The 72,089-nt window shown below is 33.0% G+C and overlaps 2 protein-coding genes and 1 pseudogene across 3 annotated transcripts; all 3 read left to right on the forward strand.

Annotated features, from left to right (window-relative positions):
* The first annotated feature begins 1,081 nt into the window (after positions 1-1,081).
* On the forward strand, positions 1,082-1,755 carry LOC150038752 (uncharacterized). The gene is made up of 2 exons (XM_090314337.1): positions 1,082-1,470; positions 1,614-1,755. Exons 1-2 carry the CDS (start codon positions 1,082-1,084, stop codon positions 1,753-1,755), a joined length of 531 nt encoding a protein of 176 aa, XP_090170463.1.
* An 8,915-nt stretch (positions 1,756-10,670) lies between these two features.
* On the forward strand, positions 10,671-17,090 carry LOC120068007 (cellulose synthase-like protein G3). Its single transcript, XM_039019669.2, has 6 exons — positions 10,671-11,397; positions 12,441-12,590; positions 14,367-14,492; positions 15,364-15,807; positions 15,964-16,311; positions 16,430-17,090. The coding sequence occupies exons 1-6, from the start codon at positions 10,798-10,800 to the stop codon at positions 17,003-17,005; spliced, it is 2,244 nt and encodes a 747-aa protein (XP_038875597.1). The 5' UTR covers positions 10,671-10,797; the 3' UTR covers positions 17,006-17,090.
* A 1,235-nt stretch (positions 17,091-18,325) lies between these two features.
* Positions 18,326-22,986, forward strand: LOC120086469 (cellulose synthase-like protein G3; annotated as a pseudogene). Its single transcript, XR_016529630.1, has 6 exons — positions 18,326-19,072; positions 19,826-19,975; positions 20,832-20,957; positions 21,064-21,507; positions 21,775-22,122; positions 22,209-22,986. The product of XR_016529630.1 is annotated as a cellulose synthase-like protein G3 (transcript).
* Positions 22,987-72,089: the final 49,103 nt, after the last annotated feature.

Consider the following 72,089-nt stretch of genomic DNA (forward strand, 5'->3'; position numbering starts at 1 on the left):
ACCATTTTTCTATTTTCTTGATGGCTTCTCTGGATTGTACTAAAGCCCCATCGCCCAAGAAGACTAGGAAAAGGCCACGTTCACCTGAACATACGGCACATATGACTTCAGGAGGATGCCATTCGGGCTCTGCAATGCCCTAGGTATGTTCCAAAGGTGTATGATGAGTATATTTTTCGATTTTATAGAAAACTACATAGAGGTGTTTATGGATGATTTTACGGTTTACGGACAGTCTTTCGAGGATTGCTTGTATAATCTTAGCTTAGTATTGAGACGATGCATTGAGGCTAACCTGGTATTGAATTATGAAAAATGTCATTTTATGGCTTCTTATGGGATTGTTTTAGGACATCTAGTTTCTGCAAGAGAAATTAAGGTAGACAAAGCTAAGATAGATGTTATTGCTAACCTCCCCTATCCTACATGTGTTAGGGAGATTCGTTCTTTCCTTGGTAGCGCAAGTTTCTACAGGCATTTCATCAAGGATTTTTTGAAGTTGGTACTACCACTATCAACATTGCTTCAAAAGGATGTTCCATTTGATTTTGACAAGAAGTGTCAAGAGGCATTTGACACTTTAAAGGAGAAGCTGACCACCACCCCAATTTTGCAACCTCCAAGATGGGACGTACCATTCGAGATCATGTGCGATGCTAGCAATTTAGCAGTGGGAGCGGTACTAGGACAAAGGGTCGACAAGAAGAGTCATGTCATATGTTTTGCGTCAAGGACCCTAAATCCTATCCATATTATGCCACGACTGAGAGAATTTCTGGCTATCGTTCTTGCTCTAGATAAATTTTGATCTTACATTCTTGATTTTCCTATTACTATCTTTACTGATCACTCTGCTCTCAGGTACCTAATGACCAAGAAGGAGTCAAAGCCTTGACTTGTGTGTTAGATGCTTCTCCTTCAGGAATTCATTTTGACTATCAAGGACATGAAGGGAGCAGAAAACTTGGTAGCTGATCATTTGAGCAGGATAGTACAAGAAGAAGACCCTGTGCCCTTACGAGAGGATTTTCCAGACAAGTTCTTATTCCAGATTGTCACACCTACTCCATGATATGCTGACATGGTCAATTTCCTGGTTATTGGTAAGTTTCCTTACGACATGCCTAGTTCTAGGAAGGCTAAATTAAGGAGTGATTCAAAGTATTTTGTTTGGGATCCAACACACCTTTGGAAGATTTGTTCTGACCAAATCATTAGGAGGTATGTCCCAGATGAGGAGTTTGAATCTGTGCTTACATTCTATCATGAGATGGCTTGTGATGGGCATTTTAGTCCTAGGAGAATTGCTAGGAAAGTTGTGGCTAGTGGGTTGAGTTGGAATTCTGTGTTCTCTGACTGTTTTGCATTCTATAAGTCCTGTGAGAGATGTCAGAGATCAGGATCTTTGTCTAGGAGGAATGAGTTGCCATTAAATTCTATTCTTGTGTGTGAAATTTTTTATTATGTGGGGTATGGATTTCATGGAGGCCATTATTCTTTGTATCGTTTTATGCATGTTGTAATTTTTTGGGTTAAATGCATAATTTCATTATGTCTCCGTAAAATTTGGAAAAATTGGGACTATCCGCTTTCACTTTATGGTCCCTTCACAGGGTTCCTTCAGAATGTGTTGCAAATTTTGATGAAACTTCTCAAGTGAGCATGTGGGTCTTCACCTGGTCTCCCTCCAAATTGTCTAGCTATCTGAATCATCTGAAGCATGACAGATTTCATTTCAAACCTGGAACCATCTAGTGCTTGACACATAATTCCAGGTGAGAAATTATATAGGATTGGCGAAACATAGTCTCTTATGGGTCTATTGCAATCATTAGCTAGAAGAATGAGATTGGCGAGAGCATTTTGCATTATCATTGATAGCATTTAGCTCTTCTGGATTGTTTCGTTGATCTGTCATCCTCTGAGTCTTGTTCTTTTGTCTTCTTCTTCTGTGAAAGGTCCTCTCGATCTATGGTTCAAATACTAGCTCAGGTGTTGATCCCTTACTCATAAAACTTTTGTACCGATTTTTAGATTAGGGTACAATACACCAAAAATCGAGACCTGCATAAATAAAAAACAATAATCTTAGTGCAACTTAGTTACTGCAATCCCCGACAACAGCACCAAAGACTTGATGTGTTCTATCTATGCGATGAATTAAGTGTTATGTGATACCTTATAAACGCATTGTTTTACCTAGTTAGACCCAGGTATAAATCCAACTAGAATCCTGGTGAGTATACGGTCGAACTTAGGGATTGCATTCTATTGATGCATTGACAATGATTGTTTCGATCTTGACGCGAATTGTTTGTTAAATATGTAATGAGTTTGTTGTTCCTATTCTATCACTAATGAAAATAAATAGTTGTGAATGCGATGGGAATCACAATTGTAAGTAAAACAGCCTATGCGAAGAGATGTAAATTTCAAATGAATAAAAAAAAATAGGGTTGAGAGATATATTTGATGCGTTCGTTTATGCGGTGAACTTATGAAAGGAATTGCGGTGATGGAAAATGCGTTGTGCAACAAGTTTTCTCAGCAGAATCCAAGTATAAATACTATTGAGTTTCCAGGTAAGTCCAGGGTCGAACTCAGGGACTAAGGAAAACAATATGCGGTGATAATTTTTAAGATGACTTTGCGATAACCAATAAGTCAAAGAGTTGTTGTGTTGTTGTTTGCGATATAAAAAGTATATGGCAGATTTGAGAAAAGATTGATTATGCGGCAGATACACTAAGTATGTGGAGGAATGGATTGAAAAGATCTTTAGCTAGCGTTTCCCGAGAATACGTTCAAACTATGCGATCATGCTACACTCATGCGACAACAAATCATTTTCCAATGCAAATGCGGTAACTCCTAATTCTAGGACGCATATGATGAATGCGATAATGTCTATAGAGCTTATTCCTAAGTCTCTACTTCTTGCCTAAGCGATGATGCAAGATGCACACAAAGACAAGGTGACCGCATATAATCATAACCTATCTCTAGAATGCATGCAATGCGTTAATATCAAACAGTGCTTATTCCTAAGCTCCCATCTCCTGATTATGCGTTTTTAATCTGACTCTCCTGAGCCTAGATTCTAACCTGACTTTTTCAAGCCTAGATTCTATCCTTAGACTACCCTCTCGGGTATCTCTAATGGACGAATGACGCATACATAATACAAGATAATCGCATAGAATGAAGATCCCCAGTTATGCTAACTAAGTGTTTTTCAACCCATTCGACAGATTTAGCTACTCAACCATAATAAACAGAGAGTGAACAGATATAAAGAAGTAAATTCCATTTTTATAGATAAGTTCAAAGTATAAAATGACAATGGAAGATAAGGATAGAGAGCCTGGTAGCAATCCCTTGCTTCCCAAGGCTTTTACACTTTTAACTCTATTCTGTTCAAAAGATGTTCCTGCTTTTGCAGGAATTGGCCCTCTCTCTGATCTCGATGCTTCCGGCACTCTTCCAAGTTCATCGGAATGATCTCTCAGTACAATCTCACTTCCCTTGCTTCCGCCTTCTAAATAAAAGAAAAACTAAGAATGAGGTTACTTCTAACTATGGAGAAAATTATCTAACTGTCGAACTCTTTCACTGAAGGTTGCCTTCGGTATTTATAGAGCTTCGGGGTGAAAGGCTTCTTCTCTCTTATGATTGCACTGATGGGATGACATTAATTCTCTGTTTGATGCGCCAAATATTTGTCATCGAAAAGTTGAGTGTACTTGCTATAGTAGTTCGTTAACGGCTTGTCAACTTAATTCGGAATCAACCATCATCAGCTTTCTGTCCCATCGTGATTTATTACGCTTTTCACCCGGATGCGCCCATCAAGTTGCACCGGCTCTATGCGGCAACCTTCTTGAGCAGATATTTACGAGCGCAAATCACCGCGTAGCCTTGCGGTAATGCAATCTTTTGATGTGCTCGGCCGTTGATTTCTTTAGATCGCATTTTCCACCTTGCGTCAACGCATATTCTGCACAAAAATACATAAGTTAACTATTTTAATGCGATGGACGCATGCGACCGCAATATTGTGAACTTAATACTTTTTGGACGCAATCTTGTATATTTTTATCAACGCAACCTGCATTGATTTATAACTTAGCACTGTAATAACTTGCATTTCTGCCCGTTATCAATATTCACTAATAATTCCTAAGTAAACGCATAAATCATGCGTTCAAGCCAATCACTCAAAAATCACAACCTACACTTCTCAGTGTATTTGCCACCATATCCTATTTCTAGGATGCATGTGATGGGTATTTGATGCAAAAGATATCTCTTTATTTCTAAAGATAATCTCTTCTTGTTTTATCTAAATTCTTTGCTTTTTCAAACATATATTCATTCTATTTAGAACAATCTTTTGACTTATTCAAATAGTTTATAAAGCATACATAAAACAAGTTGAATGTACAATTAAGTTTTACTTAGTTCAACCCATAAGGAAATTAGTTGCTCATGGTAGAAGATAGAGAGATGGATAAACAATAAACTATAGATGCATTCATATCGATAAAAGGAGTCTTTCAATATTTTACACAATATAAATAACAACAATAGTAAAGGAAAAGACATAGAGATAGAAAATCAAGTTGTGGGGTTCAATTCCTTACTCCTTCTGGCTCTATGGATGACTGCTTCACAAAGATTGTGCTAAAGGTGAAGTTTCCCCTTTGTTTTCCAGAATAAGTCTTGAGCTTTCACTCTAGATGTTACGGCTCGAAGGGAAGTGTTTATGAAGTGAGAATTTGTGCAGAGTTTTCTCCAATGTCTTGGCTATATCTTTTACATGAAAATCTTGTTGAGTATTTATAGGCGTCAAGGAACACTTCTTACTTTCTCACTAATGATTATACTGATAGGATGCATTAATTTCATACCCGAAGTGTCGTCTGCTCCGTGTCAGAAATTCATTGGCTCTGCCAAGAAACTTTCTTGTCAGCTACTAACTTGGTCTTTTATTCGACCTCCACTACCCATGCGTCATGTCACCTTCTATTGCATGAGGATGTATTTCCAACTATGCAATTTCAATGTTGGCGTTAGGAATTCCTTTACGGTGATACCTTGTGATTGCATAAATAGTTTTGCTACATCCAAAAAGCACAATTTTTATATCTTTCATGGATTGTGAGATTTTGTACGCATGTGACTCCATGAAATACTTTTATCGACGCTTACATATGTTGCAAAAGATACTTGCAATGACCATTGATCCATATTTAGCATCAATCTTATATGTTGCTAAAACTTAACTATTAGAGACGAATTTTCAATGTCATTGTTTACACAAATAACGACAAAACATATGTTACTAAAAGTACACTTTTAGTAAAGCATTAACGTCAGTAAAAGTCACGTTTTAGCAGTGCGTAGTGAGTGTTACTAAAATTTTCTACTACACGGCTACCGCAACATTCACAACGACGCGCCTCTACGTGTTGCTAACCTTTTTAGTGGCTTTTTTTTTTTTTTTTTTTTTTGCTTTTAGCAACGTGTTTTACTCATCACTGAAAGTTATTTTTCTTGTAATGTATGTTGCATAAGAAGTCATATATTTTTGTTTAAATATATGCATATATAACCACATAATATGCTGTTAATCTAGTTCATGAAACTCATAACATTATATGCAATTTTGTGTGTGGAATCATAAAAAAAAAAAATCGTTGATTTTCATTTTTTTTTATTGTATGAAGCCATAAACCTGCACGATTGAGAGACTTTCCAATAGATTTCTATAAACAAAAAAAAAATGATTAATGTACCTTATTCAAGCAAAGAACTTTAATTTAGCATCATGTCCTAGACTAAGATCACCATGAGAGGATTTATTTCATCAGTTGATATAGCTAAATGAAGATTCCTAGACTCCAATCCAAATTCAGGCCACATGTTGTCTATTAATTTCTATGATGGGGAATCTGCAGGATGTTGCACGATCTCATCATTTTTCTTTCCTTCAGAATGTCAAGTTAACAGCTTCGCTATTTTAATGCATCTAAACATTTATTGAAATCGAGGGATTGGAAAAAAGTACCACATGACCTTTGTTGGAAAACCTTTCTTAACTTCATTCTAGTTCTTACGAAGTTTCCATCTAGATGTTTTACAAATTAGGCATGAATTTGCATTAGACAGATCTTTTCTAAACAAGATACAGTCATTGATACATGCATGGATCTTTTGGTAATCCATTCCAAGAGTATATAGTGCCTTTTTTGCTTTATACATTGAAGTTGGAGTCTCATTCGGATTTGGCAGAAGGTCATATACTAATGTTAACAACTTAGTGAAACTTTTATCACTCCATCCACATTTGGCTTTTAAGTTATATAATTTTAGTAGTGTAGAAATTTTAGTAAAAGTTTGACAACCCGAGTACAACATATTTGGTCAAAATTTCACATTTGTTTGTAAAATAGTCTTGCACAACTTCAAACAACTCAATTTTGTTCTTTACATAATCGTATTCATTTTTGTAAAAAATATTGACACTTTCGTTCTTATCCTTAATAGACATTTGTTCTCCAGTAAAATCCATGACTTATAACTCTTGTCAATGCCATAGATAAACAAGTGATCTCTAGCTATACCAACATCTTGTTTGAATGTATTTTCACAATTTAAGTACGACACCACATGTACTTTAACCCTTTGGAATGAGTAATTCATTTCCGGTGAAATTTTCAACACCTAAACTATATTCCTCTGACAACCTGTCTTTGCTCATCCAGACTTCTCCATATTGATAATATTTATACAAATATATTATGTACAAAAAAAAATTATCGAAAAATAGAAAGATATATGACATATACAAACAACAATCACATATTTATAACTAACACTAAATATACAACAACAATCATATTCAAATATCATCGTATCATAGGCAACAAAAAGACAATTCATGACTTCATTAAACAAACAATGACCTACATGTTCAAGTCCAAACCTTGCAATTCTCACCATCAATGGCAACACAACATCAACACTAAATATAATTAATTCAAAAAGTTCAAACCTTGTATTGAACAATGTATCTATGGAGTTGATTTGACTCAATTTTTTAAAAACTAATTTTGACCTAGTTATCTAAGAAATCTATTTCCTTCAAATAAACATTAATGTTAGAAATAAAATTTCTCCACGTTATCACTTGATAAAAACTCCTTTTAAATTCATGAAATATGTCCAAACTGGTCAAACAGCACTCCTCAAAGTTTAGTTGAGTTGAGTTTTAATTTCTATTTTTACAACTTCAACTTGCACTTCATTATATAACATTTGAGTTAGAAAATTCTCCTAGGAAGGAGTCAATACCTCCAACTAAAAATCTAATTTACATTCAATATTGGTGGTTTTGATTTTTATTCTGCACAAAGATGTTAAATTTGAATAGTTTCTTCTTTGAATTAATTATCTCTAGTATAACAGAGTATGACTACCAAGTTTTTCATCTCGTCTTTGTCTTCTACAAAGCTTTCACAAATGGAAAGTAGCTCTTCTGAACAGCCCAAGCCCTTATTACTCTAAAATCAAGACAGAATGGAAACTAATCTTTTAATGTATTTTTGACTATCACTTAATCAAAAGAACAATCTCAAAGTCACCTAGAAGCTAAAAACTGTCTAATTGGGATCTAACAAAAAACATAATCCTCTCTTTTGTTTATCAAACCCACTCAACACCCACAAAATTAAAGTTTGTGACTTGTTTGGGGTTGTCATTGAAATTGTTTTGCTTGTTATGAAAACAAAATGTAGAAGAGTTCAGAGAATGTTCACATTAATTATATACTAGCCTACACATTTTGAAAATGATTGAAAAGAATAGATTTCCCATCCAATTTTCCCAATAAATTTTCTTGTATATTAACGTGAACACTGTGGTATTTTTGTTTTACTTATGATTATTATTATTTTGTCAAAGAAGGGTGAACATTGTGATACATGTAAGCCTTGTATTAAAGTCTTTATAGATAAATCTTCAACTCAGTGGCAGAACACATCTATGAGGGAAATAAAGAATTGTTATTTTGTTGCCTAGACCACATCTATTCACAGCCATCAAAGAGTGAGCATTCAATTTGATCTAAAACTTAATAAATAAAGAAAAGATTAGAGAAAACCTTACAAACATGACAAAGAACCGACCAAAATTTCAATGTGGGGTCGTTAGTGAGTCGGAGATAATCGTTTGTGTCATGGAATATTGTAAAATTCTTTGCTCGCTAAAGTTAGTCGTTCAACACTGTGAGCAAGCCGTCGAACCCCAAGCCGTCAAACTCCAAACACCATCGAACTTCGAGCCGAGTGGTTGTGGGAGATTCGGAATGGTTGCCGCACGTTAGAGGTCATTTAATTACGAGTTAGATGACATTTCCAATAAGAAAAACCTATATTTTATTTTCAAATAATAAAATAATAAAATAATAAAATCGATGGCGGTTGATGATGGTTTTGATCAACCATCTTATATGCTTTAAATTTTGGCACGAATTTAAAATTCCTTTCCCACCGTTTTATGTCTATAGGCGGAGGTTCACAACCGCTACTGTAACTACCGTTTTGATGACAGTTTAAAACCATATCTTATATGTATTTTATGTTAATCCACAAAGAATGAGTAAAATGAGGCATTTTTTTTCCTTAAATTTACATCATATAGTCAATCTATCATCATTTATAGAATGTCAACTTACATCTAAAGTCAAAATTATTATAGTGATGATCCGTCACACAGATCACAGATATCCTACAAGACTTCCTAATAATTTTAGAGACAATAACAAAATAATAAACAGTAAATCAAGAATGAACACATAGAGATTGGTAACCAAGTTTGGTGGTGAACCACCTATGTCTGGAGGCAGTGTGACCAGGAAAGATAATTTACTAATATAAAATGTCAAGCATTTACAATGTTGAACTTATCTATAAAATAAAGATAATTACAAAGACACATGTAAAACTCAACGTAATTGATCAACTAAGCTCCCCCTAGATGTAAGACTCCCTCTCAAACAATGCACTCGAACGCAACGACCGGAATAGCCAACAACACGAACACAAACACAACGATCGTCTGAAAGCTCCTCGAACCCAATCGAGTCCAACTTGATTCACAAAGGGATGTAGAATACCACCACAAGTGTTACCTTGGTATTCTCAGTGTGAGAATCCAAGAGTTGTGGGCTCTGTATGATCTTGGATTGAGGAAGAAATGAGGTATACGATCGAGTAAGTGGGAGAAATGAACACTGTCTATCGCATAGACGAAGTAATCAATCGTTTAGAAAATTGAAGCCTATCGCGTAGACTTTACTACTCGTTCGTTTAGCAAGAGAGACGGACGATTCCTTCAATTTAAAAGTGTAGAGTCAAAGTTTAACTCACTAAGAGAAATGGACGACGGACGACAGAGTAGCTGACGAACGAACGGACGATGGATGACGAAAAATGAACGATAAGCAGCTGACGGACAACGAATCTTCGATTTGGGATTTTTGTGTCTGCCTTGATCTGTGTTAGGGTTAGAAGAAGGGAAGAACTTAGCATAACTGAGACGATTTGGGGGGTTTTATAAAGGAACTCCCAACGGGCTACCGTAAACGTTGGGAGTTCCTACCCAACTCCCGACGAATAAAACAATTCGTCGAGAGTTCTTTCATATCTTCCGACGGGCATGGGAAGCGTTGGAATTCCTCCGTGGGGAATGGTCTTCCATTCCCATCTCCCGATGTCGCCCTTATGTAGTTGGGAGAGATCCTCTCTCCTGATGATGTATCTCTCGACGGTCATTTTAATGTTAGTTTCGGTGAAAATCTCAAAGGAAATCAATAGAGTCCACATTATAAATTTGATAAATTAATTACAGTATATTAAGAAAGATGCAGAATTAATTACAGTAGAATTAAAAAGGCTAATAAGGGTATTTTAGGATTAATAGAAAACTTACTCATGCATGTCTCATGTAATTTACTATATTTCAAAAGAATTTTGTGGTTTGTTATTTCTCCAAATGAGAGTGTATCTGATTTTTTCTTGAATTTATTTTATTTTTCTTGGGTTGGGTTGGGTCTAGGGTTGAATAAAAAAATTTTGAGTTGTCCCAACCCAATCTAAATTACACACACACATATATATATATATATATTAAAATTGATGAATTTGTGTATTCCTTATGTTTTTCTTTTAAGAATGTTATTTTTGTGTAAAGTTTGTAATAGATATTATAGATATTTTGTATGTAAGAATTTAGTTTTATGAGATTTTAACTATTAGATATGAGTCGTAGATAAACTTTAAGTATGTTAAATTAAGAAGAAAAATATAATAATAACCTGATAATCCAACTTAACCAATCATGTCCAAAAAAAATGCTACAATCCAATCTATGTACATCCCTAACATAAACATTGAGCAAAATAAATTTAAACTAGTCAAAATGAATACTTGAATTGACATAGTGTTTATTCAATTAACCTCGAATTCAAAAGTTTGATTTCCCCGAGTGTTGTCGTAAAAAAAAAAAAAAAGAAAAAACCAAAAAAAAAAGGAAACAAACGAATTCACACTAGGAAAATAACCCAAAATTATTATTTTCTAACCGTTCTCTTTTCTTTTTCTTAGCAATTTTTAAGGAGTTTAGGGACTATTCAGTCAAATCATGAAATAATTGTGTAGTGGTGTAATAGTTAATTTCCTATAAAAGGAGATTTAATTTCTTCATGTGCCGCACATGTAAAACGACGACGGAACCATGGGCGGCGCCGCCACACCACCTCCACCGTCGCCGCTTCACTCCACTATCTTCTCTCGTTCCACCGCCGCTTTCAACCGCCTCTTCGCGGCTGTCTACGGCGGCGCGATTTTAGCTCTGTTCTATCACCACATCGTTTCGATTCTTCGAAATTCCTCAATTTCATCTTCTTTAATCTCTCTTGCCCTACTCATCTCCGATTTAATTTTGGCCTTCATGTGGCTCACGGCGCAATGTTTTCGGATGATTCCTGTCCGCCGCCGAGAGTTTCCAGAGAAATTGAAACAGGTAGCGAAGGATTTCGATTTTCTGGCGGTGGATGTGTTCATTTGCACGGCGGATCCGTACAAGGAGCCGCCGATGAGCGTGGTGAACTCGGTACTATCAGTTATGGCTTACGACTATCCCGCTGGGAAGATCTCCGTCTATATCTCCGACGACGGCGGCTCCGCCTTGACTCTGTTTGCTTTGATGGAGGCGGCAAAGTTCGCTAGCCACTGGCTGCCGTTTTGCAATAAAAACGACGTCGTAGAAAGGAATCCCGAGGTGTTTTTTGCATCTACTAGTGAGTTTTGGAACTCTGATTCACAGAAGATTAAGGTAATTATTTTTTCAAAAAAATTAAAATCTTTTGTAATTGAAATCCTGATTTTGAAAATTGTTTCTTTTTTCCCCAATTTTAAATAATATATATATATATAATAATAATTATAGTTAAAATAGCCCTTTCGATACTTTTACTTTCGAATTTATTCGATTTTAGTCAATTTACTTTCAAAGATTTAATTTTAGTCATTATATTCTCAAATGTTCAACTTTAATAGGTCAAATGAGTTCAAAACTAATACTTTTTCATTCATTTGGTAACCAATTTAGTTTTTGGTTTTTAGTTTTTAAAAATTAAACATATTTCATCTCAATATCATGAAATGTTTCAGAACTTTCTAAAGTAAAATAGTTGAATTTTTAGTTAAATTCTAAAAAATATAACACTATTTTTTTAGCATTAATTTTCAAAACTTTAAAAAAAAAACAAATGGTTACCAAATGAGACTTTCATAATTGAAATTTGAATTTAGTTTTATTTAGTACTTGAAATTTCAAAAGCAACGTGTTTGATCTTGAGAATTGTATTAGATTTCTAAATTACTCCCAAACTTTATTTGCAATTGGTTTATGATCGGTATAAAAAAATTCAACTTATAATTAAAGATATACATATTAAACAAAATATTTCAACTTATCACAATATCATTGCACTATATGATTAACTAGTTAGCGGTCAACTCTATTTAGGGATCATTTATAAACTAATTTTACACTTCACAAACCAATTAAAATTGACAAAAAAAAAAACATTTATTTTAAATAACATTTAAAAAAACTATTATTTTTTTTTCGAACAATATATTCTAATATAGAAAACTCGGAAAATACATAAACATCATTGCTCACAGACTCTGAGAAGTTACTGAAATAATTGAAGTGATCAAACACTAAATTAATCTTCTTAACCATATTATATTACAAATAAGGAGAAAGAATTAGACCATGTATTATATCATCATAAATACTAATATTTGATAATTTAAACTATGTTAAGGTAATTATGGAGTATAAAAGTATTGTATGTATGATAATAGGAAATGTATGAGCATATGAAAATGAAGGTGGAAGATGTGGTTGAGAAAGGAAAGGTAGGAGATGAGTACATCAATGGAGAAGAAGATAGGTTGACTTTTCATAAATGGGACAAATCTTTCACTCCTCAATCTCATCCTACCATTATTAAGGTTTGTGTCATCTTTTTATCTTATTCATCAAAATTTCACACACACATAATAAGTCAAAGAAGGTTATTTCAATTAAAATTTTAAGGTTATGTTTAACAATCATTTGGGTCCTCCCAGTTGGTTTTTGTTTAAAGTGATTTATGCATCTTACTTTAGTACAATGGTTGAATACTTCGCCAAATTTCAAATTCCAAAAATAACTTTTTGAAAGCTACAGGTTCGTTTGATAACCATTTGGTTTCTAGTTTTTTTTTTTTTTTTTTTTTTTTTTTTTTTAAAAAAAAAAAAAAAACATATTTCATCCACATTTCTTACAACAATCTACATCTTTCTTGAGTACAATGCTTGAATTCTTAGCCAAATTCTAAAAACAAAAATAACATTTTAAAAGTTACTTTTTTTAGTTCTCAAATTTTGGCTTGATTTTTTAAACCATTGGTGAAAAGTAGATAACAAATGAAGAAATTTGGAGGGGAAGTAATGTCTGTAGGCTTAATTTTCAACAACAAAAACAAAAAACAAAATAGTTACCAAACGGGGTCTACTTTTTTTAGTTCTCAAAATTTGGTTTGGTTTTTTAAACCATTGATGAAAACTAGATAACAAAGGAATAAATTTAAAGGTGGAAGTAGTGTTCGTAGACTTAATTTTGAAAAACAAAAAAACAAAAACAAAATGGTTACTACAAACAAGACCTTGGTTTGTTGTTTTTAGTTTATGAAAATTAAGCCTTAAACATCTCTTCTCATTGTAATTTTTTTAATCTATTTTTTACCCTTCTTTTAAAGACTAAATTTTTAAAAATTAAAAAAAAAATTCTGTTTGATAACCATTTGATTTTTTTTTTCTTTTGAAAATCAAGCTATAAACACTCATGCCGCCTCCAAATTTCTTCATTTATTATATACTTATTATCAATGGTTTAGAAAACAAACAAAAACTTGAAAACTAAAAAAGATAGTTTTCAAAAAGTAGTTTTGTTTTTTAAATTTAGCTATGAATTCAATAAGTTGTAAATCATTCTAAGAAATAGAAAGAAAATAGACTTAATGTTTAAACAAAAAAAACGAAATGGTTATCAAGTAGGGTTTTAGCTTTCAAAAACTTATTTTTATTTTTGGAATTTAACTATTTTACTTGAGAAATATGCAAACCATTGTAAGAAATTGAGAGAAAATAAACTTCTTAAAAAAAAAACGAAAGAAATGGTTACCAAATGAGACCTAAACTATTACTTTTATGAATATAAAGCTTAAACTTTTATAAATGTATCAATTTATATCCTCCTCAGATTTCATTTAAAAATATTATACGAGACTTATAATTGCTCTAATTAAATTCTAAATTTCATTAGTGAGTCAATTTTGATCCATTATTAAGATTATCTTTGAAAATTATCAATGCATTAATTCTTCACATATGGATTTCTTCAAATTTTAGATTAACAAAATAAACAACTAGAATGATGTATTGATGATTGTTAGATGAAATCTTAAAGACCAAATTGGTTCGCTCATAAATGTTTAGAGGTTTAATTGATAAAATTATAAATCTCACAAGATATTTATCCAAACGAAACATACTCGAAGAAAGAAATAGACATATTTACGAAAATTGAAAATTTAAATTGATATAATAATTAATTTAGAGGGGAAATTAATATAACCTTAAAGTCTAGGTTATAAATTGAGGTTTTATTATTATTATTATTATTATTTCAAATGATTGCTTGAGGATGTGTAGATAAGTACTGTTGACTCGTTGGTTTTGAAATAGGTTTTATTGGAGAGCAAAAATGATAGGGACATGATGGGTCATTCACTACCTAATCTCATCTATCTCTCAAGGCAGAAAAGTAAAGCATTTCATCATCATTTCAAGGGTGGTGCCCTCAATGCTTTGGTACTTCCCAACCCATTACCCATTTTACCCTCTACCATGACAAATTCCTCTCTTTCAATTATATTAAAAATCTCATAATATAAAAGGAAATGACCCTTTTTTTTTTTTTTTTTTTTTTTTTGTAACTATTAAAATTAATTGAAAAATTCACATTATAATTATTTTAAGTTTATTAATTGAAAGTCATTAACACCAAGGATCAAAAGTGAGTACTAATTATTCAAGGTGTGCATATAAAATATAAAAATCTAGGGACTTATATGAAACTAAACTCAAAACTCAAGGATAAAAATGTAAACATTTTGAATCTAAAGATTAAATAGAAACTAAACTAAAATTCTAGATCTAAAAATGCAACATTTTGAAACCTAGAGATCAAATGGAAATTATACTCAAATTTTAGAGTAATTGTTTTAAATGGAAAGACTTTTGAAAATATTTTCAAATATAGCAAAATATCATTGTTTATAAAGGATAGATGTTCTATCATTGTCAATTAATGATAGATACTAATAGATGTCTATCAATATCTATCCCTGTAAACGTGACATTTTGCTACATTTGTAAATAAGTTGGTTCACATCTAAAAACAACTCCAAAATTTATGAACTAAAGAGGTTTTTTTGCCCTAAAAAATAATTAATAATTCACTTCTATGTTTACAAAAATAAAGAAAATACAAAATAACTATGGCATGTGACGTTCCATATTTAAAAGATTAATGAATCTGCAAATTTTCTAAGAAAAAAAATAAATCTATATTATCTTTCGTATTGATTTATATTCATTTTGACAGTAATAATTCTTATTTATTAATATGTATAACTTCTCTTACATTTGTTTTATAAACTTTTACTTGAATGTAATGAAGCTTCGAGTGTCATCAATAATGACAAATGCACCAATGATTCTAACCCTCGATTGTGATATGTACTCGAATGACCCACAAACTCTATATAGAGCTCTATGTTATGCATTGGATCCAAAACTGAAAAGTAATTTGGGTTACATTCAATTTCCTCAATGCTTCAAAGGAGTTAGCAAAAATGACATCTATGCTTCTGAGATGAAGCGCTTATACAACATTAATCCTACTGGTCTGGATGGGCTTTTGGGCCCAGATTACTTTGGAACTGGCTGCTTTTTTATTCGACGGGCCTTCTTTGGCGGCCCATCATCTTTTGAATCTTTGGAATCTTCTCAAGTTAGTCCTGATTATGTTGTTCACAAGCCCATTCGTTCTCAACAAACTTTGGATTTGGCCCATTACTTTGCAGCTTCTGATTATGAGAATGGCACTAAATGGGGATCCAAGGTATGAATGCTGTTACTTTTTCACAAGTTTAAACGTTTTGGAGTGGAAATTTCTTAGAATTTTGGAGAAATCGAGATATAAAATGGTGTAACAGTGATTTAAAATAAAGATTTGGAAACATTTTAAAAGATTTGTTTTTGTATAAATCTCGAAAAGGTGGGCATTCGATATGGATCATTGGTGGAGGACTTCTATACAGGCTATTGCTTGCAATGTCAAGGATGGAAGAGTATATTCTGCTATCCAGATAGGGCGGCTTTTTATGGCAATGCGCCTATTAGCCTTCTCGATGCTTTGGTTCAAAATAAGAGATGGGCCGTGGGCTCGCTCGAGGTTGGTTTATCCAAGTCCAGCCCAATCACATTTGGGACGAAATCCATGGGCCTTCTTATGGGCCTTTGTTATGCTCACTATGCATTTTGGGCCATTTTGTCCATTCCAATCACTGTCTATGCCTTCCTTCCACAACTGGCTCTCATCTATGGCATCTCAATTTTCCCAAAGGTAATTTCCTAAATTTCCTCTTCCAAATTGCAAAGAGAAAAACCAAACATATTAAACCTCGTTAAAGAATCTGGTTGAAATGACTTTCGAAGTAAACTCATAGCTCTATCTAATATAGGTTTCAGAGGGTGAATTCATATTATACGTGTTTCTTTTCCTTGGAGCTTATGGACAAGATTTACTCGAGTTTATCATTGTCGGAAGCACATTTCGAAAATGGTGGAACGAACAAAGAATGTGGATGATAAGAGGAATTTCAAGTTACCTTTATGGATCGATTGAATTCACACTAAAATCTTTGGGCATTTTTTCGTATGGGTTCGAAGTAACGAGCAAAGTAATGGACGAAGAACAAAGCAAACGATACATGGAAGAGTGGTTTGAGTTTGGGGCTTCTACACCAATGTTTGTACCAATGGCAATGGCAGCAACACTTAATTTGGGATGTTTAGTGAGTGGATTTATGAGAATTTTCAAAGGTTGGAATAATTGGGAGGAGATGTTTGGCCAAATGTTTATAGCTGGATTTATCACTCTCAATTGTTGGCCAATTTATGAAGCTATGGTGTTTAGGAGTGATGCAGGAAAAATGCCTCTCAACATTACCTTTATGTCAATATTATTTCTACTTCTAGGATTGCTTTGCATACCTATTTCCATTTCTACTTCACCTAATTACCTTTTGCTATTTTGAACTTTCTTTTGGTTTTCTATTGGAATGATGTGTTGTAGTGATGAACAATTATGATGAAATAAATAAGACTTTCTGTTTATTATTATTATTATTTTTTTTTTAGTTCAACAAAATTGTGGAGATAGAGAAATTCACAAACCTTAAGCCTTGTGCGGTGGGGGACTTGTGGTAAGCATTTATTCAAAAGTTCAATGGTTCTTGGTTTTTTTCCCATTTTTTTTCTTTTTGAAAGGGTTTTTTTTTTTTTGGGAAATACAATTATATACTCATGAACACCAGCATTAAGGTTAGTCATTTCGAAATCTTGATTTTTATTATTGTTTTTTTTTTTTTTAAAAAAAAACAAATTACAAATTGAAATCATTTAGGTTTGTGTTTGATAAAAATTGTTTAATGGGAGCTTTCCAAATTTCTAATTTTCTATTGGATAGATCTATAACATATTTAAAATTTTTAAAACTTAATTGAAACCTTTCATTTGTCCAGTAAAATTTATTAGACATTAGTTTAAGATCATTTTTAAAGTTCATTAACTAACACACAAAATTAAAAGTTTGATAACATATAGATATTTATTAAAGTTCAGTTAGACAAAATAGGGGAAAAAAAGGAAACTAAGAGACTTCATTTTTGGAAGAATAAGTAATATTTTGATCTATGAAGCACAGATGTGGATACAGATATATGATATAGATATGATAACATATATTGATATATCAATTTCTAGAATACTGATATATTGAAGATAGTTTTTTTTTTTTTTTTTAAAAAAAAAGATATAGATAAATCTAACGTAAAAATATTACATGTAAGTCACTAAATCCACAAAAAAATCATAAAATGTCAATTTAATGGTAATAGCACAAAATACAATATAAACATTGAAATACAATACAAAAAGCAACATCAGAGATGTTGAAATATAATAGTTAATAGAATGCAATAAGAAAGGGACTCAGATTGATCAAAGAAGAAGAAGATTAGAGGAAGAAGTATGAAGATAAACTTTTGTTAAATTGTTGGAGATATTCAAATGGTGGGTTACATTTTGCAGAATTTTGTGGAAGCTCAAAAGTGAAGATAAAGATTAGATGAATCTAGAGTTTGGTCTTTATTATTATTTTTCTTTTAATTTTCGAAACATTTTTGGTTGAGAAAGATTAGATGAGCTGTTTTTATTTTTGTTATTTAAAAAAATGTCAATGTAAAATAAATACGTCAAATTGTATGTAAAGTATCTGATATCAATATGTAATACAATTCTTTAGGCTTATTTTTAAATATAAAAAAGCTTTTTCATGATTTTTTATCCCTGAAATCTCAATCAACATCAAACATTTTTTAAAAAATATTATAAAACTGCAAACATCGACAAATTGATATAAAAGTCACTGTTATCTACAACCTTAGCATAACCAAAACCACCCAAAATTTTAAACATCAAAACAATTGATGGAGGAATACAGAGCACGCGCCGCCGCCGGGCCATTGCCACTTCACTCCCAATCCCAACACATCTCTTACCGTGCCACCACCTTCAACCGCCTCTTCGCGGCCGTTTACTCCGTCGCCATTTTTGCTCTGTTTTACTACCATTTAGCTTCACTTCTTAATCCCACCTCCCTTACTTTCTTCTTCATCTCTCTTTCTCTGTTTATCTCCGACGTCGTTTTAGCCTTCTCGTGGGCCACCACTCAATGCAACCGCATGAATCCCCTCCGCCGCCGCGAGTTTCTCGAGAACCTGAAACTATTGCTCAAGAAGGATTCGGATTTTCCGGCGCTGGATGTGTTCATTTGCACGGCGGATCCGTACAAGGAGCCACCGATGAACGTCGTCAACACGGCTTTGTCTGTCATGGCTTATGATTATCCGACATGGAAGATTTCGGTGTACGTCTCTGACGACGGCGGCTCTGCTATGACACTCTTTGCTTTTATGGAAGCGGCCAAATTCGCCGTCGAGTGGTTGCCGTTTTGTAAGAAAAACGACGTCGTTGAGAGAAATCCTGATGCATTCTTTGTTTCCAACAAGGACTATTGCAACTCTGAGATGGAGAAGATCAAGGTATTATTATGATTATAAATCAAAATTAGTCAAAATTTTTTTAATTAATTATTAAAAATATATAAACTATTTAGACTTAATAAATTTCAATTAATATCTTTACTATGCTATCTTAACTTTTTAATATGAATTATTATTGTTAATTACCAATATACTAATTAATTAATTAATTAAATTATTATTAATAATTAATTTAATTATGTTTAACTAAAAGGTATTTATTTATTTATTTATTTTGGTAATTAAATAATCAATTAACATAACAATAAATTAATTAATATTAAATTTAATTAGACAATTATTTACTTTTAGCTTCTATATACAAATTATTGAATTGAACATAACTATCAAACTTTCAGACATTTAATTATCCTACACATCCAAACACAGATATTAATTAGACAATTTTTCTTGCTACTCGATAATATTCATATTCTCTAACCATTTCAAGTGATCATAGTTTTAGTGGGAGTGGGATCTCATATCTAATTTTGTTAAAAATCCAATTTAGTATATGATTTTTTTGGTAAGCTATAGACTTTCAACTTTGTTTCACTTAAATACATAAACATTCAAGGATATCTATTCCAGTTCCTGAAATTAAAAAAGAAAAAAAGACAATCCTTTTTAGTGTTGCAAAAAAAAGAAAAAAAAAAAAAAGAAAAAATAGAAACTTTTTAGTAGTGTATTTTTCATGGAATGATGAATTCTCTTTAAATTGTAAACATTTGAAAATTATGTTTGGATGTTCAGATAATGTATGAGAAAATGAGAACGAGAATAGAAAATGTTATGGAGAAAGGAAAGGTTGAAGATGAGTTCATTAATGGAGAAGAAGAGCATTTGATTTTTGATAAATGGACAAAATCCTTTACTCCTAAGAATCATCCTGCTATTATTCAGGTATTGCTTCATTTCCATTCTAATATTCTTATTTTTAGTTGAAATTTGTTGGTACAAAGTTGATTTATATATTTATTATTATACTAGTAGGTCACGCATTGTGTAAAATTAAAATGATAATTTTACTTTATAAAGATTTAATAATAGCAAAAATAGTTTTGACATGGCCAAAATCACTCCCAGATGTACTCTTTCATTAGTTTGATAGTTTAAAATACATGTTTACTTTTAATTTACAGTTTATTATTATTATTATAATATTATCTAATAATAATTAAATTAAAATATAGTGTATAAAATAGTATACATTAAATCAAACATGAGAATTACCATTTCAATATAATTTTACTTTTACATTCTCACAAATATAATAATAATAATAAAAAGAAGGATTAGTGTTGTTTATGAAAAATTAAAAGAAACAAAATCAAGAGAGAAAAAAAGAGTAACTATATAACCACCAATTAAGGGACGACAAAAAAAAAAAAAAAAAAAATTAAAATTAAAAGTTTCTCCCTTATAATATAGATTTGGCTGTGGTATTTAAAAGTTAGATAATTGAAATTACATAGATTAAAATAGAATAAAACCAAAAGTACATGAACAAAAATAGTAATTTAATATAATCTAAACTCAAAATTTATGGAAGGCTAATAGAGAGATTTGGCTTTTTGGAAAGTTAATCGTAAATTATATGTATATAGACTAACTTTAAAATTTATTTAAAGTATAAATATTGAAGTTAGACATTTGAAAACACATAGAAGATTCCAAAGTACGGATGATAGTTTAACTATTTTTTAGTATTTAATAAAACCAAAATAGGATTTTATGGAAATTTATGTGTGTGATGTAGGTATTATTGGAAAGCGGTAAAAACAGAGACATTAGTGGAGAGTCGTTGCCAAATCTCATCTATGTTTCAAGGCAAAAGTCTACAACTTCTCATCACCATTTTAAGGCTGGTGCTCTTAATACTTTGGTAATTAACTCTATAACTCATTTACTTTGTTTATTTTTTAAAGATCAAAGCTACAATCTTTCTTCTTTTCTCTCCTCATCTAACTCTATTGTTTTTATTGTAATAGCTTCGAGTATCAACTATAATGACCAATGCACCAATTATTCTCACTTTGGATTGTGACACGTATTCCAATGATCCACAAACACCAAATCGGATCTTGTGTTACTTCTTGGATTCAAAACTTGCAAGCAATTTAAGTTATATTCAATTCCCTCAACGTTTTTATGGAGTTAGCAAAAATGACATCTATGCTAGTGAGCATAAACGATTATATATATTTAATCCAGTTGGTATGGATGGGCTATTAGGCCCAGCTTATCTTGGCACAGGGTGCTTTTTTATTCGGCGAGCTTTCTTTGGAGGCCCATCATCATTTGAGTCACCTGAACTTCTTGAACTCGACCCGAATCATGTTGTGGAAAAAGCCATTGAATCTCAAGAAATATTAGATTTGGCCCATGTGGTTGCAGGTTGTGATTATGAAAATGACACCAAATGGGGTTCCAAGGTACGCTTGATATTTATTGAAAATTCAAATAAACAGTTTACTCTTTTCTTTTTTAAAAATTGAAATAAGATGTTAAAAGGAAAATAAATCAATTCAATTAGAATAAAATTTATATTCGTATTACTTCCATCATTGAAGTTAAAGGTTGGATTCCTCACGGTAAAAGAAATGAAACCAACTTTTTTTTTTTTTTTTTGTTCATAATCAAGTTTATCAAAGTACCATGATATTTTGTCTGAAAGTTTTATTGAGACATTGTATTTGCAGTTGGGTTTTAGATATGGGTCATTAGTAGAGGATTATTTCACAGGGTATTGTTTACAATGTGAGGGGTGGAAGAGTTTATTCTGTAATCCAGAGAAGGCGGCTTTCTATGGGGATGCACCAATGAACCTCCTAGATGGGCTGAATCAAATGAAAAGATGGGTTATTGGGCTTTTGGAAGTGACATTCTCAAAGTACAGCCCAATCACATTCGGCGTAAGGTTCATGGGCCTTCTCATGGGCCTTTCTTATAGCCACAACATTTCTTGGGCCTTTCTCTCCATTTCACTCTTTGTTTATGCATTTCTCCCCCAATTGGCTCTCATCAATGCTGTATCCATCTTCCCAAAGGTAATTCCCATCACTTTTAACCTTTAACCTTAAATTATAAGTTTCTTAAATAAATATCTAAATCCTTATCATTTGATCGTCAGTAGGTTACAGATCCATGGTTTGTATTGTATGCATTCTTGTTCTTGGGAGCTTATGGACAAGACCTTCTTGAATTCATATTAGAAGGAAACACATTCCAAAAATGGTGGAATGATCAGAGAATATGGAGCATAAGAGGTCTGTCTAGCTACTTATTTGCATTCATTGAGTTCTTCTTCAAGTCCTTTGGAATTTCTGTTTTTGGTTTTAATGTCACTAGTAAAGTAATTGACCAAGAACAGAGCAAGAGATACAAGCAGGAATTGTTCGATTTCGGAACCCCATCCCTAATGTTCCTGCCAATGGCCACAGTGGCCATCGTCAACTTCGTCGCCGGACTCATTGGAATTTGGAGATCATTGGGTGGCGCTTGGGAACAACTCTTCCTTCAAATATTTTTAGTTGGATTTGTGGTGGTGAATTGCTGGCCAATTTATGAGGCCATGGTGCTTAGGAACGACGAAGGAAAATTGCCCCCTAAAATCACTTTTTTATCTCTCTTACTCACTTTGTTTCTCTGCTCTTTATTCTCTACTTTTTGTCACTAACAAATGTTTTGGTTGCATTGCATGTGTTCTGAAATTTATTTGTAATTTGCACAAATAATGGATTATTCTTAATCCTTGCAATGTTGTTTTTAATGGCTATGTAACATCCACAACATATATCAATTTATTAAGGCTTGTGTATTCTTGATAGGGTGGTTAGAGATTCGATCTCTCACCTCCATATTTGTTGTTGCACATAGTTAAATGCAAATGGTTTTTTATGCTGCCAATAAAAGTAAAACTATTATGCTACCTAAGCTGTATCTAATCCCATGCATCATATTTTCTTTACTTGGTAAAAAACAAAAATAATTTAATTAAATTTTTTTTCTACATGGCATATTTTTATTGGGTACTGTCTAGGCTATGTAAAGATGGATGCCTTACCCAGTTCCCAAAACTTGGAAACAAGAATTTGTCAAGGGATCTTATGATCAAATGAATTTTATAATATTGATCTCGAACCACTACAGAGTAGTATTAATAACAAGACTGAGTTGATCCGCAAGGAAGTGGAATGATAGTTTTGCACTAGTTAAATTCCTAACTCAAACAGTAAATTAGGGTGGGGGTATTGGTGTGAATTTAAAAGGTAAAACACGTAAAAATTAATATTATTGAGTAGTATTAATAACAAGACTGAATCAATCCGAAAGGAAGCGTGATGACAGTTTCGCACTAGTTAAATTCCTAGCTCAAGGAGTAAATTAAAGTGGGGTGTTGGTGTAAATTTAGAAGGTAAAGCACGAAATAATAAAACAAGGGAAAATAAAGTGAAATAAAAGCGGCCTAGCCTAGGATTTAAGAACCACCAAATCCTTTGATTGATCATAGCACTTTAAAGATAATTTTATATTCATGCATGTGCTTAGCCTAATTACCTGCAAATGCTATCACAAGTGCATTTTTTTTTGTTAATACTAAGATACCCTCGTAAGAATCTTTAATTTCACATGTTCTTCCAATTCACAATTTGGACGGGTATTCCTATCAAAATCTTAAATACATTCTCTGTTTCCGTGAGACTGTTAGCTTAAATTACTATACAAATATAAAGAATCTTCAAATCTAGGTTGGAAGACATTCTGATCCTTTTTTTTTTTTTTTTTTTTTTTTTTTAAATTAAAGTGTTTTAAGAGACTTTCAAATGATGTATTAATCAATAAGTTAGGAAAAAATAATTTTTTAATCAAATAAATCTCGGTGGTTGATCTTGTTAGGGTTTATGTCCTAAAACTCATGGTTTGTAAATAATAAAACTTATTCTGAAAATTCAATAAGTTGTTATTGAATATATGAATTGCTTATTTCGTTTTAGAAATAAATCCAATAAACTAAAAGATCCATGACTATTACATGAATAATTGAACTTTATGTGGAGACATAAAAGTGGATCAGGTTCGAGAAATAGTCAAAATGATCTATAGTATATAAATAAGGTTGGGTATCTTATTCTGGTAACACTATTGGATGTGGCCCACTCTGTAGTTGTTACAAGGAGTTGTAAAGTACTACAGACGATGTGATCCTAACTCGTACATGTTATGACATGAGGAATGGAGGCATCCTGCGCAATAGGTTTGTACAAGATCGGACCGTGAAATCAGTCATTCTTACTTTATAATGTTGTTTACTATTTAAGACTAACTATTTCAAAGCGATGACCTAGGTAACTTGACCTTAATCCTAAGCTAACTATGAACTCCTATTTATTCAGAATTATCCTTAGATTTGCATAGATGAGCGTTGGCTTAATAGCGTGAGCTCAATAAACCTCAATTTCAGGGGTAAGAATGGGTAGATAGCTGGGGACGTAGGGTATAAGATGAAATTCACTCCTACCCACTTTCAAGGATAGTAGAGAGGTTGTTTCCTTAAATGCTGACTTCAGGTCTTGAACAAGAGGCCACACCCTCTCATTGGCCTAAGAGAGACTCAATTTGTTGATCGGATTACAAACCAATTGTTCATTAGAGGATCAGTGGGACTTAAGGAACAAGAGATAATCTCGGGGGTAAAACAGATATTTGACCCAACCATTATTATGAATAACCTGTGAAGGGTTAACTTACTAATCATGGTTATATCAAGTAGACACAATATATCTACAGTGAGGGTTGTGCAACTATGGGCCCATTAATTCACGAATGGGGGATAATTCGGTGTAAAGAGTTTAGCCAATTAATCTCGGATTGATGGAGCCTATGATTTGTAGGTTCACGAGGTCCCCCTACTAGCTTGTAAATAAATTAGCCTTAGAGTAGCATGATAAGTTAATTTGAAACGTTCAAATTAGAATTAAGGGAATTAGTAATTATATGTGATATAATTACGCATTTAATTTTGGAATTGAACGGAATTGGAGAATCAATTAATATTCAAATATGATTTAAATATTAAATTCATGAATAGGGATTCATGAGGGAGGAATTTGTATAAAATTAATTTAATATTTGGTATTAAATTAATTAGAATTAATAAAATTGTTTAATTAATTAATTTTGTAAAATTAATAAAGTTATCAATTTTGAAAACAAAATTGATTTTGGAAATCAAATTTGTAAAACAAAGATTGAAAACGTGAAAATGGAAAAAGTGGGAGAACTCCACTTTCTTCTTTGTAGTAGCTCACTCATTTCCCACCAATTTGATTAAGTCAAATTTCCAAGCATGAGTTGCTCTTCATGCAGCAATCTTCATTGCATGATAATCCTGCAATAAATAGAGAAGATTGAAGTGGAAATCGGGCATGCAAACTAATGCAATTCATGAGTTTTTGTTGAAAAACTTGGGAGGTTGAAGAAGGTGTTCTTCAAGTTGTAGCAGTGTGCTTGTTCTTCAACTTCCCTTTATTCAAGCTTATTTTGAGTCTCACAACTCAATCTAAGGCTCCAAGAGAATAGTAGGAAAGGCCTTGAGGTGGTTCACAAGTAGATTTGGAGAAGACTTGCAGCTAAATTCGAGATTTAAGTGGTTCTACAAAGGTATGTTATGAAACCCTCTTATTAGTTTATGAGCATGCTTAATTTATAGCCAAAATTAATGAATTAGAATGCTTATTGATCCTTGTTGCTTCTGTCGCATGCTGGTATCTTTTAACAATTGGTATCAGAGCATCATTTAAGCATTCGATTTGGTTTAATTTTGGTGTGGTGAGTGTTTTTTCATAAGATATATGAAAATTGTGCACTAATATGGTTTTCTGAGATTTGGCATTTAAATTCTCTTTGATTCCTTAGTTAAATTTGTAATTTCCTCTTGTTTGATGAGTTTATATGTGTACTCAAGAGTCTGTAATTTATTTGGAGTCATTAGAGTTGAAATTAAGTTGTAATTGAAGAAAGAAGTGAAAAAGACCAAGTTGTAGAAAACTGAATCGTCAGCTTCTGTCCAGGCAGTGTTGCAATGCTGCCCTTAAGCATTGCGACGCTGCTCATAGTCGAGCGAGGAACGAGTTTCATCGAAGAACAAGGATCGAGTTTTCATCCAACCAGTCGTCGAGGATCGAGTTCCATCTGAACCAAACGAGCAAGCAGCTACACTGACCGGCTTGACATGCATTGACCGCGCGAGGATCTTTAAGGATTGACCGGTTTGATTGGTTTTCTACAAATTCTATCCAATTCAGCTTCAAAAAGGTGTTGGCTGGTTCGATTCAAGCGGTTCATGTCCTGTTCAAGATGTTCGGGTCCGATTTGGAGCGGTTTGAGCGGTCTGGAAGAGTTTTGGAGCTGTTTCTTGCTGTTTTTATAATAAATAGGTCTTTGTTTACTTGATAATGCAAAAACTAAAACCATATCAGTATGTGTTTAATTATTTATACATGTGATATATGTTATAATTAAATAAATCTTATATGTGCATAAAAGTATGCTATGTAGATTTAAAATCCCACCATAAGAAGCATGTTACATGCAATGAAAGTATGTTATAAAGTGTTATAATATATAGTATGCATGTTTAGGGTTTCTTTTATTTAATATAAGTGTTATATGAAATATTGAATGCCTTTGTTGTATGTTGTGGATGTTTAGCATGTTTAAAATTTTGTAAGTTGTTATAAAATTGTGTTAGATAATTAAAATCCGTAACAAAGAACAGCTGCATACTCACATAGGTTAACCACTCATTTTAATAGTTAAAATAGGTCGTTAAACTTATAAAACTTGGGTTACAAACTCAACCGATATATAATCCTGTCGAAGGCTGGGGGTATTTAAGTTGACGGTCTACGGAGCACCTCTTACTTGGGGATTATGGTCGAATTATTGAGTGTTGTTAACCGATTTTATGAGTAATCTGTGAGTGATGTGAGGTTTTAAAACTGATTTATCACCTAGACATCGTAGGTTAAATCCAAATATAAACGTTATACTTGGATAAATGCCTAAACTTAGGTTGTTTAATTAGTCGGAACAAGCCTAAGGAAATGTATACCCCGTTTAACGTCAGAACACTTCAGTGGGAGTTTAATAACATATATGATATGCTATTAGAACACTTTAGTAAAAATCAAATATCGTATATGATATGTTAGAACACTTCAGTGGGAGATTAATAAACATATATATGATATGATTATTTTTAGCTCTCACGTCCCTAAGAGTTCACGATCGAAATTCATGTGGCACTTCGTGTCACCCTGGGAGTGACCTCCATTCGGAAAGTGTTTGCGTGGGTTGATCATGGTGAATGAGGGGAAACTGTTCAATGGAAAATCAAATATTGATTTCAATTCTCACGTCTCTAGATAATTCCCACCGTGAGATTCGTGCAGCACTTCGTTTCACCTTGGGAGTGATCTTCTTCGGAAAATGTTATTCATGAGATCAAGACCAAAGCGAATGGAGAAAGTAGTTCATAGTAAGTGGATGAAGGATATGTGTCAACATATCCTACTATCTCTTCTGTTGGTTTGGATCGTGAGTTTTCTATGTTGCGCTTACTTGTCGTCTTTAAGTCGATCTTGCTAGTCGTTTAACAATGACTATCCCCTCGGAGGGTTTTAACATAGAATTCGGAATAACTCAAATTTCAGAAATGGATATGATTTCTAAATTTGGTTTCAACTTTGACTTTCCATCTTCGGGAACATCGTTGGGGTCAACTTCTAAGGTCTGAAAATAGAGGGTTACACTTACAGAATTATTAAAGAGTTAGTAATTTGGTAGCTAAATAACTATCGAATATGAGTTTTTCTGGAGATAGTATTTAGTAAAGAATGTCTTGTTGTAGTATCGTTGCAAAATTAATCTTGGGTATATTATTACTTTGCTAAAAACTTGATTGGATTTAAAAAGCAATTCACTCATAAAATTTGTTTATATTTTTCAGAATGACGAGTTCATTAATAAATTGTTGGCGACTGATAAACTGATTGGGGATAATTATGCCACTTGGAAATAAAACCTGAATACTATACTGGTGATAGACGATTTACGGTTCATTTTAACAGAGGATTGTCCTCCCATTCCTGGCTAAAATGCAAACCAAACTGTTCGGGATGCGTACGCTAGATGGATCAGAGAGAATGACAAAACCCGTGCCTATATCATTGCCAACATATCTGATGTCTTGGCAAAGAAAAACGAGAGTATAGGTACTGCCAAAGAGATTACTCTCCGAGGGATGTTTGGACAACCGTCCTTTTTCCTAAGGCATGATGCTATTAAATACGTTTATAACTGCCATATGAAATAAGGGGCCTCTATTAAAGAACATATCCTAGACATGATGGTTAATTTCAATGTGACAGAAGTAAATGGGGTTGTTGTTGACGAAAGGAGTCAAGTCAGTTTTATTCTTGAATCTCTTCCGAAGAGTTCTCTACAGTTCTGCAGGAACGAGCTTATGAATAAAATAGAATACAGCTTGACTACTCTTCTAAATGAGCTACAGGTTTACCAGATAATGATGAGGGCTAAAGGTCTAGAACTAGAAGTAAACGTTACTACCGTTGAGAAGAGAGGAACGTCCTCCAAAAAGTCCGATGGTACTTCCTCTTCATAGAGTAAGAGTATTCATGTTAAGAAGAACAAAGGGAAAGGGAAAAAGAAAACCGCCGGTAGAAAAGGCAAGGCTAACACTGTGGACAAAGAAAAGTGTTTCCACTGCAACGATGAAGGGCACTAAAAGAAAAACTACCCTCAGTACCTTACTGAGAAGAGAGCAAGAAAGCAAAACAGGCAAACTAGTTCCTAAAGATTGCTTTCTGTCCTCAGAATGACCAGTGGGAGATGTTGTTATTTGAAGATAATCTTATTTGCTTTTGTTATGTTATCTTGTTGTAAAGAACAAATTGTATATATTTTTGTAAATGAAATGTTCATTAGCGAAAGTTATGTTTGTTTTACCGCATAGCGACTTCTGTTAAGAACCAACCTAGTTAAAGGCCATTTGCAAATATTTAGATATTTAAAACGGCTAGAAAATCAATAAGGGCAAGTAGTTATTTAACCTAAGTGATAAGTTTAGAACACTTGAAAAGTTCAGAGTGTACAAAACTTGTTAAGTAAAATAAAATCGAAAGACTTCGATTGGATCAAAGTATAGAAAGTTTCAGATTTCTAGATCTATTTGATAGAACATATCATCTAGTGAAAAATTTTCTAATTGCCTTAATTGTTTTTCTCAATATCATTCCAATTTTAAGGTATTTTTGAAATCCATATAAGATATGGCGAACTCATAAAAGCTGTTTATTATATGTAAAACTTGTTTACATAATTTAGAAATATGAAAAAATCGATATAAGTGTTAAGATTGAACCTTTAAGTGTTGGAATATTGTTCCAGATCACTATGTATTATTTGTTTCCATAAAAGCTTGTATATATCAATAAAGAGTTATTAAATTGACACTAGAAACAAAAGTTATTTTAGACAAGTCAGATGCATCTTACTCAAAGAGTTGAGAGTATCTCTATGTAGTGGGAGGAATGTATGACTTCCTAGCCATTATTGAGAAACAAGTGTTGTGGAAATAAGTTGCATTTCCTATATAGTTTAATAAAGAAGTCTACTGTACACTAACATGTTTACAACAATTCTCTCGGCTAAAGTGTTTGAGAATCTCTTAGTAAGACTAGGAATATCAAGTATATAACCTAGGGCAAGTAGGAGAAAAGCTGGGTATGGGATATCGAAAGGTAAACCATGGGTATATGATACCCTAGTTTATTGTATTTCTCTGTAAAACTCAGAAACTCAATATTATATATTCGGATATATAAGTTACCACTGAAGTTTTAGTCCAAGTGGGAGTTTGTGTGTTTTATGTCCTAAAACTCATTGTTTGTAAACAATAAAACTTATCTGAAAATTCAATAAGTTGTTATGGAATATATGAATTGCCTATTTCGATTTAGAAATAAATCCAATAAACTAAAAGATCCATGACTATTACATGAATACTTGAACTTTATGTAGAGACATAAAAGTGGATCAGGTTCAAGTAAATAGTCAAAATGATCTATAGTATATGAATAAGGTTGGGTGTCTTATTCTGATAACGCTATTGAATGCGACTCACTCTGTAGTTGTTACAAGGAGTTGTAAAGTGCTACAGACGATATGATCCTAATTCGTAGATGTTATAACATGAGGAGTGAGGGCGTCCTGTGCAATGGGTTTGTACAAGATCGGATCACGAAATCAGTCACTCTTACTTTATAATATTGTTTACTGTTTAAGACTGACTATTTCAAAGCGATGATCTAGGTAACTTGACCTTAATCCTGAGCTAACTATGAACTCTTATTTTGCATAGGTGAGGGTTAGCTCAATAGTGTTGGCTCAATAAAACTCCATTTCAGAGGTAAGAACGGGCAGATAGCTGGGGACATAGGGTGCAAGATGAAATTTGCTCCTACCCGCTTTCAAGGATAGTAGATATGTTGTTCTTTTAAGTGCTGACTCCAGGTCTTGAACAAGGGGCCCCACCCTCTCATTGGCTTGAGAGGGACTCAGTTTGTTGATCGAATCACAAACCAATTGTTCATTAAAAGATCAATGGGACTTAAGGAACAAGATGTAATCTCGGGCGTAAAACAGACATTTGACCCAACCGTTATTACGAACAACCTGTGAAAGATTAACTTACTAATCGTGGTTATATCAAGTGGACATAATACATCTACAGTGAGGGGAGTGCAAGTATGGACTTTAGTGGAGTGATCGATTAGTTAACGAATAAGAGTTAATTTGGTGTTAAAAGTTTAGCCAATTAATCTCAAATCGTTGAAGTCTATGATCTGTAGATCCACAAGGTCCTTTACTAGCTCATAAATGGATTAGCCTTAGAAAAGCGTGATAAGTTAATTAGAAATCTTCAAATTAGAATTAAGAGAATTAGTAATTATATGTGATATAATTACGCTTTTAATTTTGAAATTAAACGAAATTGGAGAATCAATTATTATTTAAATATGATTTAGATATTAAATTCATGAATAGGGATTCATGATGGAAGAATTTGTGTAAAATTAATTTAATATTTGATATTAAATTAATTAGAATTAATTAAATTGTTTAATTAATTAATTATTATTTATTTCATTAGAAAATTAATTAATGAATAGGAATTTTTTCCTATAAACGTGTTAAACATGAGAGGAAAATGCTCTTTTGTTCATTAAATTTTGAGAAGAATTATCATTTGGTTTCTAGCACTATAAGAAAAAAGGACTCTCTCGATGCTAGAAACAATCGTCTGGAGTTTATAGTCAGTAATTAGACTAACTCCCAACGTTATAAAGTTGGCATCTGGAGAGTGAACTAACTCCTGACGTTGTATATGATCATCAGGAGTTAGTCTCAATTTCCTAACGCTTAACATCGGTGCTTGATAACTCCTACAAGTAAATTAACTCATTAGGAGTTAGTATAAACTCCAGATGGGTTTGATAAACTGTCGAGAAATGGGGTTTAAACCCCTGGATTTAAAATCGACAAACAACTAAAAATTAAGGATTTTCCTTTCCACCTCTTCGTCTCCTCTCTTCGACATCCCTCTGTTTCTCCATCCCTCCAGTTGGAACAAACGTCCCAATTGTTGGAGTTGATGCCCTAAATCTCGTAGGATCCTATAGTTTGTAAACATTATTGAACAAATTCTTTATGTATTTAATAAAATATTTGATATTTTATTCATTGTCTATAAAATATTTGATATTTTAGTTGCATTAACCACAAACCAATAAACTAACATCCAAGGTTATCTTTGTAACTTAAACATGTACGTGGGGACATACGGGTGGATCATGTTTAAGTGATAATCTAAATGGTTTGTAGTAGATGAATAAGGTTGGGTACTGGTGACACTACGAGTATGACCTGCTTTGTAGGTTTTAAAAACTAAATCAATTTTAAAAATTAAAAAAAAAAAAAAATTTTAAAAACTTATTTTTGTTTTTGGACTTTAGCTATGAATTGAATCATTGTACTTAGTAAATATATAAATCATTGTAAGAAATGAGGAGGAAATAAGCTTAATTTTTAAAAATAAAAAACAAAAAACGAAATGATTATTATACCAGGCCTAAATTGTTATGATATGAGTTTGAATTAAATTTAGGTCCTCCTTGATAGATGTTTTAGTTTAATCTAAGGCTCCAAGAGAATAGTAGGAAAGGTTTTGAGGTGGTTCACAAGTATATTTGGAGAAAACTTGTAGCTAAATTCGAGATTTAATTGGTTCTTCAAAGGTATGTCATGAAACCCTCTTATTAGTGTATGAGCATGCTTAATTTATAGCCAAAATTAATGAATTAGAATGCTTATCGATCTTTGTTGCTTCCGCTGCATGCTTGTATCTTCTAACCATTAGTATCAGAGCATCATTTAAGAATTCAATTTGGTTTAATTTTGGTGTGGTGGGTGTTTTTTTATAAGATATATGAAAATGGTGCACTGATATGGTTTTCTGAAATTTGGCATTTAAATTCTCTTTGATTCCTTAATTAAATTTGTAATTTCCTCTTAATTGATGAGCTTATATGTGTGCTCAAGAGTCTGTAATTTATTTAGAGTCATTAGAGTTGAATTAAGTTGTAATTGAAGAAAGAAGTGAAGAAGACCTTTTGGAGCTGTCTGGAAGAGTTTTGGAGCTGTTTCTTGCTATTTTTATAATAATTAGGCTTTTGTTTACTTGATAATGCAAAAACTAAAACCATATCAGTATATGTTTAATTATTTATACATGTGATGTATGTTATAATTAAATAAATCTTATATGTGCATAAAAGTATGCCATGTAGATTTAAAATCCCACCATAGGAAGCATGTTACATGCATTGAAAGTATGCTATAAATTGTTATAATATATAGTATGCATGTTTAGGGTTACTTTTATTTAATATAAGTGTTATATTAAATATTGAATGCCTTTGTTGTATGTTGTGGATGTTTAGCATGTTTAAAATTTTGTAAGTTGTTATAAAATTGGGTTAGATATTTAAAATCCATAACAAAGAACAGTTGCATACCCACATAGGTTAACCACTCATTTTAATAGTTAAAATAGGTCGTTAAACTTATAAAACTTGGGTTACAAACTCAACCGATATATAATCCTATCGAAGGCTGGGGTATTTAAGTTGACGGTCTACGGAACACCTTCTACCTGGAGATTATGACCGAATTATTGAGCGTTGTTAACCGGTTTTATGAGTAATACGTGACCGATGTGAGGTTTTAAAACTAGTTTATCACCTAGACATTGTAGGTTAAATCCAAATATAAACATTATACTTGGATAAATACCTAGACTTAGGTTATTTAATTAGCTGGAACAAGCCTAAGGAAATGTATACCCTGTTTAACATCAGAACACTTCAGTGGGAGTTTAATAACATATATGATATGCTATTAGAACACTTTAGTGAAAATCACATACCATATATGATATGTTAGACAAGTTAGATGCATCTTACTTAAAGAGTTGAGAGTATCTCTATGTAGTGGGAGTGTATGACTTCATAGCCATTATTGAGAAACAAGTGTTGTGGAAATAAGTTGCATTTCCCATATAGTTTAATAAACAAGTCTGTTGTACACTAACATGTTTACAACAATTCTCTCGACTAAAGTGTTTGAGAATCTCCTAGTAAGACTAGGAATACCAGGTATATAACCTAGGGTAAGTGAGAGAAAAGCCGGGTATGAGATACCGAAAGGTAAACCATGGGTATATGATACCCTAGTTTATTGTATTTCTCTGTAAAACTCAGAAACTCGGTATTATATATCGGATATATAAGTTACCAATGGAGTTTTATCCAAGTGGGAGTTTGTGCGTTTTATGTCCTAAAACTTGTGGTTTATAAACAATAAAACTTATTATGAAAATTCAATAATTTGTTATGGAATATATGAATTGTCTATTTTGTTTTAGAAATAAATCCAATAAATTAAAAGATCCATGACTATTACATGAATACTTGAACTTTATGTGGAGACATAAAAGTGGATCAGGTTCCGGAAATAGTCAAAATGATCTATAGTATATGAATAAGGTTGGGTGCCTTATTCTAATAATGCTATTGGATGCGACTCACTCTATAGTTATTACAAGGAGTTGTAAAGTGTTACAGACGATGTGATCCTAATTCGTACATGTTATAACATGAGGAGTGGGGGCATCCTGTGCAATGGGTTTGTACAAGATCGAATCAGAAATCAATTACTCTTACTTTATAATATTGTTTACTGTTTAAGATTGAGTATTTCAAAGCAATGACCTAGGTAACTTGACCTTAATCCTGAGCTAACTATGAACTCCTGTTTATTCAGGATTATCCTTAGATTTGCATAGGTGAGGGTTGGCTCAATAGCGTTGGCTCCATAAAACTCCATTTCAAGGGTAAGAACGGGTAGATAGTTGGAGACATAGGGTGCAAGATGGAATTCACTCCTACCCGCTTTTAGGGATAGTAGAGATGTTGCTCCATTAAGTGCTGACTCCAGAGCTTGAACAAAGGGCCCCACCCTCTCATTGGCTTGAGAGGGACTCGGTTTGTTGATCGGATCACAAACCAATTGTTCATTAAAAGATCAATGGGACTTAAGGAACAAGAGGTAATATATCTACAGTGAGGGAAGTGCAACTATGGGCTTTAGTGGAGTGTCCCATTAGTTAACGAATAGGAGTTAATTCGGTGTAAAGAGTTTAGCCAATTAATCTCAGATCGTTGGAGCCTATGATTTGTAGGTCCACGGGGTCCCCCTACTAGCTCATAAATGGATTAGCCTTAGAATAACGTGATAAGTTAATTTGAAACTTTCAAATTAGAATTAAGGGAATTAGTAATTATATGTGATATAATTATGCGTTTAATTTTGGAATTAAACGGAATTGGAGAATCAATTAATATTTAAATATGATTTAAATATTAAATTCATGAATAGGGATTCATGATGGAGAAATTTGTGTAAAATTAATTTAATATTTGATATTAAATTATTAGAATTAATTAAATTATTTATTATTAATTTTATTAGAAAATTAATTAATGAATATGAATTTTTTCCTAAAAGCGTGTTAAACATGAAAGGAAAATGCTCTTTTGTTCATTAAATTTTGAGAAGAGTTATCATTTGGTTCCTAGCACTACAAGAAAAAAGGACTCTCTCGATGCTAGAAACAACTGTCTGGAGTTTAATAGTCTGTAATTAGACTAACTCCCAACGTTATAAAATTGGCATCTGGAGAGTAAACTAACTCCTGACGTTGTATATAATCATCAGAAGTTAGTCTCAATCTCGTGACGCTTAACATCAAGAAGTCGGGAGATGCTTGATAACTCCCACGAGTAAATGAACTCATTAGCATTTAGTATAAGCTCCTGATGGGTTTGATAAATCATCGGGAAATGGGGTTTAAAACCTTGGATTTAAAATAGACAAACAACTAAAAATTAGGGACTTTCCTTTCCACCTCTTCGTCTCCTCTCTTCGACACCCTCTGTTTCTCCATCCCTCCAGTTGCAACGAACGTCCTAGTTGTTGGGGTTGATGCCCTAAATCTCGTAGGATCCTATAGCTTGTAAACATTGTTGAACAAACTCTTTATGTATTTAATAAATAATTTGATATTTTATTCATTGTCTATAAAATATTTGATATTTTAGTTGCATTAACCACAAACCAATAAACTAACATCCAATGATATCTTTATAACTTAAACATGTATGTGGAGGCATACGGGTGGATCAAGTTTAAGTGATAACCTAAATGGTTTATAGTAGATTGATAAGATCAGGTACCTTATCCTTGTGACACTACGAGTATGACCTGCTTTGTAGGTTTTAAAAACTAAACCAATTTTAAAAATTAAAAAAAGTAGTTTTTGAAAACTTGTTTTTGTTTTTGGACTTTAGCTATGAATCGAATCATTATGCTTAGTAAATATACAAATTATTGTAAGAAATGAGGAGAAAATAAACTTAATTTTTAAAAATAAAAAAAAAAAACGAAATGGTTACTAAACCGGGCCTAAATTGTTTTGATATGAGTTCGAATTAAATTTAGGTCGTCCTTGATAGCTGTTTTAGTTTAAGTCTCTTTTTATATTTCTTAAATAAATATTTAAATTCTTATCATTTGATCGTTAGTAGGTTACAGATCCATGGTTTGTATTGTATGCATTCTTGTTCTTGGGAGCTTATGGATAAGACCTTCTTGAATTCATATTAGAAGGAAACACATTCCAAAAATGGTGGAATGATCAGAGAATATGGAGCATAAGAGGTCTGTCTAGCTACTTATTTGCATTCATTGAGTTCTTCTTCAAGTCCTTTGGAATTTCTGTTTTTGGTTTTAATGTCACTAGTAAAGTAATTGACCAAGAACAGAGCAAGAGATACAAGCAGGAATTGTTCGATTTCGGAACCCCATCCCTAATGTTCCTGCCAATGGCCACAGTGGCCATCGTCAACTTCGTCGCCGGACTCATTGGAATTTGGAGATCATTGGGTGGCGCTTGGGAACAACTCTTCCTTCAAATATTTTTAGTTGGATTTGTGGTGGTGAATTGCTGGCCAATTTATGAGGCCATGGTGCTTAGGAACGACGAAGGAAAATTGCCCCCTAAAATCACTTTTTTATCTCTCTTACTCACTTTGTTTCTCTGCTCTTTATTCTCTACTTTTTGTCACTAACAAATGTTTTGGTTGCATTGCATGTGTTCTGAAATTTATTTGTAATTTGCACAAATAATGGATTATTCTTAATCCTTGCAATGTTGTTTTTAATAGCTATGTTACATCCACAACATATATCAATTTATTAAGGTTTGTGTATTCTTGATAGGGTGGTTAGACCTCCTTATTTGTTGTTACACATAGTTAAATACAATGGGTTTTTATGCTGCCAGTGAAAATAAACTATTATGCTGTCTAGGTTGCATCTAATCTCATGCATCTCATTTTTTTTACTTGGTAAAAAAATAAAAATAATTTAATTAAATTTTTTTTCTACCTTGCATATTTTTGTTGGGTACTATCTAGGCTACATAAAGATGGATGTCCAACTTAGGTTTTTTTTCCCAAAACTTAGAAACAAGAACTTGTCCATTTATCTTATGATCAAATGAAATTTATAATATTGATCTCGAACCACTACTACTGAGGAGTATTAATAACAAGACTGAGTCCATCCACAAAGAAATCGATAGTTTCATACTAGTTAAATTCTTAGCTCAAGCAGTAAATTACGACAGGGGTGTTGGTGTGAATTTAGAAGGTAAAGTGCGAAAAAATGGGGAAAGTAAAGTGCAGGAAAATAAAGTTCAAGAAAACAAAAGTGGCCTAGCCTAGGATTTAAGAACCACCCAATCCTTTGATTGATCGGACTCTAAAGACAATTTTTTATTTATGCATGTGCTTAGCCTAATTATCTGCAAATGCTATCATAAGTGCATTTTTTTTTTTTTTTTGTTAATACTAAAATATCCTCATCAGAATCTTTAATTTCACTATAATTAATTCTTCAAGTTCACAATTTGGACGGTTATTCCTATCAAAATCTTAAATAGACTCTCTGTTTCCATGAGGTTGTTAGCTTAAATTATGGTACAAATATAAAGAATCTTCAAATCTAGGTTTGAAGATATTTTGATCATTTTTTTTTGTTGTTTAATTAAAGTGTTTTAAGAGACTTTCAAACAATGTATTAATCGATGAGTTAGAAAAGATAATTTTTCAACTAAATAAATCTCGTTGATCTCGTCTGAGATTGTTGGCTTTTTAGCACTTAATTCCAAATTAATTTATTTTAATTAATTAATTAATTAATGTTTTGATAATAATAAATTTGATTCTATTTATTAATAATTTTAATATTTTGAATAGTCCATAGTGTAGAGCTCGGAACAACGATTCCGAGCATCTTGAATCAACCAAATCGGAGTTCGGATGAAGAAGATATAACAAAAAGAAGCGTAACGGAAACATACCCGAGATGGTGACAAGGCAAATTAATCATCAAATTGGACCAATTAAAGAAAGCCACTTGGAGCTATAGAGTGAGTGACATATCGGGTTTTAAATTTGCAATTGGTGGATTTTAGTTTTTATCAAAAGAAAAGAGAACTAAACGAAATTGACTTTGTAAAAAAATTAATTTTGTTAAATTAAAAAAAAGAAGGAAAATGAATTTTAAAAATTTGAATTTAATATTATTTTATGTTTGTGTCTAACGCCTAGTTTTTGACAAATGACTCATGTTTTTTGTTGGGTTTTAAAAGAAATGTTTTTAAAAAATATATATTATTATATTATATTTTGTTTGTGTTTAACGGCTAGTTGAATTTAAATCTTAACCATTCAATTTAACTTTTTAAACAATCCAATGGCTCGAATTAAAACTTTTTTTTTACCTCACTTCCCTCTCTTTTTATAATTCATCTTCTCCAAAATTATTTTTAACTTTTCACATTTTACCATCCTCAAAATTAGCGGAAAAAAAAAACCACTATTGTTACTCTCTCTACAAGCTTCCAATTTCTTTATTTTCATCTTATTCTTGAGAGAAATTTCAATTGTATTGTGAGTATTAAAGTGTGTAAGCTCAATCTTTTATACCCACTCTTTTTAGAGATTTTCATTGTGTGATTTAAAGTTTCAAAACATTGTAACGGTTGGATTCTAACCCGTGGAAAGAATCGAGCTTGCTCTTGAACCCGTAAAAGGAGCAAGGTAGCGGTTCAGCTTTCATCCGTGGAAAGAGTCAAAAGAAGATTTTTTAATCGAAGTCCCAAGGCTTGGGAAAGTGGATGTAAGTCGTGTTTGACCGAACCTCTATAAAAACCACGGTGTCTTTTTCTCTATCTCTTTCTTAGTTATTCTTGCATTTAATTTTAATTTCTTGTTTTTATTGGTTGAGATTGATTGAGTATATTGTTACATAATTTTTATCAATCTTGTTATTTAGCATAAATTAGAGTTTTTATCAATTTAATTTAAAAATATATAATTAAATCAAATTGAGCAAACTTTAAGAAAAAGTTTAATTAAACCCTATTCATCCCCTAGGATTGCCATACCGATCCAAAAATTGGTATCAGAGACCGGGTTGCTCTCTTGAAATTTAATTTTCTTGATAAACTTTATTGTTAGAGCATTATGACAAACCTAGTAGCAAATGAAATTGTTGAAGGGCAATCTACTTCTAGACTTCCTTATTTTGATGGTTAAAATTATGCATATTGGAAAGCTAGAATGAAAATTTATTTGCAATCTATTGACTATAATTTGTGGTTAATTGTTGGTAAAGGTCCTTATGTACCCATGAAAAAGGTCGATAATGTTGATAAGCCTAAATTAAAAGAAGAATATGATGAAAATGAAATAAAAAAGTGTTCTTTTAATGCTAAAACTATTAATTGTTTGTATTGTGTTTTGAGCAAAGATGAATTTAATAAAACATCCATGTGTTCTTCCGCTTAAGAAATTTGGAATACTCTTTAAATTACACATGAAGGAACAAATCAAGTTAAAGAGTCTAAAATTAGCATGTTTTTTCATAATTATGAATTATTTAAGATGGATGTTAATGACTCTATAACGGATATGTTTACTAGATTTACTAACATTATCAATGCTTTGAAGGGACTTGGTAAAGTCTATACAACATTGGAAAATATTAGAAAAATTCTTAGGTCTCTACCCAAAACTTGGGAAGCAAAGGTGACGACAATCCAAGAAGCAAAAGATCTCATCAAACTTCCATTGGGAGAACTCATTGGTTCACTCATGACCCATGAGATTACTATGAAGGAGCACTTGGAGGATGAGGCCAAAAAGAAGAAGAGTATTGGATTAAAGACCATCTCCTTGGAAATTAACTCCGAAGATGAAGATGTCCTTGATGAAGATGACATTGCTTATTTTTCACGTAAGTACAAAAACTTCATCAAGAGGAAGAAACAATTCAAGAAACACCTATCAACCTAAAGAGAGTCAAAAGGTAAGAAAAGCAAAAAGGATGAGGTGATTTGTTATGAATGCAAAAAGTTGGGTCATATAAGAATGGATTGTCCACTCCTCAAATCATCTAAGAAATCCAAGAAGGCAATGAAAAATACTTGGGATGATATTAGTGAAAGTGAAAGTAGAAGTGATGGTAAAGAAGTGGCACACCTTGGTCTTATGGCCCACAGTGAAAAAGATAATGAACTTGATGATGAGGTAACTCTAGAATCCCCTTCTTATGATGAATTGTTTGAAGCTTTTGAATTTTTGCAAAATGACTTAGAAAAACTTAGCTCAAAATATTTTGTGCTTAAGAAGAAATACAATACTTTGACTAGTGAAAATAAGTCTCCACTTGATGAAATTGCTTGCTTTAAAGAGAATAAACATGTATGTGATTGTGATGAGAAAAATGCATTGTTTGATAAAGTTAGATTTCTTGAGCATGATGGTTGTGAAAAAGATAATATGATTAAATCACTTAAAGAAAAAGAATTAAATGTTTTGCAAGAACTTGATAAAGCCAAGGAGTCTATTAAAAAGTTGACAATAGGTGCTCAAAGATTGGACAAAATAATTGAAGTAGACAAACTTTTTGGTGATAAGAGAGGTTTGGACTATATTGATGAATGTTCTCCTCCTTCAAGTTCTAAAACTATATTTGTTAAAGAATCTTCTATTGTGCGTAATCTGCCTAATGTTGTGTCTAATAATGCTAAATTTAGTTTCATGCCTATATGTCATAATTTTGGTGTTGAAGGTCATACTAAACCTAAGTGCTTTAAATTGAAGTATGGTCACACTACTTCTTCAAAAAGAAACTTTTCTCAAAGGGCAAAGTTTTACAATACTCCAAGAAAGAATTTCTCCGAGAGTAAAGTGCATAAATTTGTTGTTAGAGATAAATCCTTGCATAACGTTGTTTGTTTTTCTTGTGGCAATTATGGACATAAAGCTTATTCTTGTTACTTATCTAGATCCAATGCTTTTAATGCTAATGCAAAAATGAAATGGATCCCTAAGTTTGTAATTGTTAACACTATTAGACTCAAATAAGTATGGGTACCAAAGAATCAAACTTGAATTTTTTGTTTGTAGCTTTGTTTGAAAGCCTCCAAAAAAAAAAAAAAGTGGTACTTGGATAATGATTGCTCAAGGCACATGACCGGAGACCGATCCAAGTTTATTTCTTTCTCCAAAAAAGATGGAGGCATGGTAACTTTTGGTGACAACAAGAAAGGTAAAATTATTGGCAAGGGCAACATAGGTAATGAATCTTCTATTTGGATTGAAATTGTGCTTTTAGTTGATGGTTTAAAGCATGATTTACTCAGTATTAGTCAATTATGTGATAAAGGATTTAGAACCGTGTTTGATAAAAATGATTGCATCATTAAAAATATTTGTAATAGAAAAGACATGTATGTTGGAAATAGGGATGAAAATGTGTGTATACCATTGACTTGAATTATTATCCTATTATTGATAATTGTCTTTCTGTGTTGCAAGATGATTCTTGCTTATTACATAGAAGACTAGGACATGCTAGCATGCACTTAATTTCAAATATTTTCAAAAATTATTTGGATAGAGGTCTTCCTAAATTTAAATTTGAAAAAGATAAAGTTTGTGATACTTGTCAAATGGGAAAGCAAACTAAGTCTTTTTTTCAAATCTAAAAATGTGATCTCTACTACTAGACCCCTACAACTATTACACAAGGACTTATTTGGCCCTTCTAGAATTGTTAGCTATGGAGGAAATTATTATGCATTTGTGATAATTGATGATTTTTCTATATTTACATGGGTTTTGATGATAAAATATAGGATGATGCTTTGAAAAGTTTTATTAGTTTGCTAAAAGATTTCAAAATGAAAAAGGATTTTTTATTTCCAAGATTAGGAGTGATCATGGAGGAGAATTTGATAATGATATTTTTAAAGCTTTTTGGGAAGAAAATGGTTTTTCTCATAATTTTTTTTTCTCTCCAAGAACTCCCCAACAAAATGATGTGGTTGAAAGAAAAAATCATACTTTGTAAGAATTTGCAAGGTCAATGTTGAATGAGTATTGTTTACCTAAATATTTCTGGGCGGAAGCCAATAATACTGCTTGCTATATCTTAAATAGAGTTTTAATTAGACCATCTTTAGATAAAACTCCTTATGAGCTTTGGCATGAAATTTTTTTTAACTATTGGGTATTTCAAAATTTTTGGTTGCAAATGTTTTATTTTGAATAACAAAGAAAAGTTTGGAAATTTTGATTTTAAGACGGATGTCGGTATTTTCCTAGGATATTGCTCTACTAGTAAAGCTTATAGAGTTTTCAGTAAGAGAATTTTAGTTATTGAGGAATCTATGCACAACTCAAGTATACAAGAAGCGAGCATCAATGAAAATAATGTAGATGATATTTCATCAATGCCTAAAGAATAGAGATATGCTCCATCCCATCCCAAGGATTTGATTCTTGGTGATCCTGAACAAGGTGTGAAAACTCGTTCTTCTCTTAATTTATTTAGTAATCTTGCTTTTGTTTCTCAAATTGAACCTAAAAGTTTTAAAGATGTCGAATGTGATGAGTTTTGGATTTTAGCTATGCAAGAAGAATTAAATCAATTTGAAAGGAACAAAGTTAGGGAATTAGTCCTAGGCTTTCTAATGCATCTATAATTGGAACTAAATGCTTATTTAGAAATAAAATGGATGAAAATGGAAATATCATTAGAAATAAAGCTAGACTTGTAGCTCAAGGTAGTCAAGAAGAAGGCATATATATGAAGAAACTTTTGCACCGATTGTTAGATTAGAAACTATTAGAATGTTGCTTGTTTTTTCCTTTTATAAAAATTTCATTTTGTATCAAATGGATGTGAAGAATGTCTTTTTAAATAATTATATTATGGAGGAAGTTTATGTAGAACAACCTCCAGGTTTTGAAAGTTTTGATTTGTCTAATCATGTTTATAAGTTGGAAAGGCTCTTTATGGCTTAAAACAAGCCCCAAGAGCTTGGTATGATAGGCTTAGCAACTTTTTACTTGAAAACGACTTTAAAATGGAAAAAATTGATACTACTCTCTTTATTAAGGTTAAAGATAAGATATGCTTATAGTGCAAATATATGTGGATGATATTATATTTGGTTCTATTAATCCATCTTTGTGTGGAGAATTTTCTAAATGTATGCATAGTGAATTTGAGATGAGTATGATGGGAGAACTTAATTTCTTTCTTGGACTCTAAATCAAACAACTCAGGGATGGTATCTTCATAAGTCAGGAAAAATATACAAGGGATTTGCTCAAGATATTTAAATTCAATGAAGGTAAAATTACAAAAACTCCTATGAGCACTACCACTAAGCTCGACAAAGATAAAAAAAAAAAAGATAAATGTGTGGACATAAAGACTTATTGAGGTATGATCAGATCTTTACTTTATTTGACTGCTAATAGACCAGATATCATGCTTAGTGTATGTCTATGTGAAAGATTTCAATTTTGTCCTAAGGAATCACATTTACATGCCGTGAAAAGAATATTTAAATATTTGCTTGGAACTATTGATGTAGGCTTATGGTATCCTAGAAATATTGAATTTAATTTTGTTGGATATTCCGATGCGGATTTTGCTAGTAGTTTACTTGACTGTAAGAGTACTAGTGGAACTTGCCAATTTCTTGGTTGTTCCTTAGTATCTTGGTATAGTAAAAAGCAAAACTTGGTTGCTTTATCCACTACTGAAGCATAATATATTTCGGTTGCTAGTTGTGTGCACAAATTCTTTCGATGAAACAAACTCTTTGTAATTTTGGATTAAAGTTTGATAGTGTGCCCATATTTTGTGATAATACCAGTGCTATTAATTTGACTAAGAATCCTATCCATCATTTTAGGACTAAACACATTAATATTAGACATCATTTTATTAGAGAGCATGTGCAAAACGGTAATATTACCCTTGAATTTATAAGCTATAATAATCAATTAGCGGATATTTTTATCAAGCCTTTGAATGAAGAAAGTTTTTTTAAAAAATAGGCTTGAGTTTGGTATTATTCATTGTGATGTATCTTGATTTCCTATTATACTTGATATTATTATATAATGCATATTGATAGGGGGAGAATTGGAATCTTTGTATATGTTATATTTTTAGGGGGAGCATTTATATGTTTATTGTTATTTTTTATTATTCCAAATGGAGAGAAGATAAGAAAAATGTGTTATGATTGTGTTGAATGTATTATTTAGGGGGAGGATTAGTTAGAGAGAAGAAATTAATTCTTTTGAATGAATTTTAAGCATGATCTTTGTGATGATATGTATACTTGATATTAAAATTACTTGTTAGTCATATGTGTTGCTATGGTTATATGCATTTCAAACTATTTTTCTTCTATGGTTTGTCGTCATAAAAAAGGGGGAGATCGTTGGTTTTTTGGCCCTTAATCCCAAATTAATTCATTTTAATCAATTAATTAATGTTTTGATGATAACAAACTTAATTCTGTTTACCAATAATTTTATTATTTTGAATAGTCATAACGTAGAGTTCGGAACAACGATTCCAACGCATATTGAATCACCCAAATTAGAGTTCGAATGAAGAAGATATAACAAAAAGAAGCGTAACACAAACATATCCAAGATGGTGACGTGGCAAATTAATCATCAAATTGAACCAATTAAAGAAAGCCACTTGGAGCTATAGTGACATATGGGACTTTAAATTTGCAATTGGTAGATTTTAGTTTTTATTGAAAAAAAAGAGAATTAAAAGAAATTGAATTTGTAAAAAAAAATTGATTTTGTTAAATTAAAAAAAAAAAAAGAAAAATGAATTTTTAAAAAAATAAATTTAATATTATTTTATGTTTGTGTCTAATGGCTAATTTTTGACAAATTGTGAACTCTTGTTTTTTTGTTGGGGTTTAAAAGAAACGTTTTTAAAAGATATATATTATTATATTATATTTTGTTTGTGTCTAATAGTTAGTTGGGTTTAAATCTCAATCATTCAATTTAATTTTTTGAACAATCCAATGGCTCAAATTAAAACTTTTTTTTTACTTCACTTCCCTCTCTTTTTATACTTTATCTTCTCCAAATTTATTTTTAACTTTTCACATTTTACAATCCTCAAAATTAACAAAAAAAAAAAAAAGAAAAAAAAAGCCACCATTGTTACTCTCTCTATAAGCTTCCAATTTCTTTATTTTCATCTTATTCTTGAGAGAAATTTCTATTGTATTATGAGGATTTAAAGTGTATGAGCTCAATCTTGTATACCCACTATTTTTAGAGAGTTTCATTGTGTGATTTAAAATTTCAAAACATCGTAACGGTTGGATCCTAACCCGTGAAAAGGACCGGATTTTCTCTTGAACTTGTAAAAGGAGCCAAGTAGTGGTTCGATTTTCATCCGTGGAAAGAGTCAAAAGAAGATTTTTTAATCGAAGCCTCAAGAGGCGTCTGGAAAAGTGGATGTAGGTCGTGTTTGACCAGACCATTATAAGAACCACAGTTTTTTCTCTATCTCTTTTCTAGTTATTCTTGCATTTAATTTTAATTGCTTGATTTTGTTGGTTGAGATTGATTGAGTATATTGTTACATAATTTTTATCAATCTTGTTATTTAGCATAAATTATATTTTTTATCAATTTAATTTAAAAATATATAGTTAGATTAAATTGAGCAAAAGTTTAATTAAACTCTATTTACCCTCTCTAGGGTTGCCATACCGATCTAACAGAGATAGATTGAGAAAAACTATTTGAACAAATTTTCAAAAAGGGTGCTAGTTTTGTAAAATGAAAAGTTCAACGTGTTATTTCTGAAATTTTTCCTAAATTTTTCTCTTTCAATTATATTAAAAAAAAAACTCGTAATAGTAAAAGGCTTTTATCAATAGGAATTTTTCCTAAATGCGTGTTAAACATAAGAGGAAAATGCTCTTTTGTTCATTAAATTTTGAGGAGAGTTATCATTTGGTTCTTAGACTAACTCTCAACATTGTAAAGTTTGCATCAGGAAAGTGAACTAACTACTGACGTTGTATATGACCATCGGGAGTTAGTCTCAATCTCCTGACGCTTAACATCATGGTAATTTCAATCTCCTGACGCTTAACATACGTGTCGGGAGATGCTTAATAACTCCCGGTGAGTAAAGGAACTTGTCAGGAGTTAGTATAAACTCCCTATGGGTTTGATGAAACATCGGGAAATGGGGTTTAAAACCCTAGATCTAAAATCGACAAAAAATTGAAAATTAGGGATTTTCCTCTCCGCCTCTCTGTCTCCTCTTGTCGACATCCCTCTGTCTCTCCATCTCTTCGGTCGTGACGAACATCCCAGTCGCACCAATAGTCAGTTTCTGAAGCACTGTTGCCGACTGACGTCTAACAATCATTGTTTGTCTGCATTTTTTGGCATTGGTCAGATTGAGCTCGTCCACGCGGTGCACATCATATCTCTCTCTTCTTTGTTGATCTCTTTCTCACATGATCTCCCTTTTCTGCCAGCCATTAGCCGCTAGCCTTCGTATTTCTGGTGCAGATCCGACCATCAGCATCGTCCATTGATCTCAGTATGATAGTCTTAAATCTGCCGTGCTTGTGGTTTTTTGTTGGAGTTTTTGTTTGGATAAGGATCTGGTTAATTTTGAGAAATTTTATGGTGTATCTTGAATACCCAAAAAAATTTGGCCTAAATTCTTTTCGCTATTGGCATTTTAAGGTTGTATTGGAGTTTCTAGAAGAATTTGAGGTGTTGTTCAGTAGGTGTTGGAGCTCAATTTTGGTAAAAATTAGTACGTGTAAGTTTTTTTTTTTTTCTTTTTTTTTTATGTGTGTTTGTGGAGGGGTTGGTGTGGAATGTTAATGATTTGGGGTTGCCTAGTATCTTAGGATTGTTTGTAGGATTCATTGAAATGGGTTTAACTATTAATAAGACTAATATACTATTGAAGTGGGTTGAACTGATAAACTACTAATAAGCTAATTATTCTTTAGTACACCTATCTCTCCTATATGTAACAACAATATTAAGAAAAATTTTGTTTTCTTTTTGAGTGTGTGAAAAAAATTTCTTTGCTCAATTATTATTGATTTGGGTTCTAACTTCTAGGTTTGAAGATCAACATTAAAAATAATTAACTTAATAATGAATATTCTAAAAAGAAAAATAAGAATCTCCTAACGATTAAACACCTTGTCGGGAGATTAATGAGCAATTCAGACATAATGAACTTCCGACACTGTTAGCCACCCTATCAGGAGTTTAGCTAACTTTCAACACCGTATGTACGATGTTGGGAGTTAGCTAAACTCCCAATGGGGTGGCTATCGGCATCGGGAGTAAGTCTCTTAATGGCGATTTTTCGACTATCTCCCGACGACGCCAACAGCATCGGGAGATCATCTCCTGATGTCTTTTCAACTATTTTTCGACGACGTTAGACATCGAGAGAGTACCTTTTTCTTGTAGTACAGGTTTTAAAATGTTATACTTTTAGTCTTGTTTTGAGTGTACTTTCTATTTGCTTTCTAAGTTTAAAAATGTTACAATTTTAGTTTTGAGTACTGAGGTTAATTCCATTTGGTTTATAGGTTTCATGATTTTACACTTTTACCCTTAGATTTTCCCTAATACAAGTTTTTTTATTAATTAAATTAAGAGATTTATATTAATTATAATTAAATTGATTTTCATTAATTTATGCTGACTAGCAAAATTGATTGAAAAATTCACATCATTATTATTTTAAATTAAGTAATTAAAAGTTAACATTCGAGACCAAAATCGACAATTAGTTACTCGGGTGTAAACATGTTAAATCTGGAAACTTAGGAACCATAAAAAACAAAATTGAAAACTCAAAGGTAAAAATATAATATTTTTAAATATAGAGACTAAATGGAAATTAAACTAAAACTTAGAATAAAAAAGTATCATCTTAAAATTTAGGGACCAAATGAAAATTATACTTAGACTAAAATATTTTTTCTTCTAAAAATAAAAAACAATATTTCATTTCTATATTTAAAAAATAAACAATATATGAAAATGAAAATGATACTTGACCTTCCATATTTAGAAGATTAATTGATACGCAAATTCTCTCTATATGTAGAAAAAATTAAATAAAATTAAAACTATCTTATGTTATTATGTCATTAAATGAGTATATATATATATATGTATCAAATCCATAAACTCTATAAAGAGCTTTATGTTATGCATTGGATTCAAAACTAAAAAGTAATTTGGGTTACATTCAATTTCCTCAATGCTTTAAAGAAATCATCGGCTTATATTTATATAATAATGAAAAATAAAAAATAAAAAAAAAAGATCAACCTCCCCGTATGATATAATTCATTTTTAATATAGATGGCAAATTATCTGAATTAGCCTCCAAATGTTTCATCTTTCAGAACTAGCATCTTATTGAAATACTTTTTCTTGGTCCATCTTGATCGAGATCGACTACTGAAATTTAGATAAAAAGTTAACTTTTTCATTGTATCTAATCTTTTGGATTTTCTCGATAAAATCTTGAGCAGACTAAAATTGAGATTTTATATATTTCTCAGATCCTCGCTTAATTTTTTACAAAATTTGATCTTTCCCAAAATTTAAAAATCAAAATGCAATCACATGAAACAGAAATTGGGCGAAATATATATTTGAATAATTATGTAATATTTTATATAAAACTTGGTATTTTGAAGAAAATTTGAAAAGATATAAGATTTGGTATAAGATTTAGAAGGATCAATATAATATTTGAAAAAATTAGTAGAATCTCAGTGTTAATCTCATGCGCGATATTTCATCGAGATAGCTTAAAACAATCGATGAGAGAAAAAGTTGTTTTTTAAATCCAAATCTCGTTGGTCGATTTCGATCTAGATGGATTAAGAGAAGACTGTTTTAATGAATTTTTTAAGAGGATATTAGTTTTGAAAGATGAGAATATTTTTAGGTTTATGACAATTTAATATAAGTCATGTCATGCAAAATAAGTAGATGGATGCAGCTCCTTTCTTCAATATTATATAAAATTGAATGCTACAGTTTAGTTTAGTATTCACAAAAATAATAATAATAATAATAATAATAAATCAAAAAAAAATCAAAAAATCAAAATAAGTTTAGCTTAGCGATAATTGTCATGATCCTCTATCGTAGAGGTGGGTGTTCCCTCCCATAATTATCTTGTTGCTCGTTAACATGAGCATGATTTCAAGTAAAGAAACATTCTTGACCAGTGAATGATAAATATAAAAATAGTATTACAATTACATTTTAAATATTCAAAAATCAAAATAGTTTTTAAACCTTTATAAACTATCAAGATTATTCTATTTATTTAAAATATCGGTTTTAATTTCTAAATTTCAAATTTTTTTACATTTATTCTATTTTCATCAACGTCTTATCAATTCATTAACATTTAAAAAATATTCATTCATATTTAAGGTAATTAAATCAACTCTCATACGAGTTCTCGGTGGTTCATTCATCTTATTGCAGATTAGAGCCATTTTGATTATTCAATGTATTTTTTCATTAACTATTCCAAATTCTACTCCATGAAAAGATTATTTACTTCACAACTATGTTCACCTACTCCTCTAAGTATGGATACACCTCCATAGACTTTGACAATGCTCTTGGTCAATTTTATAATGAATATTGTTTTAAACTACTTAAAATGCTTATTTTAAGACTTGTTTGGAATGACATAGAAAAAAAATATATTTTTCAAAAATTTATTTTAATTTAAACACTTTTGATAAGAACTTCTTTGTCAAACCCTGCCCTGAGCCCGCCTTCTGAGCCCGAGGGGAGGCCTGAAGGACGGTAGATACCTACCGCCCATCTCTACCTTACTACATTTAGTAAACTTTAAGCCAAAGATGTAATCAACAATTATTTGACTAACTCATTTTATTACAAACAGTATAATGTTTATACAAATCCCAGACTTAACTATAAAGTTTACATCAGCAACTCTAAAACCCGGAAGTATGTCTGTGGCTATGGCAGGCCTTGACCTTAGCAACATCTTGGAACTCTTCACCTTTCACTACCTGGTTATGCGTACCAAATGTTGCTCAACAACGTATATTGTCACAATGCCATGACTCACCATATGGTGGGCACTTTGGAGGGCAGCGCACCGTAGCCAAAGTTTTGCAAAGTGGATTCTTTTGGCCTACATTATTCAAGGATGCGGCTGACTATGCAATGAAATGTGATCGGTGCCAACGCACAAGCAACATTTTATGGAAGAACGCAATGCCAATGAACACTATCTTGGAGCTGGAATTATTCGACGCATGGGGGATTGATTTCATGGGACCATTCTCCCTTTCGAATGGTAAACACTATATTTTATTAGTCGTCGATTATGTCTCCAAGTGGGTCGAGGCAATAGCATGCGCCGCAAGTGATGCAGCGGTAGTCTCCCAGTTCCTGAAGAAAAATATCTTCACTCGATTTGGTACTCCTCGTGCCATCATAAGTGATGAGGGATCCTACTTTATCAATCACAATATCAAGGAACTACTGTGCAAGTACAATATCCTCGACAAAGTGGCCACCGCATACCATCCGCAAACGAATGGCCAGGCTGAAGTGTCCAATCGTGAAATTAAATTGATACTTGAGAAGGTAGTAAAACCATCATAGAAAGATTGGGCAATGAAGCTTGATGATGCGTTGTGGGCATACCGGACCGCATTTAAAACAGCAATAGGTATGTCCCCCTATGCGTTGGTATTTGACAAGGCATGTCATTTGCCTTTGGAGCTGGAGTATAAAGCATTGTGGGCGGTCAAGAAACTAAATTTTGATTTGAAGAAGCCAGGGGAAGTACGAAAAATGCAGCTGGTCGAGCTAGAAGAATGGAGGATCAACACATATGAGAATGTGAAGATTTATAAAGAGCGCACCAAGTGCTGGCATGATAAACGCATATGCGCTAGAAACCTCCAAGTCGGGCAAAAGGTCTTGCTTTTCAATTCAAGATTGCGGCTCTTCCCGGGAAAATTAAAATCGCGCTGGCCTGGTCCTTTAATCATCAAAGAAATATTTTCGTATGGTGCGGTAGAACTGATCACCGAGGATGGCAGTCGAACATTCAAGGTCCATGGACAGCGGATTAAGGCATATTGCTGAGGAGATTTCTAGCCAGAAACAGCCTCCGCAAAATTGAAAAATCGGGACTACCCTCTCTCATGACTTTTGAACTCTCTTTCCTTCGTCACTTTACTTTTATTCAAGCTATCTACATCTTACTTATTCTTATAATTTCTTTCTTTCTCTAAAAAAAAAAAACAAAGAAACTTGTTGTTTTGTTTTAAAATCATTTGACCCTCTCTTTGTCTGTTTACAATGATTAAGACACAGGATTGCAGAGATATTACCAGAAGAAGCAAATGATCACACTCCATCACTGCAATCCACAGAAGTAAAGATTGCCGCAATGATGGATGCATCAATCCACACTGCAATGCGACAACGTAAAATTTGGGGGTGTACTCTTCCTTATCCTTATTTCAAATTTTGCGCTATCACATTGCATTTCACTTTTCAAAGTTTTATCACCGCATCCTTCTTGATTACCGCAATCATTTAACAAGTAGATAAATTTAGTCATTTACCGCATTCTGTTTAGTCATTTACTGCATTTTGTTTCTTTGCCAAGTATGATTTCAATAATGACAAATATGCTTCTATCTCTTCTACATATATTAGAGTCAACTTAATCTTAAGGTAGTCACCTCATGAAATATTTCTAAAAGTTAGGGGTTTGCTAGCTTTCTTTCAAACTCTCTTTACAACACATTCTATGACCATCGCATGACTTATTTTAATTTGTTTTGGTAATGAGTACATTGCCGCATTTTAAATTGGGGGTGAGGTATTTATTTTCGACCTTGCTATAAAAATAATAATATTATTATTATTATTATTTTTTTAGAATAACAACTCCACTATCAACGCAATGGGAAACACATGTTCATAAGAGTTAAGTTGTGAAAAGCATTTACCCGTAGTTGGATGCCTGCATGACACAAGTGGGGGCAAGCCAAAACGAAAGTAAGTTACCAGGATCAATGCATAAATCAATGACTGCAAAACCAATGCCAAATCAGTATGAGTTTAGTCTGAGAAAGAGTGCATTGCTCGTAGTTGGATGTTTGCATGACACCCGTGGGGGCAAGCCAAAACGAAGGCAAGGCACTCGGATCAGCGTAAGGTCAGAAAAAAAATAGTAATAAAGAAAATTTTTGTGCAAGGATAAATCATTTGACACCCCGGTGGAAAATTTTCTTTTTGAAATAAATCATGCGATGTTCCGGAATTTAGTAAAGTCCTTTTGAAAGTTAAACTTGCAGTCCCTAGGTCTTAGAAATATTTTAAGAAGAAACTTGAATAAGACTTAAAAAAAATCTGGTATATAGGACTTGAATGAAGCATCCTTGAGAAATCTAGAAAAAGAACTTTGCGGTGGAATTGCTAAAGGAATCTTTAGCTTATGCTTGAGGACAAGTATTGTTTAAATTTGGGGGTGTGATAACGGGCAGAAATGCACGTTATCATAGTGTTAAGTTATTAAACAATGTTGGATTTATTTTGCGTCCATTAAGTATAAATTCTATAATATTGTAGTCGCATGCGTTCAGCGCATTAGAACTATTGATTTTTGTATTTTTGTGTAGAATATGCATTAACACAATGCAAGATTGCGATTATAGGAAATTATCGATCGAGCGCAACTTTGCCGCAAGACTTTGCGTTGATCTTGCTCGCAAACATTCTCCCGAGAAGGATCGCCGTAACTTGGTCACCGCAACATGGTGGGCGCATTTGGGTGAAAGGTCAATTAAGAGTGATGGGACAGAAAGCTGATGACAGTTGAATCCAAATTATGTTGACAGCCGATAACGGTCATAAAGTACATTCAGCTTTATCGGTAACAATCATTCGGCGCGTCAATCAGGAATTAAAGATGTCTCATCGGTACAACCGGGAGAGAAGCCGCCTTTCACCATTGATACCCTATAAATATCAAGTGCATTCTTCAGAAAAAGGGTTAACAAGTTCACGACTTTTACACTCTTTTGTTCCATTTCGCACGTCTTCGTTTTTTGTTTTCTTTCGTTTTAAGGTGAACGCGAGGGAGAAATTGTGTCGGTAGATCATTCCGGTAAGCTTGGGAGAGCGCTGGAAGCTTCAAAGATAGGAAGAGGGCCGACACCTGTGGAAGCGAGAATATCTTTAGATCAGAATAGAAATTCCAGTGTGAAAAGCCTCGGTCAGCAAGGAATTGCTACCAGACTCTCTACTTTAAACTTCCTTTGGCATTTTGTACTTAACTTATTTATAAGAATGGAATTTCTTTCTCTATATCTGTTCACTCTCTGTTATTCACGCATGAGTAGCTAAATTAGTTGAATGGGTTAAGAAGCATTTAGCTAGCACAACTAGGGAATATTCATTCTTTGTGATTATCTTGTTTATGTATGCTTCATTTGTCCATTAGGGATACTGGGGATGGTAGTCTAAAGACAAGATCTAAACTTGGGAAGGTCAAATCAGAATCTAGGCTCAGGAGAGTCAGATTAGAACACATAATATAAGAGATAGACACTTAGGAATGAGCACTATTTATTATCAACGCATTGCATGCATTCTAGAGATAGGATACGATTGTATGCGGTCACCTTGCTTTCATGCATTTTGCATCATCGCATAGGAAAAAAGTAGAGACTTAGGAATAAGCTCTATGGACATTTTGCATGCAACACATGCATCCTCGATTTAGGAGCATCGCATTTATATTGGAAAATGACTTGCTGTGCATGGTAGTAACATGATTGCATGATCTGACGCATTCCTAAGTAATGCTAGCTAAAGATCTTCTCAACCTGTCATCGCATACTCATTGCATCTATCAACGCAACTTTCGTTTCTCAAATCCACCGCATTTATTTATTTCTTTTTAATCAACGCAATCAACAACCAAACACTTTATTTATTTTCCCGGTTACCGCAAAGTTTTCATAAAAAAATATCAATGCAATCTATTTTCACAAGTCCCTGTCTTCAATCTTGGACTTACCAAGATACTAAAAGGAATTTACACTTGAATTCCGCTAGGGAAACTTGAGTGCACAATGCAATTTCATCAACGCATATCATCCATATTTCTACTTAATAAAATAACGCATCAATCTATCCTTTAACACTCATCCTAATGTATTTGAAAAGAATTTGTGTTTTGAACTGAAGAGACACTTTGCAGTGGTATTTATAGGCCAAAGGAACCAATCCTTCTCATCTTATAAAGATTCCAACGCATGACACCTCCTTTAGAAACTTTTGGAGTGTTTGCACTAAGCTTTGCCACCACCTACTTCCTTGCCATTTACCTATTTCCATGCCACTCACCTACTTGTATGAAGTTTGAGTTTTCTTCCTCATGCATAAGTCTTCCTTGCATGAAACTCTATTTGTCCACCTCCTGCTAACTCAAGCTCATCCTCCTCTCTGTACAGCCACTTACCCAGGTGAATCCATCAGTCTTGTGTAACGCAAGCCTCAACAATGCATTAACACATGGCCCATCGTCTAGCTCTTGCATTTAATCGCATAGCTCCATCGTTTAGTTAATCTCTCGCTGTTTCTTATCACCTAACAATATCATTGTCGCTCATCATTTAACGCACAGCCTATCACATAGCGCCTATGCCTATCGCATAGTTCATCGTTAGTGATCTCTCACTGTTAATGATCTCGCTGTCACTCGTCGTGTAGTGCTGACGCCTATCGTCTAACGCATCACGCCTATCATCTAGCATGTCCGTTTATCGTGTAGTGCCATCGTCTAGTGCCTACATCTATCGCGCAACGCCCATCGTCTAGTGCTTCGCCTATCGTGGAGTGCTCACGCTTATTGTGTAGCGCCATCGTCTAGTGCTTGTGTCTATCTCCTAGCTCTTATGCCTAACACATGGTCTAGCATCTATGCTTATCGTATAGTGCCAAACTCATCGTTTAGCGCTATTGTCTAGTGCTATCGTCTAACGCTTATGCTAATCGTGTAGCGCCATCACCTATCGTGTAGTGCTATTGCCTATCGTGTAGTACTATCATCTAGCGCATCTTTTAGTGCCGCATGTAGCTACACGATTGTCTAGGCATCGCTTAGCACCGCACGTAGCTACACAGTTGTCCAACATTTCAATGCTCGGTGCCTTGTGCTCCTTGTCTAGCCCTCTCGCTCTTGCTCACACATCCTCTTATCATCCCAACGCATGAGCAACCTTTAGGTAGCGCCTCTTGCCAATGCTTCGGCCAACATGCGTCCATACCTTACAAGCTTAATGCATGGTTGTCCTTGGCTTCAATGCTTAAACTCTTATAACCTCTACAAACTTAGCCTCATCTCATGCGTTAATGTTTCCTAATAGCAAATGCATGGTTTCTTTTTGACTTCACATAGCCAAATTTCACTGATTACGACTCAACTCAAAACTACTCAAGGAAAATCTTTTCAACACTTAGAAATTTTCCTTCTTTTCAACATAGGATTCAATTTATACTTAGTTAATTCCCTTAATTACCAGCTTAAGTAGGGAAATTAAAATCTGGGTTTCACAATTACTTCCCCCTTAAGAAAATTTCGTCCTCAAAATTTACTCGAACTAACTTTGGTTTAAGGTTTCATAACAACTTCTGTTGCAAACTCTTATAACCTGGTCTATTTACTACAAGAATTTCGGGCTTTAGTGTCGATTTTAACTGAAGCCCATAATACATTGAAGCCCAGAATCTATGTCCGTTTTTTCAATTATTGTCCCTTTTTTAAAAAAAATTTCGTTGTCAAATCCATTTTTAATATCGGTCAAAAAGTTAAAAACGACATTATATGTCTCATAATGGGTCAGGAAATGTCCGTCATTGTTTTTTATTAAAAAATGTAAAAAAATTGCATGGTAAGCCATCAATATTTATCTTCCACCTATGAATTCACTGAACTTAAATTTAAAATATAACAATAGACAGAAGAATACACTCTACCACAAAACTAAATACAAAGTTACCTGCAATGAAGCACACTTCTTTAATAACTTATCCACAAACAAGAATTAATATTTCCAATCCATTACATATACTCATCAAATATGAAATAAACACACTAATCACCAACATTTGTATATCAATAACACACTTTCATAGAACAATAATTATAATTATCAACCACCTCTATAATAATCATTTCTCTCATTCACAAATATCAATTAGTACTTCCATGAATACTTACACTAAATACCCCATAAACACAAAAATATTATATATAAATCCTCCAACAAACAGATCATGGTTAGATAAATTTGCATTCATTCTAAGCTAACATTTACATTCTATTGAGACAAAAAAAACAAGTACATCTTTACATAAATTGGCCAACAAAACTTGCTCATTGAGTTCAAATTACGTCAATCTTTCCTTAGGTATATGCATTTTTTGTATTGAACTACAAAGAGAGAAGAAAAAGATAAATTCAACATAAATTTACATTCATTTATTAAATTAAAGCTAGTATATAAAAAATAAACAATTTACGTATGAGGTTAGTAATGGGAGTAATAGGATTATACACTATTTCGTGTAGATACTTTTGCACATAGTACCCGCATCCTACAAAATCTAATTGAAGAGGGCACTGCATATAAAGAAGTTGAAAACAATTATTCTTATGTTCAAATGAACATAAATTGTTAAAAAATGAATGCAAATTTACCTCTACAGGTTTCCATTTTGGAGAAGATTGATAGTGTTGGAGATCGTGCTTGGCTTGCCATGTTTCAATCCACTAAATAGTTTGAAAACATTAGTTAAACATAAATACTTCAATTAAGAGCTAAGAAAGTTCAATTACACTTATATATTTATAACTCCATGAAAATACTATTGAACCTTACTTCGAATAGAGTCCAAAACATAAACACAATTTTCTTGTAGATTGAATACAATCAATATCCAATGATACTATAATAAGCAACAATTTTGAAATATTAGTACGCGTTTAATGAAAATTAAAAATAACTTAAGAATTTGTATTTACTTACCCTGTGTTATATGGAATAAGGACTAATTGGTCCAAATTAGCCAATTCTAGTTGGTTGGCTAAATTTCTGGATCGAATATCTTGAAACTTCACGTGTGATGATATTCTTGCTTGATCAATTATAAAAAACTTCTTCATAATATCACGACCATATTCATCCTAAAGATACCTAAACAAAGTAAAAGTTATTATTTAAACATGAAACAAAATATACATGAGTGAATCTAGATGAGTAATACTTACGCAATATATGTCAAAATACACATGTAATCTATTTCAACCATATTACAATATTGGATCAGATCATCGCGACCTAAATAAATAAATTTGTCTCTTCCAAATATATGCTCGTTCAAATTGATACGGATCATGTCTACATCGTTTGTGTTATGCATGGCATGTCCGTTCAAAAGTTTGATGGTACCATTGGCGTCAGTATATTTGGAGGACTGGCCGAAGCTCTTAATTGTTGAATGGTCCTACCATAACCAAAGTTACAAAAACTTAAAGTACGAAAAATAAAAAATAACCAAACTCATATACTGAAAAAGAGGCATACTTTTTTCTCATCAACCATAACTATAAGTTCACGAGGCCATGTTACGAAGTTGCCCATTGCTTGATTTAAGGACTCTATTTTTTCCTTCACATGAATTGGTATAGGCAAATCTTCTCCCATGACAATGTCAATCAGAACTTTAACAGTTAAGCATGATACATCATCATCAAATGTTGTGGCTACTGCAATAATATTATCTACAGTTCCTATAGCCAAGTGGCATGGTGTCCCCTTAACAAATTTAAAAGGACTAATGTCATGCATGGTTAAGCACAATATGATTAAAATTTAAAAGTCACAACAAATAAATTACCTCCAAATCTTCTTTAGGCATCTTCTCAGTATCTTCTTCTTCAGATGCACTTAGCAACACTTCCAACAGATGATTTGGACTGATGAGATTGTCTGTTGTGAGTTTTTTCTCTTGACACTTTACCATGTCGAATATTTTTTTCACTAGAGCCTCCTTCAATTTCTTGGCTCATTGAGGACTTTGGTTTTACTAATTTGAAATATTGGAAATGGGAAACAAAATCACCCATTCCTCTAACACGTCCCAAATGTTCCTTTGTACCCAATGCTTTGGTCAAAATATCTTCACCTTCATAGACTTCGGCCAATTTATCCTATAAAACATATTACAATTTTCACACAATATCTATATCATCACAAGTGTCAGACATTATATATATGTCATCTTAAACTTTGCACAATATAAACTTACAATTCAATTGGCACATTCTTGAGTGGCTTCATCAAAGTATCCATTATTTTTTCCTTTTCGTGCTTCTTTCCATAAAGTCGCCCGAATAGAAGAATCATTCGATAGGTTCTATATGAACATACATATTTAATTAGTGTAAACATATTAAATAAAAGATTTAATTTAAGTCGAAAAACTTACTAATTCTTGGACAAGATTCGCATAACCCTTCCGAGAAACGTGATGATTATATACACATTTCACACATCTTTCTTTTTTAAGATGACTGATTTCCTGTACAACAAATCTAATTGAAGTTACCTATCAAAACAATGATAATATTGACATTTATTTAGCATGACTTACATCTCATTCTTCACTCAATCGTTCATTAACAATGTCCACTGATCTTGCTATATGAGAATATTGTTGGGGAGGAAATTGCAAGACCGAGGGTTCATCCTTAAATGGAAGTATGAACTTTTGAGTCATTGTGGTCTTGAAAGTCCGAAACTTCCTAGATGCAGACATGAGTATACCATGTTTGGACTTAGAATCCACATCGAACGATATCTGCACAATGAAAAATGTAGTAAAAAATAAACTAATAAACTACTATGCACATGATTTAAAGTTTTAGAAAACATACAGCTACACAATCAAAATATTTATCTTTTAAATAGTTTTGAACTTTTTTCCAATAATTATACGTTATAGTATTTGTTGTCGAACACAAACTCCTATATAACTTTGCATCTTCTTTGCTCCAAATCCAATCGGTTGTCCATGTTCATTATAATCAATGGCCAACCGTTGCCCAGATGTTCTTATTTGTGCCAACTCAGACATAGTAGTTGGGCCACATGGAATACTTATTCTGCTATTTTTTTGTGGGATCATATTTCTATCATCCTCACTGCTACTTGCTGAATTTACCATGTCAATCTGCAACCAAAAAAAAAAAAAAAAACATTACTCACACAAAAAATATATAATCTTAATATTTAAATACATATAACCATAGTAAATGAATACCATGTTTAATACATTATTTTTCAACCCATCTACCCTCACAATCATTTCTAATATATGTGGATGTTGTATCATCAATCTCAATAGATGTATTAACATTGGGCATTCTTTGCATACCTCCATAACCACACTCTTGTAGCATATCTCCTGTTTCATCTTCAATTGTTCATTATGGAGATGTTAAAAAAATTGACCAACCCAAATTTGCAGGGTTTTTTACATAGAAGACTTTTTTTGCTTGAGAGGCTAAAATAAATGGATCTGATTTATGTCCAATATGATTGAGGTCCACAATAATAAACCCAAACTCATCTGTTCTGACTCCAGTTCTATTCTCAACCTAATTACATTTAAATAAAATAAATGATAATCCATGATAGTTAAGCTCCCATATTTCTTGTATTACACCATAAAAGGTCATATTTGACTTGACGGGGCTTTTGTCCTAGCACTAGAGACTTGCATTGTGGTAGCCGTTATACTAACTTCACTATTTTGAACCCTCCTAATATCATCGTGATTCTTTGTGTGATAGTGGTAACTATTGACCACGTAACTAAAATATTTTGCCACAGTTGGACAATGTCCATTAGTTATCTATCTTAAAGAAGGCGATATAGAATTTTTGGGAACTTCGAGAGCTAGTGCAACCTACGATATATTTTATAATAGTTTAGTAGTTAACAATTAATTATACATCAAATAGTAGGCCTCTAGAGATTACCCGTGTGGACAACCACTGATTGAATGTACGATTATATTCTTCTTGAAGCCACTTTCTACTTTTACTTTTATCAAATTTGAGCTTAGACAAAATATCCATATGTTGCCTATTATAAATGAAAAAGTTAGTAGATTATTGAATAATCAAGTAACCTAAAATGAGAATAAGATGGAGATCTACATACGTAAAAAAGCACATCATTTACATTTTGAATGACATAAAGATGAGCCTGATCCAATTCAATCCTTACTTGGTCTGATAAAAGAAGCAGCTGACAATGCTCCATCAATGTTTGAGTTATTTTTCTTTGTTGATAAGTTTAGCCCAATAGAATTAACACCAGATACAAATTCCGAACAAAACTTTATAGTCTCTTCGACAATATAACTTTCTCTAACACATCCTTCTGGTCGATTTCTATTTCATACATAAGTTTTCAACACTTTCATGTATCGTTCAAAAGGATACATCCACCTCAAATAAACAAGTCCATAAAACTCAACTTCTCTTACGAGATGTACTATAAGGTATACCATTATTGTGAAGAATGATGGTGGAAAATACTTCTCTAAGAGGCATAGAGTGATAACTATATCCTCTTGCATACCCTTTAACTAAGATGAATCGATCGCCTTGCAACATATAACATTAAAGAAGAAGCATAGGCTAGTAATTGCAAGTCTTACATGTTTGGGTAAAATATCACAAATGGCTATAGGTAATAATTGTTGCATAAGAACGTGATGGTCATGCGACTTAAGTTTGTAAAGTTTCAAATCTGTGAGCGACACTAAACTTTGAATGTTCAATGAATAGCCTTCAGGTACTTTAATTTCTAATAGTATCTTACAAAAGCTCAATTTCTCAGCTCGTGTTAATGTATAACATGTGGGAAGTAAAAGACTTTTTTCTCTCCTACTTGAGGGGTTAACTCTAATCTAATGTTCAGTTCCACCAAATCTAATCGAGTTTTTATTCCATCCTTCATTTTACCAGGAATATTAAGCAATGTGCCAATAAGATTTGCACATACATTCTTTTCAATGTGCATCACATCTAAACAATGTCGCACGTCAAGATACTTCTAGAGCAAATTCTAATTCTTGTGTGACATTAAAAGCTTTCTTTTGTTTCCTATATGGATGATGGCGTGGTAGAAACTTGTGATACCCGAGATATGCTATCTTCTTCCCTTTTGGTAAATAAGTGGATGAAGTTTTCTCTCCATAAATTGGACATGCATGATATCATTTAATCGTACAACCACACAAGTTACCATACGCATGAAAATCATTAATCGTCCATAATAAAATAGCTTTAAGCATGGAACGTTGTTCTTCATAAGCATCGTAACATTCTACCCCATCTTTCCAAAGTCTTTTCAAATCATCTACTAACGGGGCTAAATAAACATCTATGTCATTTCCCGGTTATTTAGGACAAAATATCAGTGCAGTCAATAGGGGTGTTAAAAAACCCGTGACCCAAAAAAACCGATCAACCCAACCCAACCCATGCGGTTTGGGTTAGGTTATCAACTCATTTGGGTTGGGTTAGGTTCAAACAAATGAAAATTTTATGGGTTGGGTTGGTTCATGGGTTTACCTATTATAACCCAAATTTATTATTAACTTTAAAATATATATTTTTTATTACTTATAACACAATTATTTATACATATATTGATTTTAATTTTATTTAATTTCAATATTTTTTTAATAATTTATTCTTCAACAACTCTTAAAAGTTGTTTTTTTGTACTTTAGAAAGAAATTTTTCACTATATAAATTGAAATTAAGTTGTTAATCTTAATTCAATATATGAAAATAATTCAATTAGAATTTTACATATTTACATTTTGCTTCTTTTAAGAAAAAAAAAATCAAATAAATGACCTGATTAACCCGAACCAACCCAACCCAAATATTTCATGGTTGAGTTGGGTTGGGTTCATTTTTTAATAAGGGTTATTTGGATTGAAAAAATTTACAACCCGAACAATTGGGTTGGGTCTAAAAAGTCTTTCAACCCAACCAAACCCAACCCATGAACACCTCTAGTAGTCAACATAAAAAAATTTCACTTCATGCACAACCATGGAGGTAGATTGTATGTCACTAACATCATTGGCCAACAACTATATCTACTACTAAGATCTCCATGTGAATTTACCCCATCTATCGAAAGAGCAAGACGAAGATTTTTAGCTTCTGACCCAAACTCTGACCACAAATTGTCTATTTTTTTCCACAATAGAGTATCTTTGGGATGTTTTAATAAACCATCTATTTCTTTTTTTTAGATGTCACGTTAATAAACTTGTTGTTTCTTTACTTTGAAACATTCTTTCAAATATTGGAATTAGGGAGAAATACTACATGACTTTTGCTGAGATATTCTTAGCTCTTTCCTTTAAATTTTTTTGAAGCTTCCATCTTGACGTACCACAAATGGGGCATACATTTGCATTAGAGAGTTCTTTTCTGAACAAGCAACAATCATTGTTACATGCATGAATCTTCTCATACTTCATTCCAAGAGTACCCAACACATTTTTTGCTTCAAAAGTAGAAGTTGGAATTTCATTAGAACTAGGTAATATGTTTTCCAACAACTCAGTGAAACTCTTATCACTCCATCCAAATTTAGTTTTCAAATTATATAACTTTACCAATGTGGATATTTTGGAAAAAGTTTTACAATTTGGGTACAATGATTTCTTCACATCATCTAATAATTCTTCAAAATTATCGAATTTTTTTATTAAAATAGTTATATGCAGCCTCAAACACCAATTGTATCATCAACATCAACATCATTCTCATCAACTTTGTCTCTTTCACTAGTAGACACATTTTCATTCTTTCTCTTAATCGATAATGATTCACCGTGAAAAATTCATGTCTGATAACTTTGATCTATACCATTAAAAAATAAGTGATCTCTTGTTCTGTACAAATTTATAGTCTTTGCATTCACACACTTCAAACATGGACAACTCATGACATTCAATGTTGTAGACTATTTTTAATAAACATCTCGACCCCTAAGCCATACTCAGCTAACATTCTATTCATTTTCATCCATGACTTACCCATGATTGTAAAATATGCAACTTAATCTACAAAAAAGACAAACAATAACAAGGGGAAATTAAGTAATCAACAATAAGACCTAAAACTTAACAAATTGGTTCTGATATACACTTGAACCACATCAAGCAAGACTATCAACCAAGTACATGTTTTTTTTAACTAATTTCATTCAAATATTAACAAATTTCAAGAAGCTTAATCATTGGAACAAAATATAAAATTAATGAAATAACACTTGAACCACACCAATCAAACTTAATCATCCAAGTAAGACCAAATTAGTTTATATATAATTGAAAGAAAAGGATTTTGATATATACTGGAACCACAGCAAGCAAGACTATCAACCAAGTACATATTTTTCAACTAATTTCATTCCAACCTCAACAAATTTCAAGAAGATTAATAATTGGAACAAAACATAAAATTAATGAAATAACACTTGAACCACACCAATCAAACTTAATCATCCAAGTAAGACCAAATTAGTTTATATATAATTGAAAGAAAAGGATTTTGATATATACTGGAACCACAGCAAGCAAGACTATCAACCAAGTACATATTTTTCAACTAATTTCATTCCAACCTCAACAAATTTCAAGAAGATTAATAATTGGAACAAAACATAAAATTAATGAAATAACACTTGAACCACACCAATCAAACTTAATCATCCAAGTAAGACCAAATTAGTTTATATATAATTGAAAGAAAAGGATTTTGATATATACTGGAACCACAGCAAGCAAGACTATCAACCAAGTACATATTTTTCAACTAATTTCATTCCAACCTCAACAAATTTCAAGAAGATTAATAATTGGAACAAAACATAAAATTAATGAAATAACACTTGAACCACACCAATCAATAATCAACAAATTTCATGACTACCAACCAAGTTTATATTCTTCAACTAATTTAATTTCAACATTTCAAAATTTCAATAAGCTTAATCATTAAAATAAAAATAAAATGAATTAAATAACTTTAAATTACTAAATTGAAAATTCATATGAAAATAAAATAATACCTTTCCAAGCAAACAACTTAAACAACCCACAAACCTAAAGGGATCCAAATCGGAGCTTGAAGATTGAACACTGACAAGCACTGGACCTTTGCGAACAGAGTTGAGACGATGGATCTGACGAACGGCAAGCTGACCCACCAGAAGAACAACCATGACGAACAACCACCGAAAAACCAATCGAAGAACAACGCCACTTAAAGAACATGCGAAGAAACCCCACTTATAAAACACGCCACTTAAAAAATGCGCCAGCGAAGAAACCTCGGGAAGAACCACTGAAGCACGCAAAGAACAACGAAGAACCCACGCGTTGGCAAAGAACACCCCGAGAATATCCACGTGCCGACGAAAACCAACCAAAAAACAACCAGAGAACACTCACGACGATGACCCACCACTAGAAGAAGCCCACGATGACGAAGATCCAAGCAAAACTGGTGACGAAAACACACGGGAACACCTCGAGAACACCCACACGTCAACGAAAACAAACCGAAAATCAACCGGAGAACACCCATAACGATGACCCACCACCGGAAGAAGCCCACAATGACGGAGATCTAACCAACACTGGTGACGACAACCCACGAACTGATGTGCACGACCAAGCTGAAAGAGGAGAGGACTTGGTAAGAGAAAAGTGAAAGGAGAGAGAAGATCATTTAATTTGAAATGGACTTTTAATAAAGTAAAAATAAATAAATAAATGAGAGGCCTTTTAATGTCAGTTTTAAATCGACATTGTAGCCCATCTTCAATGTCGATTTAAAACTGACATTAAAGATCTGTTTTTTTAAAACCAACATTATACATCCGAGAGCACCTTTTTCAACCGACATTGAAGCCCAAAATTCTTGTAGAGATTACTACGCTCCCGCTGCACTACTCTGATATTAATTTTCTAAATTTGTCCAACGATACTTCTCTTAGCCATCTCTTAGCTCGTCGTTAAACCAAACTATCTACAAAATAACTTTTCTATCTCAAACTCTTAATTCAGAATAACTGAATTCATTCTTACCTTCCTCGATGGATCTTCAGGTAGCGTTATGAGTTCTAGCTCAGGTTATCTGCTAGGTCCTGCCACTTCTGCTATTCCTCTTAGTCTAACTTTGACTAATTCCTAGCTTTCTCTTTAAACCTATAGTCTACCACACCTCCCTCTTGTTTTACTGAACTCAAAACCTTAGGTTTTCTTCTAAACTCAACCCTCCAGTGTTCAAGAACTTGTTCTTTGATACCAAACTGGTATCAACTCAATCTTTACACTTAAATTTTCCACTTAACCTTTCCCCAGGTTTTACGTAAACCTTTGCTCTGAAACATGTTGGGAATGGAGTCTTAATTCTCCTAGAGTCTCGTTGTTTGTAATTATACACATTTTTTTATGAATAAAATAACTGTTATTTCATTCTGGCATTTACTCATATCCAATAAACAAAGCTCCATGGTTATCTTATGTAAACTTAAGTATGTATATGGGATATACAAGTGGATCATGCCTTAAGTGATAACCTAAATAGATTTGTAGTATAATGATTAAAGTGGGATACCTGATCCTGGTGATACTACGGATATGGCCTGCTTTGTAGAGGTTTGTAAGTGTTATAAACTACTATAATTCGATTATATATGATATGATCAGTATTGTTGGGGTTGATGCCCTAAAGTCTCATGCCCTGTAGTTTGTAAACAGTTTGTATGAACGCTTGTGTTGTATAATACATGATATTTTACTTCACATCTTGATTTTGCTCAGTTGTATGTTTTATTTGCTTTACCACAAACCAATAAACAAAAAATCCCTAGTTATCAGTATGTAACTTAAGCATGTATGTGGTGACATACAAGTAGATCATATCTTGAGTGATAACCAAAATGGTCTGTAGTATATGGATATAGGAGGGAAACCTTATCCTGGTAACGCTACAGATGTGGCCCGCTTTGTGGAATGGTCACAAGTGTTGTGACTTGTCACAGATGGTTTGATCCTGATCATTCGTGTAGGGGACATGCGAGCGAGGGCGTCCTATACAAAGAGTTTGTATAAGACCTGACCATGAAGTGTTAACATCTCGTTATATAACACCGTTCATGAAAAATACTTCACTTCAGTAGGATGACCATAGGTAGCATGACCTCAATCCTGAGTGAGTTGGGAACTCCTGCCACTGACGGTGATCCTTTGATTTGTATGGGTGCAAGTGGCCAAGTCGCCGATTCAAACCAACCATTTCGGGGATTCGTCTGATTTGGGAGCTGGGAACTCAGCTACACAAGATGGAATTCACTCCTTCCCCGAAGCAGGGGCAAGCAGATAGATAGATCCTTTAAGGGTTGATTCCAGGGCTTAAACATGTTGGATTTTATGTCCTAAAACTCGTAGTTTGTAAATTGATAAACATATTCTGTTTTGTTTTTCGATAAAATTGTTATTGAAATTGTAATCTTAAATCCAATAAACTAAGGTCTTGAGGCTATTTAATGTAGACTTGAACTTTATGTGATGACATAAAACATGGATCAAGTTCGAGTATATAGCCTAAAATGGTCTATAGTATAGGGATAAGGTTGGGCGCCTTGTTTTGAGGACACTATGGATGCAGCCTACTTTGTAGTTAGTACAAACGATGTGATCCTGAATCATTCATATAGAGATATATGAGTAGGGGCATCCTATGCAATGAGTTTGTATAAGACTAAACCATGACTTAGTCACTTTTGCTTTATAACACCGTTTACTGTATAAAACTGACTAATTCAAATTTGATGACTTAGGTAACTCGATCTCAATCTTGAGCTAATTATGAACTCTTGTTTATTTGGGATTATCCTTAGATCTGCATGGGTGAGAGCGGCTCAACAGCGCTGGCTCAATAGGCCTCCCATTTCAAGGGTAAGCCCAGGTAAATAGCGAAGGACATAGGGTGGAAGACGGACTTCACTCCTACTCGTCTCTAAGGGTAGTAGATAGGTTGTTCCCTTAAGTGCTAACTTCGGAATAAGAACAAGGGGCCCCACCCTCTCACTAGGCTGAGAGGAACTGGATTTGTTGGTTGGACCACAAATCAATTGTTCTTTAGAGGTTCGATGGGACTGAAAGAACAAAAAGTGTTCTCAGGGGTAAAACGGTATTTTGACCCAGCCAAGACCACGAACAACCTGTGAAAGATTGACTTACTGATTATGGTTATATCAGATGGACAGAAACATATCTACAGTGAGGGGAGTGCAACTACTGAACTTTAGTGGAATGACCCGTTAGTTAACAAATGTTGATTAATTAGGTTAAAGAGTTTTACCAGTTGATCTCGGATTGTTGGAGCTCATGATCGATAGGTCCATTAGGTCCCTCTGCTAGCTCATATGGATTAAACTTAGAACAGTATGTTAGATTAATTTGAATTGTTCAAATTAAGAAAAGGGATTAAAACCAACAAGTATATGCGATATCGCTATCGGTTTTTTGTATGGTGCTCTATATTCAAATGTGATTTGAATTTCGAAAATATGAATGTGGATTCATGTTTGAGAGGTCAAAATTAGTCAAGAGGGTTAAAACTGTAAAAAGTCACAGGGTTGACTTTTTTGCTAAAAGTCAAAGTTTGACTTTGACTAATAGAAAAAGACCATTTTGCCCTTAACTAAGAGTTAGTGGAATTATCCAACATTTTTATTGGATAATTCCACTAACTTAAGTGGACTATGTGTAAACATTATAGAATGACACATAGCCCACTTTGGTTTAGTGCTTTGTGAGGTGTTGAATTTTGGTGAGTTTTTACATGCATTGGATACATGTAATTGTTTGATAAAAAGAGGTTTTTGAAATCTTTTTCTCTATTTCTTGGAAAAAAAATTTCTAATTTTGATTTCCATAATTCTCATCAAAATTTCTCCTTTCTTTCACACATTAACCTTGAACCACCATTTCTTCCCTTTTTCATTCCTTCATTCACCGGGTCCCATAACCCGATTCTGAGTCTAGAGAATAGCGGGTAAACTCTAGTGGTGGTCCAAAAGAGTTCGGGTCGAAATTCAGCGAGAAAATGCGTTTTTCGGGAGCTACAAATGTTGTATTCTATCCTTTTTAGTTTATTGTTCTTTTGCATGCTAATTTCCTTTTAATGAAAAGCAATTAGAGTGTAATTAGATCCTTATTCCGCTGCGTATGTCTCGTGTTCCATCAGAACGATGTGGCGCCACACATCTTCTCTTGGCCCAAGAGGTGTTCACACATAGTTGGACTATGTTGTATTGTTCATTAGAGGAATCAGTGGTACTTAAGAAGTGAGATGTAACTTCAGAGGCAAAACGGTAAATTGGCCCAGCTGTACTTACAAGCATTTGTGAAGGGTCATCGTACTCATGATTGGTATATCCGATGGACACAGAAATATATCTGTGATAAGAAGAGTTCAGTTGTTGGTCTTTAGTGGAATGCCTAGCAGTTAACGGATGGTGGATCTCGTGGCTAAAGAGTTTAGTCAGCTATTCACATACCGTTGGAGTTTCGAGAATCAGTTTTTGGATCAGTTTGAAATGTTCAAATTGACTAGAGGGAGTTCAATTATATATGATATAATTGGCTAAATATATGATATACATTATTTTGGAGGAAATTAGATATAAATATGATTTATATCAAGTGGAAGAGAAATTACTATAGTAGATATGTGATATCAAATTATAGGATAAGAATATAATATGATTATATTCATTTATTAATTAAATTGGTTAATTATGAGATAATTGGTCGAAATATTCTCCTCAATCGTGCGTTAGTGGGAGAATTAGTATTCGGTTATTGTAACTGAAAAATAAAATGAAAATTTGTTTCATTTTTCAAAGAGTTCGTAAAATTCGCAAACAGTGTGAAAACGTCTTGTTCGCTTAGCTAAGAGCCTATACGATAGAGCTTCATCGCTTAAACAATCGCACACCCGCATTTAAACGATCGCATGTTTTTCTCTAAATGATCGCTTAGCTTCTCTAAACGATCAGCTCGTGTGCCGTGTTTCCTAAATGATCGTTTACCTATTACTAGACGATCGCTTAGTAAAACCTACACGATCGTGTAGCTTTCTCTAAACGATAAGCATCTGCTATATGATAGCCTTCTCTCCCACTTGCTTATCGTCTACACAATCAGCCCATTCCTCCAACCTTTACTAAATTCAATAAAGACCACGTTTTGGATTCTCACTCCGAGAATACCAAGGGCTCTAAGTGGTGGTGTCGTCCCCGCTCCTGCTTGCTCGTGCTTGTTCATGTTGCTGCCGTTCATGTAGACAATCGTGCTGTCGTAGCCAACTGTTTTGTTGGGCGATAAAGATTGTAAAGGTTACTTCCGTTGCTTTGAGTTCAAATTGAAGACAGTCTTCAATTGGCATGTGAACTCAATCCCTTGTATTTTATTTATCAAAGCATGTCGTTAATTAGTGTGAATTGCATAACTATTTGATAGAATGTGTGTGTGGTAATTTCGGTCAAAATGAAATTGGAAAGATCTGAACGCATTCATGGATGCTCTTCATTAAGAGATCCTTCATGAGATACATCAAGTGTGTGTGTGTAGTATGATGCTCTTCGTTAAGAGATCCGAATGCGCTCATGTGTGTGTGGTATGATGTATGAGATACATCAAGTGGAGGGTTAATGTAAATGAGATTTACATTAAGTGCCATAGAATAGGAAAAAAGCTATGGTTTATATATTTCATAAGATGAAATATTAAATCTATAGGTTATAAATATATCATGCTAAGTTATTTATCATTTATATTTATAATAATATTAATTATTGGATAATTATCTCTTTTTCTCTAATAACGAATTTAGTGGGAGGTTATTGGTGGTTTCATGGTAACCGTGAGATAAAAGAAAAAATATTTTCCTAATTTTAGTAAGATTTGAAAATAAGTTGATTTGAGATTTCCAATCTTAAAAATTACTCACAGAATAGTTCTTAAGTAAATCAGATTTACTAAACGACAGCTTGAAGTTAGCAAAACGATCATGGAGTGTTCTTACACAATAGACACTCAGCTAGGCGATGAGCTAAACGATCGCATAGCTTTTGCTAGACGATCGCATAGCTTTTACTAAATGATTGGGCATCGACCTATACGATAGGCTGTTTCATCTCCCATTTGCTCAATCGTTTACATGATTATTCTTCTTTCGATTTTTTGCATCTAACTAAGTCCACACAGAGCCCACCCTCTGGATTCTCACACCAAGAATACCAAGGTAACCTTCTTGGTGGTGTCATACTCAACTTGACACAGTCAAGGTTCTGTGGAGGCTGTTTGCGGTGTTTAGGGTGTTTGTGACCTTGCTTTATTCGAGTGCACTGTGATCGTGCAGTGTAGTGGTCGTGTAGGATGAACGTTCGTGTGTTACTGTGTTATTGTGATCGAGCGTTCGTGATCAAGAAACTTGAAGATGGGTCTTCAAAGGTTCGTTAATTCCTTCCCTTGATCATGTAGTAAAACATGTTGTAATTTCTATTTTATGCATAACTGTAGGTTTCCGTTTGTGACTGTAATTATTGTTGTTTATATACGATTGAAATTTAGAAAGATCCTTCCGCTACTCATAGAAATCCTCGTGTCTGATTTCCTTCAATTAGTATCAGAGCCAGGTTGTTCTGATATTCCAAATTTCACTTCTGTTTTGAACTTCTTTTACAGTCGTGGTGGGTTTTCTGAATTTGTGTTTAATTGTTAAATCCTTTTGTGGATGGCGTTGATGGATGTTTATGGGTTTAATTGTCTCTGTTTAAAGCTTTCTTTAAATTACAAAGTGTTAATTTGTAAGGGCTCCTGTGTTTTTGGGTATAATTAACATGCTATCGAGTCTATAATTCAAAGAGTTTGAGTTAGTCGAGCCGTTCATGGTGAAGTTTCGAATAATGGAGATGTGGTTCTCAACGAAGAAGAAGAGCAAGAGTTAGTCATATCGTGTAGCTTCAGGTAAAAGATCGTTGGGATTTATCTAAACGATCGTGTAGATTATTCTATACAATCATGTAATATTTACTAAACGATCGTTTAATTACTGTTAAACGATGGGGTAAATCGTTTACAGCATTGGTTGCACGATCACATCTGTGATCATGGAGGTAGACAATCGTAATGGGAGCATTTGATGCTCATCGTCTAGAGAAAAGGCACGCACTAGACAATCGTGTAGTTAGCATGCCTCATCGCATAGTTACTACCTACAAGATCTTGCAGTATACGATACGAAGGCGCTTGCTAAGCGATCGTTTAGATGATGGTATTTTGCCACATCGTAGCTGTTTAGACGATCGTGTAAGGCTGGCATTGTCTGGAGTGCGCTAGATGATCGCATACCCCGTGCTTCATCGCTTGGTAAAAGGTACACGATCATTGCTAAACGATCGTTTAGCTCTGGGAGCGTAGGTAAACGATAGAGCAAATCGTTTGTTCTTTCATGTAAACGATCGTGGGTTGTTTGGTGCACGATGAATGGAGACGCGTTGTTTCACACGAATGGTTTAAGACTCGATTCGTCTGTTTGAACCGGAGACTCC

This window comes from Benincasa hispida, chromosome 1 (assembly GCF_027475165.1).
Source record: "Benincasa hispida cultivar pf3 chromosome 1, pf3_genome.v1.1, whole genome shotgun sequence".
NCBI classification, from domain to species: Eukaryota; Viridiplantae; Streptophyta; class Magnoliopsida; order Cucurbitales; family Cucurbitaceae; genus Benincasa; species Benincasa hispida.

Excerpts from the sequence above, each read along its gene's own strand:
- LOC150038752 (XM_090314337.1), top strand. The coding sequence starts at position 1,082 with ATGGTCAATTTCCTGGTTATTGGTAAGTTTCCTTACGACATGCCTAGT. Across the intron at positions 1,471-1,613 it reads GAAATTTTTTATTATGTGGG|GGTTCCTTCAGAATGTGTTG; the intron begins GTATGGATTTCA and ends GTCCCTTCACAG.
- LOC120068007 (XM_039019669.2), top strand. The coding sequence starts at position 10,798 with ATGGGCGGCGCCGCCACACCACCTCCACCGTCGCCGCTTCACTCCACT. Across the intron at positions 11,398-12,440 it reads CTGATTCACAGAAGATTAAG|GAAATGTATGAGCATATGAA; the intron begins GTAATTATTTTT and ends GTATGATAATAG. Across the intron at positions 15,808-15,963 it reads GCACTAAATGGGGATCCAAG|GTGGGCATTCGATATGGATC; the intron begins GTATGAATGCTG and ends AATCTCGAAAAG.